At 44.5% G+C, this 72,089-nt stretch overlaps 1 protein-coding gene across 11 annotated transcripts; it reads left to right on the top strand.

Moving 5' to 3' along the window:
- The first annotated feature begins 22,772 nt into the window (after positions 1-22,772).
- Positions 22,773-42,268, top strand: UPP1 (uridine phosphorylase 1). 11 transcript variants are annotated; one of them, XM_055293186.2, is made up of 10 exons: positions 22,773-23,025; positions 23,451-23,597; positions 24,371-24,554; positions 29,243-29,307; positions 34,137-34,254; positions 36,247-36,405; positions 37,717-37,831; positions 40,734-40,943; positions 41,219-41,365; positions 42,067-42,268. In XM_055293186.2, exons 4-10 carry the CDS (start codon positions 29,264-29,266, stop codon positions 42,204-42,206), a joined length of 933 nt encoding a protein of 310 aa, XP_055149161.1. In that variant the 5' UTR covers positions 22,773-23,025; positions 23,451-23,597; positions 24,371-24,554; positions 29,243-29,263; the 3' UTR covers positions 42,207-42,268. The 11 variants fall into 11 exon arrangements, with proteins under 11 accessions (XP_055149161.1, XP_063465649.1, XP_055149160.1 ...); XM_063609579.1 differs by having other exon boundaries at positions 23,391-23,597; positions 24,433-24,554; XM_055293185.2 differs by having other exon boundaries at positions 22,773-23,068.
- The last annotated feature ends 29,821 nt before the right edge of the window (positions 42,269-72,089 follow it).

Here is a 72,089-nt window from a genome sequence, read left to right as displayed (position 1 = left end):
AGAACTCATGGACACAGGAAGGGGAACATCACACTCCGGGGACTGTTGTGGGGTGGGGGGAGGGGGGAGGGACAGCATTAGGAGATATACCTAATGCTAAATGACGAGTTAATGGGTGCAGCAAACCAACATGGCACATGGATACATATGTAACAAACCTGCACATTGTGCACATGTACCCTAAAACCTAAAGTATAATAATAAAATAAAATAAAATAATAAAAAAAGAAAAAAAAAGAAAAAATCTTTACATCTCACTACTGATAGAAGATGGCACATTTGAATCGTATAAATCATCCCAGTAGCCAACTCTATTCACAAAATAAAATATATTAGAAGTCTTTATCTATTAAGAGTACAATAAGACAAAGGCAAAAACTGAGAATAAAAATATTTCGGCTGATAAAAATTTTCTCTAAAAAGTTAACAGTGAAACACCTCTATTACAACACTTCTCAAGCAAGCATTTAGAGATTTTAAAAATGTATACACAACAACAACAAACATACACTCTGGCTTGGAAATTTAAAAACTAAGAACAGAAATTAATTCCATCCTGTAAAAAAAAAGAACAAATAAAATGAGAGTTTATTTAATTTCAAGAAGAAAAAGAATCAAAAGAAATATTCTATCAGAAATAAGGACTATAAGATGCCCCAAGGAGAACAGATTCCAATAAAAATGTAATATGGGTCATTGAAGAAAAGAAAGAAAAGAACGAAGAGAGTGAAAATGAGATGAAATGGAAAGGATTAGAGGGAAATTTGTTGAAATGGAAGACAATGAAAGAAGATTAAACATGTATAATTCGATTCTCTGAAGAAGGAAAAAGCTATATACAATGGAACAGAACTAACATTTATAACTGTAACTCAAGAAAATATTTCAGAAATAATACTTGAATCTACATATTGGAAAGATCCACAACGTACCAGGAAAATTTATCTGTAACAATGTCAAGACATATTCTAATAAAATAATAAGATTTTATTGTAAATAAAATATCCTCAGTTCTCTAAAGATCTAATAATTTACAAGGTCATGCAAAATTATCTGGCATAAGATTTCTCAAAAGCAATATGCAAGGCAACACTGAAGTAGCATTTTCAAGAAACTCAATGAAAGAATATATGAACCAAGCCAAACTGTCCCTCAAGTATCAAGGCTATAGAAGAACAGTTTCAAACTTGTAAGAATGAGCCTTTTCTGAAGCACCAGCTAGAGGATGAGACTGACACAAGCTAAAAATGACTGAAGAAAATTCAGCAAAAGGACCACTGATGAGCACTTAATATAGTTAATTATGGACCTAAAACTAAAAGTGGGGAAAACATGAGAGAATAATATATAAATGTTCTATGTTCTGACAAACTAGAAATAACATAACTAAAATTTTAGAAAAGGAAAAGATAAATCTAAAATAAACCCTTTGGTGGATAGATCACACACAGTACTCAAAGAATACCATTAGAAACTGACAAAACAGATAGTAAAAAATTAAATAAGAAAACAGAAATAAGGGCACTAAGAAAGACATAAGTTAAAAAAATAAAAACAAATAAAACATTACAGAGAGAAAGAAAAATAGTAAATATAATACTCATAATAATTACAATAATGTGACTGAATTAAGACTACACCTGTAAGTCATATCAATAAATGTAAACGAGCTTAACTCATCTGTTAAAAGATTTTTATTTTGGTTTACAAAGCAAGACACAAATGTCATATGCTGGAGACATGAGACACATCTGAAACAAAGGATTCAGAAAGGCTAAAAATGAAATGATGAGCAAAGGCATACCAGGAAAACAGAAATAATAGAAAACACAGGTAGCAATATTTATGTCATACAAAGTAAAATTCAAGCAATAAACATTACATGAGACAAATAAAGAACTTTTTAATACTAAAAGCCAAAAGTCACAGGAAAGACAGTACAGTTATGAATATCTAAGTATCGAGTATAACAGAGACCACTTTTATGAGAAAGGAACTACAGGAAATGCAAGGAGTCAACTACTAATAGGATACTTTGACACATCACTCTCAGTGCAATTCAGATCAACCAGAAAAAGATAAGAAAGGTTATAGAAGGCCTAAGCAGTGTAATCAATATGAGAGGTCTTATGGATATATATCAAAAGCTAAGATGCGATAATAGAATGTATACCTTCAAATGCATGCACAGAATATTCACATAAATAGTTGTTATAGTGGGATACAATAATGTAGAAATGTGCAAATACTACTCTGACCGCAGCTCAATAAATCTGGAAATTAATCACAAAATCAATAAACTTAAAAAAATTCCCACCAGGAAAATTTTGAAAACCTGCACAACTTATATTTAATGCCTTTGAAGAAAGAAAGTACTAACCTAAATTACAAAATTTCTAAAAATAAATATAATAAAAATACTCCTAGTAAGGACCTATGAGAACTAGACCTAACACATTTATACAGAGCACTACACCCAACTACAGCAGAATGCAAATTCTTCTCAAGTGTGCATGGAACATTCTTCAGGACAGAGCATACATTAGGCAACAAAATAAGCCTCAATAAATCTGGTAAGATGGACATCATACAAAGTATCCTCTCCAGCCACAATGGACTGAAACCAGAAATTAATAACAGGAAAACTGGAAATTTCAGAAATATGTGGAAATCAAACATCACATATGTAAGTGACCAGTTGGTCAAAGAAGACATCATGGGGAAATTAGAAAATAGTTTGAGATGAATGAAACAAAAGCACAATATATAAAAACTTACGGGGGCCAGGCTCAGTGGCTCATGCCTTAATCCCAGCACTTTGGGAAGCTGAAGTGGGTGGTCACCTGAGATCAGGAGTTCAAGGCGAGCCTGGCCAACATGGTAAAATCCCTACTAAGAATACAAAAATCAGCTGGGCACGGCAGTGCATGCCTGTAATACCAACTACTGGGGAGGCTGAGGCAAGAGAATCGCTTGAACCCAGGAGGCGGAGGTTGCAGTGAGCCGAGATTGCGCCACTGCACTCCAACCTGGGCTACGGAATGAGACTCCGTCTCAAAAAAACAGAAAACAAAAAACGAAAAACAAAAAAAACACTTATGGGATGCAGTGAAAGCAATGGTCAGAAATTACAAATTTATAATTCCTGACCACTGCTTTCACTGCATCCCATAAGTTTTTAAAAGTTTTTATATGTTGTGCTTTTTTAATGTAAACAAATGCATGAAAAAAGAATAAAGATCTCAAATCAGTAACCTACCTTTACATTTTGAGGAACTATAATAAGAACACACTGAATCCAAAGCTAGCAGAAGGAAGGGAATGATAAAGATTAAAGCAGAAGTCAACAAAATAGAGAATAGGAAAAAATACAGACTCAATGAAACCAAAGTTGGTTCTGTGAATAGATTAACAAAGCTGACAAACTGTTAGCTAGAATGATGAAGAAAAAACGAGAGAAAACTCATATTACCAAAAAAAGGAATGAAAGTAAAGACATTGCTACCAACATTAAAGAAATTAAAAAGGATTACAACACTATGAACAACTGTACTCCAATAGAATTAGATAACCAAGATGAATGGACAAATTCTTAGAATACTCATATTACAAAAGGTGGACTCAAGAAGAAATAAGAAAATATGAACAGATATATAAAAATTAAAGATACTGACCCAGTAATCAAAAACCTCCCAATAAAAGTAGTCTTCACTAGTTACCAGTTTTTAGCAACAATCTTTCTCCAGCTCTTCTAAAAATCGAAAAGGAAGGAGTACTTCCTAACTCATGAGGCCAGCATTACTCTGATCCCAAAGTCAGACAAAGGACATTGCAAAAAAGAGAAAATTATTAACCAATATTCCTTATGAATATAGATGCAAAAATCTTTAACAAGATACTGAATCCACTAGCATATTAAAAGAATTATATATCACGACCAAGTGGCACGTATCCTAAGAATGCAAGGCTGGCTAAATTAACCAACCACGTTGAGGGAATGAAAGGAAGAAAAAAAAAAGCCATAATTATCTAAATTCATCCAGAAATGTATGTATAGCATACATCCACAATATATCCAATATCATGGTAAACACTTGACATACCAGGAATTGAAGGGCACTTCCTTAACCTGATAAAGGACATTTATGAAAAACCCACAGCTAATATCAAAATCAATGATGAAAGGCTAAAGGTTTTCCTTCTAAGATCAAGAACCAGATAAAAATACCCACTTTTGGCTGGGTGCTGTGGCTCACACCAGTAATCTTAGTACTTTGGAAGGCCGAGGTGAGTGGGTTGCCTGAGCTCAGGAGTTTGAAACCAGCCTGGGCAACACGGTGAAACCCCATCTCTACTAAAAATATTAAAAAATTAGCCAGGCGTGGCGGCTGGGCGCCTGTAGTCCCAGCTACTTGGGACGCTGAGGCAGGAGAATTGCTTGAACCTGGGAGGTGGAGGTTGTAGTGAGCAGAGATCGTGCCATTGCACTCCAGCCTGGGCGACAGAGTGAGACTCCGTATAAAAAAAAAAAAAAAAAAGGCCGGGCGCGGTGGCTCACGCTTGTAATCCCAGCACTTTGGGAGGCAGAGGCGGGCGGATCACGAGGTCAGGAGATCGAGACCATGGTGAAACCCTGTCTCTACTAAAAAATACAAAAAAAAATTAGCCGGGCGTGGTGGCGGATGCCTGTAGTCCCAGCTACTGGGAGAGGCTGAGGCAGGAGAATGGCGTGAACCCGGGAGGCGGAGCTTGCAGTGAGCCGAGATCGCGCCACTGCACTCCAGCCTGGGCGATAGAGCGAGACTCTGTCTCAAAAAAAAAAAAAAAAAAAAAAAAAAAAAAATCCCTACAGAACAGAGAATATGGAAGAATAGAATGAAAACAGTTAAAACAGAAAATCTACAAGGGAGACTAGGCCTATTAAAAAGTAAAACATACCAAAAAGCCTTCATAATAAAACAGTGCGGTTCTGGCACATGAATGACAAACAGGTCAGTGGAAAAGACAAAATAATACAACTACAGACATAGGTAAATACGTGTATAATAAAGGTGGCATCGCATATTGACCTAGAAAATAAAGTTTTTAATACATGGGACAAGTATACAGCCATTTGGATAGATAAAAAGAGAAAAAGAAAATTAGATCCATACTTCACACCATACACAAGCAATACTCAGCATGGACACTGAGAAGGCACGTCATCAGTTATGTGGTGCCAGGCTGCAGTTGCAAGCTCCTCATCTCTCCAGTCAAGTGGGAAGGACAACAGCATTGCTAGGTCTTCTTCCAGTTCTGAGAAAAGGGAGTCAAAATTCATGAAACATGACACTTGGGTCTCTGCCATCCCAGTCTAAATGCCCTGGTGAGAGTTTAATCTGTACATGATGGCGACTGTGAGTTAAGACACCAGGTGCCATCTGGAGTGTGTGAGCTACCTGCAGCCCTTCAAGGGAAAATAGGATTCAGATCCACTTTTCAGATAAAACAGCGGTTCTCAGAGCATGTTCCCAAGGGTGCTTGGGAATACCCAAGACCTGTTCAGGAGCCTGCTAGGTCAGAACTATTTTCATAATAATTTAAAAACTGTATTTATCTTTTTCTCTTATTTTCTCCCTATATTCAGCAGTGTTTACTGTACTATATGACATATGGTTCTATTTCAGATTAAATGCAGAAGCAGACCTGAGAATTCAACTGTCTCTACTAAGCTGGATAGTGAAGGGATTGGCAAAAATGTAGAATTATGCCACTCCTCACACTTTTTTTTTGTTTTGTAAAGATATAGTTATGTTTCATATACATGTCATGTATACTAATGTAATGGGTTAATTATTGTTACTTTAAAATAAATAAGTAAATAGGCTAAATATATGTTTTAATTTCTAATATAATAAATATCAATAGCTAAATACCTCATACACATTTCTTTGAAGTCTTCAGTGATTTTTAAGAGTGTAAAGGGGTCCTGAGACCAAAATGTTGGCGGTCTGCTGAGTTACAGCAACTCAGAGAGGTTAAGCGTCTTCCCTGCTATCACATAGCATGTGTCAGACAGATATCTGTCCACCTCTGGACCTTTATGTGCTTTCCTTTCTTGTTTTACTGTGTTCCAGCCTTTGTATTACCCCATATGATACATGCAAATTGGATGCCACCTTTTGAAAACACTTACTTAAAGAATTTTATTTTCATTTGGTGCAATATTTGTGCTTTGCCAGTGGAGTATAAAACACTTATTCTTTCCACTCACTCAGACCTGGGGCTGAAGTAGTTTACAGGACAAGGACACCAAGTTCTCCACTTAGGATGTTACCTAGAAAGGCTTTCTGATATCTCAAGGTTGTGCAAGGGAAAGCTAACACCATCATTTCTTTTGAGATAGACCTGCTTTGGGCAGCCATCTGCCACGGGGTGAGGTGATGTGGGACACAGAAGGCAACAAGGGAGAAATAAGCAGAAAAGAATAAATGTCCAAACTGCTTGGCAATGCACAGTGTATATTACATAGCATACAATGCACGGTGTATATTATAATGCACAGTGTATATTACAGTGCACAGTGTATATTACATAGCAATGCACAGTGTATATTACATAGCTGTATATCACACAGTGAATATTACATATTACATTACATATATACAGTATATATTACACAGTGTATATTATTGTATATTACACAGTGTATATTACAATGCACAGTGTATATTGCATATTATACCATGTATATTACATGTGCAAAGGTGTGCAATGTGCAGTAAAGGCACGCACTTTCCCTCACGCCACTGCACTCCAGCCTGGGTTACAGAGCGAAACTCCATCTCAAAAAACAAACGAACAAACAAAACACAAAACACACAAAAAACCAGAAAACTACAACCCAACTATATGCTGTTTATAAGAAACTCACTTCACTTACAACACATGTAAATACAAAACGGTCGTGTACCATGTAATAATGTTTCTGTCAATGACAGAGCTCACATACAACTGTGGTCCTATAAGACTACAATACTGTATTTTTAATTACATTTTCAGTGTTTTTATATGTTTAGGTACACTAATACTTACCATTGTGTTACAATTGACCGTGCTATTCAGCATAGCACTATGCCGTACAGGATCGTAGCCTAGGAACAATAGGATATACCATATAACCCAGCCTAGATATGTTAGGTATACCATCTAGGTTTGTAGAAGTACGCTCTATGCTGTTTTTACAATGAGGAAATTGTCTAATTGTCTAATGGTGCAGTTCTCAGAATGTATCTCCAGTGCTAACTGAGGAATAACTCTACGTCAAAATTTGTGGGATACAGCTAAAGCAATGCTGAGAAGAAAATTTATGCCCACATCAGAATTGAAGACAGGCTTCAAATCAATATTCTACGTTGTCACCTCAAAAAACTATACAAAAGTAGCAAACTAAGCCCAGAAAAAGCAGAAGAAAAGAAACAATAAAGCTCAGGGCAGAAATCAATAAAGTTGAAAATAGAAAAACAATAAAGGAAATCAATGAAACAAAAGTTTGTTCTTGAAAAAAATCAGTAAAATCAACAAACCTCTAGCAAGACTGATAAGAATAAAAAGAAAGAAGATACAAACACCAATATCAATAATGAAATAGGGAATACCACAACAGACATCGCAGCCATTAAAAAGATGGTAGAAAAAAACACTAGGACCAACTTTACCTTCATAAACCTAGTGATTTATAAGAAATAAATGAATTCTTCAAAAATCACAAACTACCAAAACTTAACCAAGATGAAATACACTGCTTGAATTGTTCTATACCTATTCAAAAAATTGAATTCATAATTCCTCACAACTTGGAGGTTTCCCACATGGTTTCAATGGGAAATTCAACCAAATGTTTAAAGAATTAACGCCAATTTTACACAATTTCTTTTAGAAATTAAAAGAGGAGCCGGGCGCAGTGGCTCACGCCTGTAATCCCAGCACTTTGGGAGGCTGAGGCGGGCGGATCACGAGGTCAGGAGTTCGAGACCAGCCTGACCAACATGGTGAAACCCCGTCTTTACTAAAAATACAAAAAATTAGCCGGGCGTGGTGGCACGTGCCTGTAATCCCAGCTACTTGGGAGGCTGAGTCAGGAGAATCGCTTGAACTGAGGAGATGGAGGTTGCAGTGAGCTGAGATCACACCACTGCACTCCAGCCTGGGCGACAGAGCAAGACTCCGTCTCAAAAAAAAAAAAAAAGAAAAAGAAATTAAAGAGGAGAGAACCCTTTTCAACTTATTTCATAAGGCCAGTATCATCTTGATGCCAAAATGAGATGAGCACAGCATAGAAGAGGAAGACTGAAGACCCATATTTCTTAGAAATTTAGATTTTAAAATCTTCAACAAAATATTAGCAAATAGAATTCAAGAATGTGTAAAAATAATTATACCCAATTACCAAGTGAAATGTATTACAGGTATGGAACATGGTTCAACGTTCAAAAATCAGTTAGTTTAGTGTAGTTTGCCATGTAAATACGCTAAAGGAGAAAAATCACATGATTCTTTTTTTTTTTTTTTTTTGAGACGGAGTCTCGCTCTGTCGCCCAGGCTGGAGTGCAGTGGCGCAATCTCGGCTCACTGCAAGCTCCACCTCCCGGGTTCACGCCATTCTCCTGTCTCAGCCTCTCCAAGTAGCTGGGACTACAGGTGCCCGCCACCACGCCCGGCTAATTTTTTTGTATTTTTAGTAGAGACGGGGTTTCACCATGGCCTCGATCTCCTGACCTCGTGATCCGTCCGCCTCGGCCTCCCAAAGTGCTGGGATTACAAGCGTGAGCCACCGCGCCCGGCCCAAAAATCACATGATTCTATAAATTGACACAGAGCATTTGGCAAAATTCAGCATCTATGTATGATAAACGCTCTTAGCAAATTAGGAATCAAGAGAGACTACCTCAATTTGATAAAGAACATCCACAAAAAACCCTACAGTTAACATATTTAATAGTGAAAGATGAAATGCTGCTTTCCTCCAATGACCAGAAACAAAGCAAGGATGTCCACTCTCACCCTTCTTATTCAACATAGTACTGGAAGGCCTAGCCACTGAAGCAAGGGAAAAAAACAAAATAAAAGGCATACAGGTTGGAAAGGAAGAAATAAAACTGTCTCTATTTGTAAACGAGATGACTGTCTATGTAAGAATTCCCAAAGAATCTACAGAAACCCCCTTAGAACTAATAAGTGAGTCCAGTAATGTTGCAGTTTAAAAACCCAGACATCGCCGGGCGCGGTGGCTCACGCTTGTAATCCCAGCACTTTGGGAGGCCGAGGCGGGCGGATCATGAGGTCAGGAGATCGAGACCACGGTGAAACCCTGTCTCTACTAAAAATACAAAAAAAAAAAAAATAAGCCGGGCGTGGTGGCGGGCGCCTGTAGTCCCAGCTACTCGGAGAGGCTGAGGCAGGAGAATGGCGTGAACCCGGGAGGCAGAGCTTGCAGTGAGCCGAGACTGCGCCACTGCACTCCAGCCTGGGCGACAGAGCAAGACTCCGTCTCAAAAAAAAAAAAAATAAAAAAAAAATAAAAATAAAAATAAAAATAAAAACCCAGACATACGAATAAATCACTCTTCTATATATAACAACGAAGATGTAAGAATTGAAAATTTAAAACACAATGCCATTTATGATCACTCCAAAGATAATGGACTGCTTAGGTATACACTTAACAATACATGTACGGGACCTGCCTGTTGAAAATTACAAAATGCTGATGAAAAAGTTTTTAAAAGACTTAACATATATAGAGAGACATACTGTGTGAATTAGAAGGCTCAACATAGTAAACATGGGCCGGGCGCGGTGGCTCACGCTTGTAATCCCAGCACTTTGGGAGGCTGAGGTGGGCGGATCACGAGGTCAGGAGATCGAGACCACGGTGAAACCCTGTCTCTACTAAAAATACAAAAAATTAGCCGGGCGTGGTGGCGGGCGCCTGTAGTCCCAGCTACTTGGATAGGCTGAGGCAGGAGAATGGCGTGAACCCAGGAGGCGGAGCTTGCAGTGAGCCGGGATTGCGCCACTGCACTCCAGCCTGGGCGACAGAGCGAGACTCCGTCTCCAAAAAAAAAAAAAAAAAAAAAAAAAAAACATAGTAAACATGTCATTTCTACTGTTAAAGAAAAATATTATTCATGACACTTATTAAAGATAGTAGAGAGGTTTTATTCAGGACTTTTGCAATAGATATAGGCACCACTGTGATGGATTTTTACAGTAGGAGAGATTGTGAAAGAATATTTGCAAAAATTATGACAGTGAGAGAAACCTAATATGGCTGACAACATCTTGCTTCTAGTCTCACAGGCTGACTGTCTTCACTCATTCCTGCACATAGGCCAAGCTAACCACAAGAGGAATTTAGTTTATAGTTTAAGTTGGAAACAAGGATAACAATAGCACTTCCCTAAAACTAAGCCCCTCCTTGCTCAGGGACTCAAAATTAGTGAAAGGCCATGAGATTAGGATCATGGGAGGGACCTCAACTCTGCTAAAATGTAGGCACAGTTTCTGTAATTCTTTACTTCCCAGGAGTCATGTGCCAGAGGTCACAAGATTGGTGACTTCATCAATTGCTCCTGTAGATAACATCACTATTGTAGAACCTAAGATTGGTCTTTTGAGATGGTTTTCAGATTTTTGCCTTCTGGCAACCAGCTGACTTCATCTGGAGCCATGACTCATGGCTCTACCAGGCATGTAGCCCATATCCAGAGGCTGGCTCAATTTTTCAATCAGCAGCACCAATTCCCTAGCCCCCTGCCCACCGAGTTATCTATAAAAACTCGTCTCTGAGTTTTCAGACTGATTTGAGTGATAACCCCAGTCCTTCCGCTCAGCTGCCTTGCTTTAATTAATCTCTTTCTTTACTGCAATACCGTGGTCTCAGTGAACTGGTTTTGTCTGTGCAATAGCCAGGATGAACCCATCAGGTATTACAGCTGGGTTCAACTCCTAATACAAGGATAAGTGGGAATTTACAGCCAAGGAGCTGTACAGGGTCAGTAGATAGAAAATTACTAAGAGGAAACATCTAGGCTAAGGGGATTCTGGCTAAACTGAATCAACCTACTTGCTGAAGACAAGGCAAGGTGATAAGGTATCTAGGGCAAAGAATTAGAAATTTGATCAGATGTCAAGCATAGGGGACTTTTGCTAAATTAACTCAGCAGGATTATTGCTAAAACTCAACTAAGTGGACATACACTATGGACTAAGGACAGATCAGGTTCTAGTCAGAAAGGGGACTCAGAGGAATCTGACTCAAGCTTGGTCAAAAAAAGAGAGGCTTAGTCACTACCCAAACTGATCTATAGGTTTAATACGATCTCTCTCAGAATCCCAGTATGTTTTGTTTTATTTTATTTTTCCGCAGTCATAGATGCGTGTGTTCTGAAACTTATATGAGCTGGGTGTAGTGGCTCACACCTGTAATCCCAGCACTTCGAGAGGCTGAGATGGGAGGATCACTTAAGCCCAGGAGTTTGAGACCAGTCTGAGAAACACGGTGAAATCCTGTCTGTACAAAAAAATTAAAAAATTAGCTGGGCATGGTGGCACACACCTGTGGTCCCAGCTACATGTGAGGCTGAAGCAGATGGATTACTTAAGCCCAGGAAGTGAAGGCTGCAGTGAGCCATGATCGCACCGCCGTACTCATCTGGGAGACAGAGCAAGACCCTGTCTCAAAAAAAAAAAGTATGCTGGGCGCGGTGGCTCATGCCTGTAATCCCAGCACTTTGGAAGGCAGAGGCGGGCGGATCACGAGGTCAGGAGATCGAGACCATCCTGGCTAACACGATGAAACCCCGTCTCTACTAAAAACACAAAAAATTAGCCGGGCGTAGTGGCGAGCGCCTGTAGTCCCAGCTACTCGGGAGGCTGAGGCAGGAGAATGGCGTGAACCAGGGAGGCGGAGCTTGCAGTGAGCCGAGATCACGCCACTGCACTCCAGCCTGGGCGACAGAGCGAGACTCCGTCTCAAAAAACAGAAAAAAGTAGCTGGACGTGGTGGCTCACGCTTGTAATCCCAGCACTTTGGGAGGCTGAGGCGGGCGGATCACGAAGTCAGGAGATCGAGACCACAGTGAAACCCCGCCTCTACTAAAAATACAAAAAATTAGCCGAGTGTAGTGGTGGGCACCTGTAGTCCCAGTTACTCGGGAGGCTGAGGCAGGAGAATGGCATGAACCCAGGAGGCGGAGCTTGCAGTGAGCCAAGATCATGCCACTGCACTCCAGCCTGGGCGACAGAGTGAGACTCCATCTCAAAAAAAAAAAAAAAAAAAGTATATGGAAAGGGATAGGCCTTGGAATAGCTTAACATCTTAACAAAGAAGAATCTAACAGGAAAATCACTCTACCCTATATTAAAGCCTAGTACAGTGATGAAAAGAGTACAACATCGACAGAAGAGGGACAGACACATACACGACTGGAACAGAATAGAAAACCCAGAAACAGACCCACACAAATAAGCTCAACTAAACTCTGACAAAATGCCAAAGCAATTCAATGGAGAAGGATAGCCTTTTCAATGAATGGTCCTACAGCAACTGGATATCCATAGGCAAAAAAAAAAAATCATCTTCACCCAACCATCACACCTAAAAACAGACCATAAACTTAACTGTAAAGTAGAAAACTATTAAACTTTTAGAAAAAAACATAAAATGAAATTTTCAGGATCTAGGGCTGGGAAGAGAGTCTTGACAACAAAAGCACAATTCACAAAAGGGATGATATATGAATTAAAAATTAAAATCAAATTGAAAATTAAGGCCAGGCACGGTGGCTCATGCCTGTAATTCCAGCACTTTGGGAGGCCAAGGCAGGTGGATCACTTGAGGTCAGGAGTTCAAGACCGGCCTGGCCAACATGGTGAAACCCTGATTCTACTAAAAATAGAAAAATTAGCCAGGCATGGTGGTGGGCACCTGTAATCCTAGTAATCCTACTCTGTAATCCACCTGTAATCCTACTCTGGAGGCTGGGGCAGGAGAATAGCTAGAACCCAGGAGGCGGAGGTTGCAGTGAGCTGAGATCATGCCACTGCACTCCAGCCTGGGCAACACAGCAAGACTCTGTCTCAAAAAAAAAAAATCAAAAATTTTTAAAAATGCTCTATGACAGCTCAAATATAAGAAGAGGATAAAACGACAAACTAAATTAAGGAAAAAATATTTGCAAACATGTACTCAACAAAAGACTGATATCTAGAATATACAAAGAACTCTCAAATCTCAACAAGAATAACAACAACAACAACAGAAAACCCAAACCATTCAATTAGAAAATGGGGAAAAGACATGAACAAATATTTCACCAAAGCAGATATACAGATGTCAATAAGCATCAAAAGATGCTCAACATCGGCTAGGCGCAATGGCTTATGCCTGTAATCCCAGCACTTTGGGAGGCTGAGGCGGGCTGATCACGAGGTCAGGAGATCGAGACCATCCTGGCTAACATGGTGAAACCCTGTCTCTACTAAAAATACAAAAAATTAGCCAGGCATGGTGGTGGGCGCCTGTAGTCCCAGCTACTTGGGAGGCTGAGGCAGGAGAATGGCATGAACCTGGGAGGCAGAGCTTGCAGTGAGCTGAGATCGCGCCACTGCACTCCAGCCTGGATGACAGAGCAAGACTCCGTCTCACAAAAACAAAAACAAACAAACAAACAAAAAAGCTCAACATCATTAGCCACCAGTAAGGGCAAATTAAGACCACAATGAGACATTGAAACATCACTGCACATCTATCAGAATCCCTAAAATTAAAAAAAATGACAACATTAAATACTGGTGAGGATGCAAAGAACCTGGATCTCTCATAAATTGCTTGTGGGAATGTGAGATGGAGCAAGGACACCCCTCTTAGGGACCTGTAGGTCCCCCACCCTTCAAGCATAGCAATAAAGGAAAATCCTGAGTTTCTTCAAGGGAAATTCTAGGCATGTAGCTAGCCCTGAGAAGTATATAAGCAACCTGATAAGCAAGAAGGATATAGTAGCTTAGAACAATAGCCGAGGAAGCTAGAATCCCTGGATGTTTGGTTCCCCTATAGAAGCTAAAGATAATAGCTTCACATATGTCCCTGAGTTGTTTTTCAGGAACCCAGACCCCTACCAAATGGATCTGCCAGCACATAGACCTCAGATAAGGGTTACTGGGGACTGAACTCTTGACTATCATTCTTCATTCTAAATTTCTTCCTGAGGGGTCTGGAGGAAGTCACAGCCATGAACCAGAAGTATCATTCTTTGCTGACCCCAAATTTTAAAATAAAGCTTCTCGGCCGGGCGCGGTGGCTCACGCTTGTAATCCCAGCACTTTGGGAGGCCGAGGCGGGCGGATCACAAGGTCAGGAGATCGAGACCACGGTGAAACCCCGTCTCTACTAAAAATACAAAAAAAAAAATTAGCCGGGCGTGGTGGCGGGCGCCTGTAGTCCCAGCTACTCGGAGAGGCTGAGACAGGAGAATGGCGTGAACCCGGGAGGCGGAGTTTGCAGTGAGCCGAGACTGCGCCACTGCACTCCAGCCTGGGTGACAGAGCGAGACTCCGTCTCCAAAAAAAAAAAAAAAAAAAAAAATAAAGCTTCTCTTCCCTAGCCAGTTGGAAATCAGAATATCTTTGAATTAACCTGTGACCCGAAAGCCCCCATTTCATAGCCCATCCTTTTGGCCAAAACCAATGTGTGACCTCCATGTACTGATTTAAAATTTTGCCTGTAGCGTGTGCTTTCCTGAAATTACCCCTGCCTTAAAAACCCCTTACCTGGCCGGGTGTGGTGGCTTGTAATCCTAGCACTTTGGAAGGCCAAGGCGGGCAGATCACCTGAGGTCAGGAGTTTGAGGCCAGCCTGTCCAACATGGTGACACCCCGTCTCTACTAAAAATACAAAAATTAGCCATGCATGGTGGCGGGCACCTGTAGTCCCAGCTACTTGGGAGGATGGGGCAGGAGAATCGCTTGAACCCGGGAGGCAGAGGCTGCAGTTAGCTGAGATTGCGCCACTGCATTCCAGCCTGGGTGACAAAGCAAGACTGTCTCAAAACAAAACAAAACAAAACAAAACAAAACAAAACAAAACCCTTAGCTGACAGGCATCGGGAGCTCAGGACTTAAGTGTGAGCTGGCTGATGCTCCTTACTTGGTGCCTATAAACCTCAGTGTGGATAACTGGTCTTCCCATGCCAGGTGAGTGGACTCTAGTTCAGTTAGATAACAGATATAAAACATTATAGCCACTCTGAAAAATAGTTGGGCAACTTCTTATAGAACTAAACATGCAATTACCATACCACTCAGCAAGTGCATGCTGGGCATTTATCCAAGAGGGAAGAAAAGTTGTTGCTGAGTTGTATGCTAATTGCATACATGAAATTTCACGCCAGCTTTATTCTTAATAGCCTAACACTGAAAACAGCCTGGATGTCTTTCAACAAGTGAGTTGTTAAACTATGGCACGTCACACCATGGAATATGGCTCAGCAATAAAAAGGAATGAACTACCGATACGCACAACATGGGTGAATGTCTGAGGAGTTATGTGGAGTGAAAAAAGCCAATTCCAAAAGGTTACACACTGTATATTCCCATGTATGTAACATTCATGAAATGGTAAAATTTTAGGAATGGAGGACAGATTATTGGATGCCAGGCTTAGGGTTGGAGTGGGTGAAGGGGAATTGGGGGTGAGATGGGTGAGCTATAAAAGACCAAATGAGGGATCCTGAAACTGCTGAGGATCTTGACTGTGATGGTATCACACTATGACAGAATTTTTTTTTTTTTTCCTTGAGACGGAGTCTCGCTCTGTCATCCAGGCTGGAGTACAGTGGCAGGATCTCGGCTCACTGCAAGCTCTGCCTCCTGGGTTCAGGCCATTCTCCTGCCTCAGCCTTCTGAGTAGCTGGGACTACAGGCACCCGCCACCACATCCGGCTAATTTTTTTTTGGTATTTTTAGTAGAGACGGGGTTTCACCGTGTTAGCCAGGATGGTCTCGATCTCCTGACCTTGTAATCTGCCTGCCTCGGCCTCCCAAAGTGCTGGGATTACAGGCGTGAGCCACCGCGCCTGGCCTCACTGTGACAGAATTGTATAGAACTAAATCCAGCACAAAATGAGTACAAGAAAAACAGGAAATCTGAAGATTGGTGGATTATGTTAATGCCATATCCTGGGTGTGACACCCTCCTGTAGTTTTTCAAGACATTACCTCTGAGGGAAACCAGGTAAGGACTACAAGGGATCCCTCTGTGTTATTCCTTAAAACTTCATAATCAATTAAAATGCAGTTTAAAAAATGCAGGGGTCAATGGGCTAGAATTTCAGGTATAGGGCTCTAGAAGAACTGGGGTTCAGGGAAGGCTATCAGGGAGATGACCTTTATATTGAGACCTAAATGAGGAAGGAAGAGAAGACGCCTGCAGGGTGAGTGAACACTGAGTGGAAAGGCATGGAGCAGCAGCAGGACATGTTCAGAGAGCAGGAAAGGAACCCGTGGGGACAGCTCAAGGCACCTGGATGATCTGACAGCACTTGTCCTCTCACAGACTCCTAGACATTTCCACACCAAATATTTTTTGGCTTCCTAAGTTGGATTCCAGCACTTCCAAAAAACGAACAGTGAACCCCTTAGTAATTTATATCAGCATGCCTTTAAGGGTCATCTCTGCCAGGGGTCCCCAGTCCCTGGGCCGTGGACCAGAACCAGTGCATGGCCTGTTAGGAACTGGGCTGCACACCAGGAGGTGAGCAGGGGGTGAATGAGCAAAATTTCATCTGTATTTATGGCCACTTTTCATTGCTCATGTTATCACCCAAGCTATGCCTTCTGTCAGATCAGGGACAGCATTAGATTCTCATAGGAGCATGAACCCTATTGTGAACTGTGCATGTGAGGGATCTAGGTTGTACACTCCTTATGAAAATCTAATGCCTGATGATCTGTCACTATCTCCCATCACCCCCAGATGGGACTGTCTAGTTGCAGGAAAACAAGCTCAGGGCTCCCATAGATTCTACATGATAATGGATTGCATAATTATTTAATATTTCATTATATATTACAATGTAATAGAAATAAATGCGCAATAAATGAACTGTGCTGGAATCACCCTGAAACCATCACCCCCATACCCCCATGTCTGTAGAAAAAATATCTGCCAAAAAAATTGAGGACTGCTGATCTATGACAACATAGATGTAAGATTTAACCAACCTGAAGTTTTTAAAAAAGCAGCAATATAGAAGGTATCTCAGGGCACTGAGTAGTTCTATATGATGAGTGAGAGTTGGCGGGAAGAATCTCACTTTTTGTATTTTGGCAAGAATTTGCTAATTTGAATACATTTTTCCCTGACCCCAACCATCCTGCAGAACCATATTATTCCCTTGGGTAGACGAGGAGTCTGGCTCAGATGGTTTTTGGTAACTTGCCCAGTCATCAGCTAGGGTGTGGCATGGCCAACGACCCCTGTGTCAAATCTCATGAGGAAAATATCTCCATGGGTCATATGGCATGCTGAGTCCAGTTCAGAAATGAACCCTTATTATTCCTGGGTGGAATTTGTGAAGAATTTCAGTCTGAGATAGTGGTTTAGAGCAAAACTAGTCAGGTAGAAGGCTTCCTGGAAAACTGGAGAGCAAATGGAGCTGTGTGGCAACAAGGCATGAGACAAGGGTGTTTCCTAGATTAGATGGTTCCAGAGGCCCTGCATGAGAAATGCCACATTCTGCCAGCACCACCTCTCCTAAAGGTGAAGACCGAGAGGGCAAGAACCAGTCAGCCATTGGCATCCGTTGGGTAACTGGCTGTGACTCCTAAGTGTTTTGTACGAATATCTCATGGCCTGTATCTTTTCTGTAAACATGGATATGCCTGTGAAGCCTCTGGGCAGCTGGAATCCTGTGGGAATCCTCCACTTCCTTGGAGGCTAGCCATTGACTGTGAGGACTAAGCTCTGATGTTTTTTGTATCTTGCCCAAATTCTTATCTAAGGCATCTGGGGAGTCATGCCCTATAAACGATGAATTATCATGAGATGGGTTTTATTTAACCCTATATATGGTGACTTACTTTCCAACCTGACTCTGGCATAACATTTATGAGACAGGGAAGAAAATAAAAATATTTTATCCCAAAACCCTGCAAAGCTGTCGTTTGTGGGGGAAATTTGCATCTGTAAAAAATCTCTATTAACATAGCTAGAGCTTTTTCTTCCAGGCTCTCCCAATTTTAAAGAGATTAACTGGCCAGGTGTGGTGGTTCACACCTGTAATCCCAGCACTTTGGGAGGCCGAGGCGGGTGGATCACGAGGTCAGGAGATCAAGACCGTCCTGGCTAACATGGTGAAACCCTGTCCCTACTAAAAATACAAACATTAGCTGGGCGTGGTGGCGGGTGCCTGTAGTCCCAGCTACTCGAGAGGCTGAGGCAGGAGAATGGCATGAATGTGGGAGGCGGAGCTTGCAGTGAGCCGAGATTGCACCACTGCACTCCAGCCTGGGTGACAGAGCGAGACTCCATCTCAAAAAAAAAAAAAAAAAAAAAAAAAGATTAACTAAGTGTCTAGCACCTTTTATTAAAGATCTGAATAGGAAACATTTGTCATCTATTATCTCTAAGGGCAGCCACTATAAGATTTCAAAAAACCTTGGTCTCCACAATCTTTTATCTTAACCTGGACATTTCCTTTCTATCAATCCAGGTCTTTAGACAAACTCGACCAATTGTAAACCTGAAAATGTCTAAATTTACCTATAGCCTTGAACCCTGCCCCCTACCCCGCTTTGAGTTGTCCTGCCTTTCTGGACCAAACCAGTGTATTTCTTAAATGTATTTGTTTGATGTCTCATGCATCCCTAAAATGTATAAAACCAAGCTGCACCCTGACTGCCTTGGGCACATGTCCTCAGAACCTCCTGAGGGCTGTGTCATGGTCCATGGTCACTCACATTTGGCTTAGAATAAATCTTTTCAAATATTTTACAGAGTTTGACTGTCTTTGTTGACAACTAGGACCAGCAACCTGGGAAAGTGATGGCTCATCAGACTGGACTCGGCTGCCAGGGGAGTGGGCCTGCCACTGTGAGCCTCTCTGAGCTGGGGGCGGGTCAGGGGACTGAGTAGCTCTATATGATGAGTGACAGTTGGGAAGAATCTCACTTTTTGTATTTTGGTAAGAATTTGAGATCTCAGGGGTCTGAGTCATGCTGTAGTCTCACCACAGGCCTCAGGGGAGTCAGCTTCTGACCTGGGGGCCTGCTCTGGGTTTGTGGTGTCTGAGTCATAGTTCGTGCGACAAAAGTACGTGCTCCGGTGTGGAAAGCAGGCAGAGGATTTTCCACTCCATTCTGTCTCATTGACAATGAAAATGCTAGCTGTGACCCACCACATGGGTTTCATGACCCACAAATGGACCAAGCAACTGTTTAGAAAACACTGTGGCTCAATTTCTGCCCTCTCTGAGGGGTGTTCTAGAAATCTGTATGGCTGCTGGGTTGGAAAGAAAAGAGCAATTGCATGAGGAATTGGGAAGTGAGGACAGAGAAGAAGCCTCAGCTGCTATCTCTAAAATATCATCTGAGAATGAAAACAAACAAACAAACAACAAACACATTTCTTTTCCTGAAGAAGGTGAGCCTTTAAATTATCAGGCCCAGAGAACATTTAGAACGGAACAGCAGTCATGGCTCACTCCCCCTTCAGCTAAACAGTTACCTCTTGAAGCCACTTGCTATGTGGTTCTAGACTAACTGAGGCCAATTAGCCATAAGATGCCATCTACCCTATAGTTCGACACTGTGTAGCCAATCACTAACCAATGTTATTTCTGTAAACCAATGAGGATTCTTGACAACTCTGCAATTGCCCCATCTCCTGAGTTGTTCATTTTTCTTTAAAAACTTGAGCCTTCTTTTTGTTCTTGGAGCACTCCCCAAGGCAACTTGGAAGTGTGTCCTGGGCTACAGTCCTCAACTTAGGCACAAATAAACTCTCTATGTTAATTTTGTCTCATCTTTCTTTTAGGTAGACACATTACCTTTGGGAGAATTTCAAATAGTTTGAAGTTACTTAGATTTGGGAAACCTGAAGGATAGTGGGGTGTCACTATCTGGTGTGGCCTGGCCTTCAGCCTCTCAGCCCCTTCCCTCCCCACCTCTCAGAGCTCAGGGCCAACTGCATCTCTGAAAGAGCCCAAAGACCTTGTTGAGGAGCAGGGGGATCCTGGCTGAGCCTGCAAGCCCTGGGTCTCTTCCAGACTTTCCTGCCTCTAGCAGCTGCTGCTCCAGGTGGCCATTGGTGGGCTGCATTTGCTCTCTGCTTGCAAACATTGATGACACAGGCATTTTGGGTGTGGTTTAGTAGTGGCCCGACACAATTTTGTTTCCAGTTTGTCACACTGACAAGGTTTTAACCTGACAAATGTTAAACACAAATTATAGGAGGCCATTGTTTTGGACTAAGCTCTTGCACTAGGCCCCAAAAGACAAGACTAAAAATAAAAATAAAAATAAAAGTCACCCTTGCTAAAGTTTCAGGTCACCAAACTTAGTGGAAAGGGGTCCTGATCCTGACCCCTAGAGAAAGTTCTTGGATTTCCTATAAGAAAGAATTTGGAGTGAGTCCACAGAGAAAAGTAAAAGGAAGTTTATTGAGAAAGGAAGGGAATAAATGAATGGCTACTCCATAGGCAGGGCATCCCCAAGGGCTGCTGGTGGGTATTTTTTGTGATTATTCTTGAATATGTGCTAAGCAAGGGGTGGATTATTCCTGAGTTTTCCAAGAAAGGGGTGAGTTATTTGGTTATTTCCCCTTCCCTTTCACAAGGGAATCCTGAATCCTAAGGGTTGTAGAGTCAGGAAATATGTCAGAAGGGGTTGACTCAGAGACTCTTCATCTTGAATAGGAGCTGGGTAAAATGAGGCTGAGATCTGCTGGAGTGCATTCCCAGGAGGTTAGGCATCCTTAATCACAGGATGAAATAGAAGGTTGGCAGGCTGGTATCACAAGATACAGGTTACAAAGACTTTGATGATGAAACAGGACGCAGTAAAGAAGCCAGCCAAAACTGGCCAAAACCTGCCAAAAAACCAGCAAGGTGAGGAAAACTACCTCTGGTCATCCTCATTGCTCATTATTCGCTAATTACAATGTATTCTCATGCTAAACGACACTCCTACCAGCACCATGACAATTTATAAATACCATGGCAACATTTAGAAGTTACCCTGTATGTTCTAAAAGGAAGAATTCCTAGAAAACTCATGAATAATCCACCTTTATTTAGTATATGATCAAGAAATAACCATAAAAATAGCCAACCAGCAGCCCTAGGGGCTGCCCTGCCCATGGAATTGCCATTCTTTTATTCCTTTACTTTCTCAATACGCTTGCTTCTTTCACTTTACTCTGTGGACTCACCCTGGCCCCGAATTCTTTCTTGCGCAAGATCCAAGAACATTCTCTTGGGGTCTGGATTGGGACCCTTTTCCGGTAACAAAACTAAAACTAAGTTGTTAATCTACCTTCAGAGAGAGAGAATAGCCAACTTCCTAACGAGGCCAGTTTCGGTCTTCAGTCTGAGGCAGGAAAATAGGGTCTGGAGGCAGGGAACATAAGGCCGATTCACATTTTAGCTATGACAGGAAATAGCCTCTCCGTAGGCCAAGTAAATGACTTTGTAACTTTGCGTCATCCCTTTCATTTACATAGCGTGTGCCCCAAGCAGAGGATATTGAAACTCCCCAAAATTCTGGAATGGGGCCTTTGAGCCCCTACGCTCATGCCCGCTCCCACACTTTGGAGTGTACTTTCATTTCCTTTTTTTTTTTTTTTTTTTTGAGATGGCGTCTCACTGTGTCACCAAGGCTGGAATGCAGTGGCACGATCTCAGCTCACTGCAACCTCTGCTCCCCAGGTTCAAGTGATTCTCCTGCCTCAGCCTCCCAAGTAGCTGGAATTACAGGCACCTGCCACTGTGCCCAGCTAGGATTTTTTTTTTTTTTTTTACTTTTAGTAGAGACGGGGTTTCACCATTTTGGTCAGGCTGGTCTTGAACTCCTGACTTTGTAATCCACCCGCCTCGGCCTCCCAAAGTGCTGGGATTACAGGTGTGAGCCACGGTGCCTGCCGTACTTTCATTTTCAATAAAACTCTTCATTCCTTCCTTGATTTGTTTGTGTGTTTCACTCTTGTCACCCAGTGTGGAGTGCAATGGCGCGATCTCGGCTCACTGCATCTTCCGCTGGGTGCAAGCAATTATCCTGCCTCAGCCTGCCTAGTAGCTGGGATTACAGGCACGCGACACCACGTCCAGCTAATTTTTTGTATTTTTAGTAGAGACGAGATTTCACCATGTTGGGCAGGCTGGTCTCGAACTCCTGACCTCAGGTGATCCATCCACCTCGGCCTTCCAAAGTGCTAGGATTACAGGCGTGAGCCACCACTCCCGGCCCAACCCCATGTTTTCTCAGGAACTGGAGTAGACTTTAGGAAGCAAGTAACAGAAGTGCTGGGCCGCTAGGCCGTCTTCTTTCCCAGGCTCTATGCTCTCACCAGAGTGCGCGTTGGGGAAGCAGGAAGAGGACCAGGAAAGACGCCTGAGACGGAGAGTGGGCACCGGCCGGGGGCAGGCAGGTCTGGCCGCTGGGGGTCAGAGTGCAGCGCCGGTGTGAGGCAGTTCTGCCACTTAGCTGCGAATCTAAATGAATGAGTCACTTCCCCTCCTCGGGCGAGCTCCTGGCTTTGCGTCAGCAAGCGGGAACTCCCAGGATCAGGAAGGTCCCAGAGAAACTCCCCAGGGGGGAAGCCGAGGCCGTCCAGAGATGCAGGGTACACACAGTGACAGTGCCAGCTCCACATTCCCGACCACCGGGCCAGGGCTGGTTCCACGCTGTCATTTCTCTCCGCTGGCCCCAGCCGCGGGGCCCACCTCCAGACAGACAGACCGGGGATCCTGCCTGGCGGCGTGACTTTGGGTTAGTCCTAGAGCCGCTTCTAGTCCGGTTTCCTCCGCCCCAGGTTAGGACCACGTGGGTAAGGAGAGCTCCTCTGTAGTAGGAGCGGTTTAATGAGTAACAGAACTGGCTGCTGGTTCTTAACAATTACCCAACTGCTCCGCAGATGGGAGAAGCAATTGCGGGCGGAGGCTCCCGGGACCTTCGCGGGAGGGGGGAGGGGAGGGAGGGGGAGGGGGGAGGGGGGAGGGGAGGGAGGCGGGGCCAGAGGGGCAGAGGAAGGTGGGGCGGGCGGGGCTTGTCTGCGGGATGGCCCAGGATGCGGTCAGCTGAGTCCGCCGGCCCAGGGCAGGCGGGGCCCGAGCCAAGCGGTAACCCCCGGGCAGGGCGGGGCCGCTCGCAGACTCCATATGAGATTCACCTCGCAAGTGTTTCCCTCATTCGAGTGCTGCGGCGCACAGACCCGCGCCCCGCCGTCCGCGAGCCTCCCGAGAGCCGACCCTTCGTCCGGCCCTGGAGCATTGTGTTTGTCGCCGGTGTCGCAGTGCGAGGATGGCGCCGCGGGTGTAGCGGGTCTCTGCGCAGGCCGAGTGGTGAGTCGCCTGCGGCCCGGCTCCCGCCTTTCTCTCTTTCCAGGAGGCTAGCCCGTCCCCTGCCTTGGCCACGTGCCCATTTACCTGTAGGGGCGGTGACGGAGGCTCTGGTGCACCTTGGCTGTCAGCTGCAGAGAAGTAGCAGAGAGCGGCCCGGCGCGGCTGCGCGGGGAGGCGGGCGCGCGGCCGGGAGGTTCTGGGGCGGGTGCGTGCAGAGCGAGGTGGGCGTGGGGGGAAGTGCGCGGGCGGGATGTGCTTCCTCGGGTCCACCCCGTGCCTGCCTCTCCCACGTCCCGGCGACGGAGCGCGCGGGGTTCCGGGCGGGGAGCCCACCGGGCCGAGGCGCAGCGAGGGTGGAGGCAGAGCCGGCAGGTTCAGGTCCCGCAGGGCGCAGGCGGGCGCTTCTCGCAGCCCAAACCCGCGCGGGGAGTGCTGGAACCCCTGGAACTATGCTGGGAGCCCCAGAAAAGAGGAAGGAGTTGGTGACTTCAGTGACGAAGTGATGTTTTGTCCCCACCGCCTTTTAAAGGGAGAAGGGGGTAAAATTTCATTTGGAGGATGATCGTTACGCGAGCTTTCAGAGTTCAGATGGAGTCAAGTGGCCATCGAGTCAACATTTAACAAAATGTTACCGCATAAAATATTGGCATCGAGTTATCTGGCAGCTCCGCAGAGAAACTTCATAGGCATATGCGTTATATGACATAATTTGCATGGGGAAGGGGGTCCTTTTACGATTCTTTTATATGGCCACCTGTTCTTGGACCTGGCAGGACCCAGAGAAGCGAGGAACTCCGCAGTTTGTCGACACTTCTCGTCTCCTGTCCCAATTCAGGGCTTGGTGAGGTGACTCGCGGTCGCTGGTTACTCGCCGGCAGCCTTCCTGCCCCTGCCTGGAACGCCTGGAGCGCCTCCCACTGCAGACGTCTGTCGGCCTCCAGCCGCTCTCCTCTGACGGTCAGTTTCAAAGAAACACAGTCTGGGATCCGGAGTAGAAAGAGGCCGTTTCCCGTGAATGCCATAGAGGCAGTTTCCAGGCGCCTGGGTGACCTGTCTCTGCACTTCCCTCTCTCTGATTCTCCATCCCTGTTTCCTTTCCCCACTGTCCCCTGCCTGGCCTTTCCTTGGCTCATTTTCTACCTTCCTGGGGTCTTCTGGTTAAAAAGACGATTGGTTCCATTCATTGGCTGCAACCGTGGGTCTTTAAAAAATTTTATGACTTCCTTGAATAGAAAGAATGTCTTACTCTGGATTTCTACAAGCGCTGCTGAGCCATTCCCAGGGCAGGCCTTTGTCTCTCCCGCCTTTCAGTTTGTTTGCCCATCTGCATTTTGGCCCAAGCTTTCCCCACTTCTCAGCTGCTCTTACATTATTTCTTTTTTCAGAGGCCACCCTGACCTTCTAGTCCTCTGCATTAAACCTCATCACCGCAGACCGTTTTAATTAAGCACAGGTTTATCGAGCACAGATTATATTCGTGGTTCCAATACTTTCAGCACTGGTGGGCATTCATGTTTCATTTAAGAAGGATAAATTAGTGTTTCTTTACATGGGCTTTTTGTCAAAGTGGAATTTTGTTGACTTTACTGATCTTAAAATTAATGCAAACTTATTGTAAAAACAAAGAAACCCAAAAACCAAAAATCAAATATATAACAGAAAATGAAACTTCTAAGTTTTCCTCTTCCCTAAACACCATTCTTCTTCCTTCTCCTCTCTCTCTCACACACATTTGCTTTTGAAATGTGTTCATTCACAAAAGTATTTTAAATGTTTACAAACTAAGCTATTTATGCAAGTAACTTAACCAATCTGATTTGAGTTTAACGGGTTAAAACTAAAAAAAAATTAAAAACATCTTCAGTTTTTTTTTTTTTTTTTTTTTTTTAAGTAAGATGGATCTGGCTGGTAATAGGTAGGGAGCCCCAGGTGATCACCGAAAAGGCTCTTCTTGGGGAGTCAAATCCTAAGCCAGGTTTAGGATTTCCCTGGGAGGTAGAATTTGCAGCCCAGGTGAAACCAGCAAAACTCTCCTGTTATGTGGGGAGGGGAGCGAAGAGCATGGCTTTCTAGAGAGGTGAAAGAAGACTTGTTGAGAAACGGAATTTCATTTCCTTACAGAAGTTGGAGAACATTGTGGTACAAATGTTAGGAGAAAGGTTTTCTAAAATCAGCGCAGTCTGACATCTTCTTCAACACCAGGGTCTTTTCCACTGGAGCATTGCAGACATCTGCAACTTACTCTGCCCACGTGGGTGTGGTTAAATAGAGCCTCCTTGGGTGCAGGGCTGAAAAGTGGAGAGAAGTTAGTTCTTGGGACACTCACACCCAGGAGGGGGGATCCTACAGGTACTAAGATTGCACCGGGAAAGAGAGAGTGAGGCTGGTCCCGGAGCCCACTAGGAAGGAGCCAGCGGAAGGCAATGACTGGACAAGGGAACTGATTTCTCTGCTGATGTGGCCTTGGTTTCTCTGGTTCAGAGTAAAGAAAAGCAACCAAACCTAGAGAGAAACATCCTTATTCTGCAAGGCCAGACCGGAAGTTCTGTCTTTGGCTTGGTTTCCTTTTCTACAAACGGGGTTGTATTCTCTCTGGAGAGCTTTCCGGGGGCTACTCAGCAGTCTCTGATTCAGTGGGATGTTCTCAGCTGCTGGCCCAAGGGAGCTCACCTCTTAGCTCTTCCCTGCCCAGTTCACTGGGGAGCTGCTCCTTCCCATTAGCTCCCTACCCCTAAAGACAAAAATAGCAGCCTGGAGGGGGCAGAGTTTTAGGGGAGGTTGTAAGAGGGCACATTCTTCAGAGGAGCCGCTCTTACGGGGGAATGTTCCTGCCCGACAGAAACTGGCCCCGGGGATCAGGACTCTGCCTGACCCTAAACCCTACTTCTTCCCTCAGTCGATAGGTCTGCTTAATGGATCCTGAAGAAGGCCTGAAATCATGACCAGACGCCAATGCCCCAGGATCCTCCTGTAGTGCCTTTTGATGAGAAACACTGCCCTGGCTTCTCGCTCCTCCTTCCACAGGTGTAGGGAGAGGTAGCTCTGCCTATTCATGAAGCTTCATCCCTACACTGTCCTTCATTTGGCCACTGGTGAACTGGGGGCCAAGGTGTGATACCTCTTTTAAAACTCATTCCCTTCACACTGGTGTTGTGACTCATGCCTGTAATTCCAGCTACTCGGGGGCTGAGGTGGAAGGATCACTTGAGCCCAGTAATTTGAGGTGGCAGTGAGCTGTGATCGCACCACTCCACTCCAGTCTGGGTAACAGAGTGAGACCCTGTTTCTTTCTTTCTTTTTTTTTTTAGAGACAGAGTCTTGCTCTTTCACCCAGGCTGGAGTGCAGTGGCATGATCTCGACTCACTGCAACCTTCATCTCCTGGGTTCCAGTGATTCTCCTGCCTCAGCCTCCCGAGTAGCTGGGATTCCAGGCATGCGCCACCACACCCAGCTACTTTTTTGCATTTTTAGTAGAGATGGAGTTTCACCATGTTGGCCAGGCTGGTCTTGAACTGCTGACCTCAAGTGATCTGGCCTCCTCGGCCTCCCAGAGTGCTGAGATTAGGGGCGTGGGCCACTGTGCATGGCCCCCTGTTTCTAAAAAATGAAAAATAAAGTGTTGAATTAAAAACAAAAAAAAATCGGCTGGGCACGGTGGCTCACGCTTGTAATCCCAGCATTTTGGGAGGCCGAGGCGGGCGGATCACGAGGTCAGGAGATTGAGACCACAGTGAAACCCCGTCTCTACTAAAAATACAAAAAAATTAGCTGGGCGTGGTGGCGGGCGCCTGTAGTCCCAGCTACTCGGAGAGGCTGAGGCAGGAGAATGGCGTGAACCCGGGAGGCGGAGCTTGCAGTGAGCCGAGATCGGGCCACTGCACTCCAGCCTGGGTGACAGAGCAAGACTCCGTCTCAAAAAAAAAAAAATCAACAACACCACAGCTTATTCCCCTTCTTAGCTCTCCTTAGCTGGACTGCAGTAGGCTGGGATTTCCAAAGAAGTGTTGTGTAAATGCTAAGGGAGAATGAAAGCCTGGTGGAGAGATTTAAGGCAGCAATTGGAGGGAACATTTTTCTCCACACCCAACAACTGTAGTTTTCCCTGGCATTCAAAATTTGCTGGAAATGATCACTATATTATGGTAATAATAAATCCCATTCTCCAGAAAGGGACCTTTTGGGTTTTAGCTTGGTGAGAAGAGACGGCTGAGTTACGAAGGTGAGAACCGTGTCATGGAAACAACTGGCTTGACCTCAGGAAAGCAGCTCCACTTCACAGACTCCTACTGATGTCTTTATGAGCCTTGGATCATCCTGTAGACCCAGGGCTTCACTCTCCTCCTCTCAGCACGAATCCTGCCCACTCTGCAAGGCTTTCCAGGGAGTTGGGGGCCTGGCCATTACAGGGCATTCGGGGATTTGTTGCTTTATTCACTGAGTTCAAAACGTGAGTCTCACCCTCCTTCAAAGAGCTCTTGCAAAACCCTGCCCTTCTCCACACAGAGAAGTGGTCTTGGGGATTTCTGACTACTGAGCCCTAGTAGAATAACTGCAGGTATGCCACGTTTTCCTTCATGGGGCTTTGCAGTGGAGGCGGGGCTGTGGGCTGACTCAGGTCAGCCTCAGTCCCTCTCCCTCCTATGGTGGTCCCCTGTCCCCACTGCTCCCCCTGGAGCTGATACCTTTTCCCCACCTTTGACCCAATTCTTCCTGGGGAGAAGAGCATCTGAGATTCTAGAAGAGTGAGGCAGAGGCCGGGTGCGGTGGCTCACACCCATAATCCCAGCACTTTGGGAGGCCGAGGCGGGTGGATCACCTGAGGTCAGCAGTTCGACAGCCTGGCCAACATGGTGAAACCCCGTCTCTACTAAAAATACAAAAATTAGCTGAATGTGGTGGCGCGTGTCTGTAGTCTCAGCTACTCGGGAGGCTGAGGCAGAAGAATTGCTTGCACCTGGGAGGTGGAGGTTGCAATGAGCCACGATGGCACCACTGCACTCCAGCCTGGGTGACAGAGTGAGACTCCGTCTCTATTAAGAAAAGGGAGGCAGAGAGATGTGGTGTGTTGGGTCAGTGAGTCTTGACTTGCTGGGCTGGGAAATTGGGAATAAGGGACAGGGTTTTGTTTTTGTTTTGTTTTATTTTGTTTTGTTTTTTGAGATGGAGTCTCATCTGCAACCTCTGCCTCCCAGGTTCAAGTGATTGTCCTCCCTCAGCCTCCTGAGAGTAGCTGGGATTACAGGTACCTGCCGCCACACCTGGAATTTTTGTATTTTTAGTAGAGATGGTGTTTCACTGTATTGGACAGGCTGGTCTTGAATTCATGATCTCTACTCGCCTTGGCCTCCCAAAGTGCTGGGTTTACAGGCATAAAGGGGACAGGTTCTCTGGAGGTGTGAGGTGCCTGTCCACTTAGGCTTTTGGCACATTTTCAGCACCTCCTCTCTGAAACTACCAATGCTATAAACACACATACACACTCTCCTCTCTCTCTGTTTCTATTTCTCACGCAATTTACACACTTACATCAGGTGTGTAAGGAATTCCACTTCATTTCACTGACTTTCTACATATTAGTGGGACTCTGCACGACCTTGGTTTCTACTGAGTGGATTCACTCCATTCTGTGATTTTTTTTCCTTAGGGTCCTGCCTCAGTTGACGGAATGGCAGCCACAGGAGCCAATGCAGAGAACCCTGAAAATCACAAGTAAGGCTCCATTTCATTCCAGGTTGGGTTGGGTGGGGTTGGATTGTTTATAGAGCATATGTTGTGCCACACATTTTTCTAAGGACTTGACATATATTAACACATTTGATGCTTGTGAAAGAGACTGAGGCCTAGAGGGATTAATGACTCAGGAGGTTTGTAAATTAAATGGTTAAAGACCTCTGGGGTTGGGCGCTGGGGCCTCAGCTCTTGATTCTTAGGACATGTTGTTTCAGAAAACCAGACAAGTCCCTGCTCAAATCTCTGTCTAGTGGGTTTTTCCTCTATGTGCCACTTTTCTTAAACAAAATCCCCTGCTTATCACTCAGCTCTGCCTTGGTTCTGAATCTTAAATGCCTTCTTATTTCTTTGCAGCTTGTCATACTTCTGGTATGCTTGGCATGACACCACTTGTGTTTAGGCATTGCTAGAAAAGCAAGAATTTCTTGTCTTCATTCTGATTCCTATGTGAACTTTAGTCCGCTGATTATTCTTGTTTTCTCACCCCCCCAGTTGTCTCCCACCTCTGCTGGGGTTACCTGGGCAGGCCTTCTGTCCTGCCGCCATGGCCTCTCCCCATTCTTGGTGGCCTCTGACCTTGGCACCACCCAGGGTTGTGACCTCTGGCCCCCCTTGCTCTGGACTCCTGGTCCTTTGTTCCTCTGTAACTTCCCTGAAACCTCTCTGAAGTCTCGCATGTGACAGCTGCATACCCAGGTCATAATTCCGTATGGACAATGCTCCTCTCCTCCTCCATTCCCCAGAAGTCCTGGTGTCCATTTTGGAGTTTCTGGTGCCTGTGGACATTCCCTGCAGTGATTTTTTTATTTTTATTTTTTTTTGAGATGGAGTTTTGCTCTTGTCGCCCAGGCTGGAGTGCAGTGAGTGGCGCAATCTCGGCTTACTGCAACCTCTGCTTCCCAGTTTCAAGCAATTCTGGTGCCTTGGCCTCCTAGGTAGCTGGGATTACAGGTGCAAGCCAGCACACTTGGCTAATTTTGTATTTTTAGTAGAGATGGGGTTTCACCATGTTGGCCAAGCTGATCTCGAACTCCTGACCTCAAGTGATCCACCCACCTCAGTCTCCCAAAGTGCTGGGATTACAGGCGTGAGCCACTGTGGCCCGCCTCAGTGATTATTTTTTAATTGAACTAATAGTATTCCTGGTATTTTCAGTCATTGACAGCCAAAAATACCTTGTACCCAGTTTCTGGAGCTCCCCTCCTTCCTCCTCCTGCCATGGCTTGAGGTTGAGGCCCAGTAGGAGGCTGGTGGGGGTGGAGGGGAGTGGTGGACATGAAGGCTGGAGAAAACAGGGCCGGCATACCAAGTGCCAAGCAACTCAGTGAGGGCTTCCTCCCCTTCCCTCTCTTCAGTAATTATTTTACCCTCCCTTGTTTTATCATCAGCTATTTGCTAATCATGTTCCACTTGCTGAAAGGCAGTCAGGTGTAGAGCTCAGGAGTACAGCCTCTTAGGAAGGATGTGACCTTGGGCTTTGAATGGGGTTACTGATGGTACTTAGTTTATATTGAGAGTATTAAATGAATTGATATGTGCTAGCTATTAATAATTTCATTTCTACCCCAAGTCGAAAGACTTCCATGAGTGGAACTGGATCTTACTCATCTTTATGTTCAGTACACCCAGCACAGGATGCTTGGCTGGTGCGAGATTCAGTCAGCATTTTCTGGAGCCCTCCCACTTGCCCTTCCCCAGTACCTCAGGCCCCCGTGTCTCACCGATCTCATTCTCTTCTTGTCTCCACATGTGCCAGTCCTAAGCTATTTGGGCAAGTTTATATAAAGGTTGATACTGCTTTCTCTTCCCTGCTGATAAACTCCTGGAATCAGAAGCCAGTTTTCATTTCTTTCTTTTTTTTCCATTTTTTCTTTTATTGAGACAAGGTTTCGCCCTGTTACCCAGGCTGGAGTGCCGAGGTGTGATCTCAGCTCACTGCAACCTCCACCTCCTGGGCTCAAGTGATCCTCTCACCTCAGCCTCCTGAGTAGCTGGGACTACAGGCATGCACCACCACACCTGGCTAATTTTTGTATTTTTCATAGAGACAGGGTTTCACTATGTTGTCCAAGCTGATCTCAAACTCCTGGGCTCAAGTGATCTGCCCGCCTCAGCCTCCCAAATTGCTGGGATTACAGGCATGAGCCACCGCGCCCAGTTTTCATTTCTTTCATTTCATATATTTCTTTTACATAGTAGATGCTAAATGAATATTTGCTAGATGAATAAAGTGATAGAATAAAGCAGAATAAAGTGACTTGAAATTATGTGTAGACTAGAGAAATGTATTTTTCCAAGTAGTATGTCTCTGATTTGTTATTTCAAAAAATAAATTGGGGCATCTACTGGTTCATTATGGTACATGTTAAATTTACTTTTTAAATTTTACTTTATTTTTTATTTTTAGACAGTCTTACTCTGTTATCTAGGCTGGAGGGCAGTGGTGTGATCAGGGATCACTGCAGCCTCAACCTCCTGGGCTCAGGTGATCCTCCCACATCAGCCTCCCAGAGAGGTGGGACTACAGGTGCATGCCACCATGCCTGGCTAATTTTTGCATTATCTGTAGGGTCAGGGTTTCACCATGTTGCCCTGGCTGGTCTCGAACTCCTGGGCTCAAGTGATCCACCCGCGTTGACTTCCTAAAGTACTGGGATTACAGGAGTGAGCCACTGCACCCGGCCAAATTTTCATGTTTTAAAATCATTGCCTGTCTTCACGGTTACACCCTATTTCCTTCTTCTTCATTTCTCAGAATCAAGGAGAAAAGACAAGTATTTTATTTTGCAATATGTGACAAAGTTGTCTTAATCACATCCTGTTTTGTTATTTTGCAGCATGACTCTTAGCCCTTCTATGTTGTACTCTGTGTATTTCTAACATCCTGAAGGAGGAGAATGGAAATGTTACTTACATGAAAAATAGTTGTCACTAAAGGATCCTAAAATACTGTGGGGTGTGCAGATTGTCAGAATTTCAGATTGGCCTAGAGATCAAAAAGGCTTTCTGAGAAAAATTCAAGGATGGTCCTTACCACACGTGATTCTGGATTTGGTCCCTTGAAAAATGGCCTTGCCCCACATCCCAGAGTAGAATGAACCCTGATTCTGGAGACCCCCCATAGCTTGTCAGGAAGAGGTGGGCTTAGGGGCAGGTGGGTGTGGCTCTGTGCTTCAGGCAGGCTGCTGTGCCTTCCTGAGCAGGGTTTTCAGCAGATTCACTAGTGTAGTCAGCACAGTCCCTGCCTGCCCATACAGGAGACAGTCACCTAGCCCCCTGTCCCCTTATACAAAGATCTCCCTGTCTCTGTGTATAACCCTTTGTACTTATGTTTTCTATATCAGCCTTTCTGAAATGTTCAGGTGTGAGCTCACCTGGGCCCCACTCTAGGGGAATTGACGGGAAGGAACATTTGACAGGCATGAAAGGAGGAAGCAGTCAGGTATAGGCCATCAGTGTGTTTGGAGCCTGGGTGTCTGCTGTTGATGAGTGCCAGATAGAAATAGGGATTTGATAAAATGATAGATAAAATAAATAAAACAGGATGGGACCATCTCAACCTTGTTTTTCTTGTCTGTGGTGTGTTACGTGGGATTCAGAGATACATAAGATGTGGTCATGGCCTTCAGAAATTTTTGTTGCTGGAGGTAAAGTTATTACATTAATTATGTATAACAGTGTTAAAATATAGATAAGGTGTAACAAGCATCGTGTGGGAAGAGAATGGACAATGTCTGTGAAAGGGGTGCATCCCTTATTTAACAGTTATTTCCAAATCTGTGGCAGCTGAGACCCTGCCTCTCTTTGTATCTGTTTCTTTTCTCGTGAGTTAGATTGAGGAGGAGACATGACCAGGGGGTTCAGGGCAGAAAGTCAGACTCAGAAGGAAGAAAAAGAAGTCCCCAGTTGCCCTGACATCAGCATCCATGTCTGCCTCTGTTTCCTGTAGGACTCAGAAGGCATACGTTGTTGAAGGAGCTATGTTTGAGGCTGGCTCTAAGGGACTTTGACAGGCTTGAGGGACTCATCTAGACCTGGGGCATTTGTTTTGTAAGGAAGCTTTTATTGGAACACAGCCACACTCACTCATTTGTGTGCTATCTGTAGTTGCTTTCACATGCCTATGGTGGACTTGAGAAGTAGCGGAAATCATGCAGCCTGCAAAACCACATGTATTTATTATCTGGCCTTTTATGAAGAAAAGTTTGCTGATGCTTGCTCTAGACCAGCATGCGCTACATGTACATTTTCTAGCAGATAAACAGATGTCTCATCTTGTCACTCCTATTGGATATTGTGCTGGAGAAGTGGTAGCTAGTGTAACAAAAACAAAAACAAATTGAAGGTATGCAGATTGGAAAGGTTATCTCTGGGAGGTAGGATGAGAGGTTGTCTTTCCTTCTATTTCTGTTCATATTTCCTATGGTAAACATAGTAGTTTTAAAATAAATTCAAGTTTGTACATTGAATGAACTTGATTAGAGGAGCAACTGGCTAAACTCCCTACTCCTTGTATGGGTAGATCGAACATTTCCATCTGTGTACTTTTGTGTGCTCTTCTGATTTCATCCCTATTGCCCTACAAACAGAACCATGGGAGCAACAGGGGTTAAGACGGAGGAGAAGGGGGAAGAACAGAGGGGAGGCAAGTGGGGACCTTGACAATGTTGGGGTTGTCTTATCTCCGGGATCTGGCCCTGTCTTTCTCCCACCATGAGCCTCGTGTCTGACATGGGGCACATCTGTGATAATGTTGGCTGTTGGGCACTGATGTTCTGTAAGCCTTCCACTTTCTTGTTTTTTAACAGTGATTGCCCCGTCAGACTTTTAAATCCAAACATAGCAAAAATGAAAGAAGATGTTCTCTACCATTTCAATCTCACCACTAGCAAACACAATTTCCCAGCCTTGTTTGGAGATGTGAAGGTAAGAGGCCAGGTGTTGACACCTTGGAATTTATCTTAAGATCAGCCTCCCCCTATATTATACAGGTAGACCAACCCGCAAATGCTTGAGAGGCCACAGCTGACAGGTTTATGAAGACATAATGTTTACCAAATTTTTGCAAATTTTTAACTTTCAAGTATGTGAACTAGCAAGTAAAACTATCCTAAGTAGTGCCAAATTGTTCCCTAATTCATCTTTTGCAAATGTAGTGCAGTCATGCATTGCTTAACGCTGGAAATACGGTCTGAGAAATGCCATAGAGCATAACCACACAAACCTAGGTGGTAGAGCCTGCTACTTGCCTGGGCCACGTGCCTGTAGGCTACAAACCTCTAGCATGTGAATGTCCTGAATACTGTAGGCAGTTGTAACACAGTGGTAAGCATTTGTGTATCTATACATATCTAAACGTAGAAAAGCTACAGTAAAATCATGATATTATATAATTTTCTGGGACCACTATTGTGTATATGTGATTCCTTGCTTACCAGAACAGTGTTACATGGGGCATGGCTATATATTTGAAACTATATATAAAATAAACTTCCTAATGCTTCATTGAGAGAAGAGAAGGATGTAAAAATTTCCTCGGGAAACAAAGGATAGTAAATAAAGGTCATTGTATCTTGTTTGTAATGTAAGATACATATTGATATTCTGTTTAGTTAATTGCCTTTAATGTCTTATTTTGCTTCTTGCAGCTTCCAGTTAATTTTTTCTACAAAGTCTTAAGTCCCTTAGTTCTCATTTATCTTAACATAGGACTTTGAAATGTCTAATGGGTAAAGATGAACTGACATAGAATTAAAAATCGAAATATACTAGGATGCTAGAATCCAGTGCTGCTACATGGGATCATAATTAAACAATAGTGTTATGTCTTATCAATCATCTTGTTCTTTGATAGTGTTGGTTTCAAATTGTGGACAACTTTCCATGTGCTTTTAATTCATTAAAATGTCATTCATCCTATTAAATTAATCCATAGTGATTTTATTCCAGGCTATGGAATTTTTTTTTATGTTTAGAGAATAATTAATAATTCTTTTCTTTTATCTTCAAACTCTTTAATTTTTTGAGCTGGAGTCTCACTGCCCAGGCTGGAGTACAGTGGTGTGATCTCAGCTCACTGCAACCTCCCCCTCCCGGGTTCAAGTGATTCTCCTGCCTCAGCCTCCTGAGTAGTTGGGATTGTAGGCACCTGCCACCATGCCCAGCTAATTTTTGTATTTTTTAGTAGAGATGGGGTTTTACCATGTTGGGCAGGCTGGTCTGGAACTCCTGACCTCAGGTGATCTGCCTGCCCACTCCCAAAGTGCTGGGATTACAGGTGTGAGCCGCTGTGCCCAGCCATCTTCAAACTCTTTAAAAACTTACTCACTTAAAAAAAATTTTTTTTTCAAAACCAACATTTTCTTACATGATGTTCTGCAAATTAAAGTTTTTACTTCTCTGAGAGAGACCCACCCAGAATAGCTAACACTTCCTGAGCCGCCTCTAGGCTTCGGCTGGCTCTTCTCAAGCATTGGCTATTTGGCACTCAAGTAACCAGGCGAGAGAGCGATCAGTAGCCCATTTTGTGGGGCCCTGGTAACACAGAGGGACAGTGAGGAGTTGCTCCCTCTGTTTCAAACCTAGGCTGTCTCCACAAGCCACCTTCTACATGACGGAGGGAGGCCGAGGATGCACAGGACTTGGAATTACCTCCTCAGAGAGAGCAAGGGTCTGGATTCCTGCATTTGTGGAGCTGACTGCCTTTTGATGCTTGGCCGCCCACCCTGAGCACTCACCAGGGGGCCTTGTTAAAGCAGATTACTGGGCCCCTTAGATTCAGCAGGTCCTGGTGAGGCCAGTGAACTTATATTTTTAGCAAGTTCATTGGTAATACTGATGTTGCTGGTCTAGGGGCCCCACTTGAGGACCTCTGCTATAGATAGTGCACTAACAGGGGTCTCTCTCCTCTGGCTGCAGTTTGTGTGTGTTGGTGGAAGCCCCTCCCGGATGAAAGCCTTCATCAGGTGCGTTGGTGCAGAGCTGGGCCTTGACCGCCCAGGTAGAGACTATCCCAACATCTGTGCGGGAACTGACCGCTATGCCATGTATAAAGTAGGACCGGTGCTGTCTGTCAGTGTGAGTACCTGCCTTCCCTTGTGCTCAGTCTCTAGGCTCTGCAACCCCCTGTGCCCCACCCCTCTGCACACACAGACAGCTGGTCCCCTAACACCTGTTTACTGTAAATGGCTGGGAGCAGGGTGAGCCCACAGTAGCTGGGATTCAGATTATTGAACCCAGGCTATCGTCCTGGAGGCTCAGTCTCCAGGGGCGACTAAGTCCACAAATGCATATACACAGCTGTCTGTCTACACAGTGTGAGGGTGGCAGGTGCAGGGAGTTAGGGTGCTTGGGGTGTAGAGGAGGGACAGTAGGGGGTGCCCTGCCTGGAGCAGGATGGAAGGAGAGCCTCAAAGTACCAGACCTCTAATCCCCTCTGCCACCTCACAGTGAGTTACTTCGAAACACATTTTGATTTAGCAATGAGCATGATGAACACAGAAATCTCCAGATTCTACCATAGAAGTCTTTTCATTTTTCAGTTTTGATTTTGTCAGGAGCAATATAAATGAACAGCTGCAGTGTAAGGAAAGGGAACCCCTTTTGTTGAGATGTGCACCGCTACCTCTCCAGTCAGCTGAGGACTCTAGCTATGTCAACCAACTAGAACACATCGGGGAGCCAAGACATTATTCAGTTTCTGATAATTTGTGCAAGGCTTTCCTGTGTGTAAGGCTCCGTGACCGATTCTAGCAGGGATGCCTCCACTGTATGGCTCTGCCACAGGAACAGCCCCTGGAAAGTGCTGAGTCCATCTGGGGAGAGGCATCACAGAAGATGTGACACTAGTGGGGGTGCTCTGAAGAGGAGAGCAGGAGAAGGAGGTATGCAGAGACCCCAAAGAGAGGAAAAGGCACAGGCAGACAGGATCAGCAAGGCATCCTGTGTCCAGTGGGCTGAGGAACCAGCTGATTACTTAGTTTGGCTGAAGCAGAGGGTGTAGGGAGAAAAGAGAAAGGAGATAAAACTTTAACCTGTGGTAGGGTGTGGGAGAATAGGGTGGGTATCTGCAGGGCTTCAAATGCTAGAAGGAGCTGTTTGTTACCTGGCAATAGCAGACTGCTGCTTCCCTGCTGAGCCCCCTGGGTCCGCAGCTGTTACCTATTTGACAAATTGTGTTGATCAAATGGGGTTTTGTCTTTGACAGCTTTGCATACACTTTAAAGTTTCCCAAAGTGTTACTAGTTCTTAAATTTATATTTAAAAAGTTTATCTTTCATCACTATGTCAATGGGCATGGTAGATTGAATTACATCACATGAAACATCAACCAGAACATTGACAAAGTCACAACCTTGGCTTAACACGGGTGTTTCTCCCTGGTTCCAGCATGGTATGGGCATTCCTTCTATCTCAATCATGTTGCATGAGCTCATAAAGCTGCTGTACTATGCCCGGTGCTCCAACGTCACTATCATCCGCATTGGCACTTCTGGTGGGATAGGTAAGGTCTGCAGAGGGGCCTCTTGCCCTGTGAATGGATGAGGGACTGGGGCATGCCGAGGCAGCTTCTACATGGTGTGGGATTAGAGACAAAGAGTTCCTTTCTTGGCTTTGTTCAAGGGAAGCTTGTTAACAGGAGGTGTGAAAAGAAGCTTGTTTTGTTGTTTTTGTCCAACCTGTTCTCCCAACCCGCACCCCAGAGCTAGGCAGCAGAAGGGCACCACACCATGCATATGGGGGAAACTCATCCTTTTGGGGTTACACAATTTGTGCCTTCTTGTCTGCTTGATTCTCTCTTATTCTTTTTAATCCCGCTTCTTCTCCATTCTCTCCTTTCCTTTGCTTACTTTTCCTCCTCCCTAATCCTACAGGGATTTGAGGCACCTTATGAGAAAAGCCACGGGAAAATCAAAGGGGGGGGAAGAGAGAGGCACGGTATGAAACTCAGATAAGTGTCCTTAAATTAGCTTAAAATGTCAGAGCTCAGGGAAGAAGCCTGCATGTGCCCTAGAGAAAGTTGAGCTTTGACGCTGCTGGCCAGGCCTGTGTGCACTTGTTCCAGCCTGTCTAGGGCCTGGACTATCTACGATTTATAGCAATTCTAGAATTTAAGTGTCCTGACCTTGAAAGGGGACTTGCTTTAGACCCAAATCTTTTGAATATGTTATCTTGTCTCTTTTCTTTGTGTTATATAGAGAGATTGATGCATAAAATCTGTGTTTGTATGACTGTAATTCCAAGTTTAGTGAAATTGTCCCTAGGACAACACACCAACGGCCATGAGCTGTCTCGGTCCTGCAGACTTAGTCTGCAGTGCTGCCCACCTGACACAGCTGTGCATAGCATGCTGGCCTCTGCCAGGAACTCTAGTGAATGGTTCTTGAGTTCTTGCTCTGTAGTGATTTTTAAAACAATGATCAGATAATTCTGGAGGGAGTAGTATAGATTTTGAATTTTCCTCAATTGCTCTATAAAAATGGAAAGAGCAACTAGGGAGCAAAACCAAAAACCCCTGGACACAGTTGATAATAAAAGATGATGCGCTATCCTCACAAACCCCAAAGTATGAATGGGTGGAGACAAAAAACCTCAGGATCTGGTTGTGTTGGCAGCTGCTCAGGGGGAAGCTCAAGGCGATGGACAGACCTGAGAACAAGAGTCCCAGGCACTCCTAGGAAGGTGCAGGGGGACATGGTGAAGATGGCAGCTGACACTGGAGGGGGCCTGTGTGTCCCAATGTGAGTGATGCTGGAATTCCAAGGGGCTTGAACACTCCAGGCCCTGTGGGTTCACCAAGGCATCAGCCAAGCTCTCCTCTAGCTCCAGCCCCAGTGCTGGGAGAAGCTGCTGCAAGGAGACTCTGAATTGCCCAGAACAGCCACAGGAGTAGCAATGGAAAGAGGAGTTCAGATACATGTGGGGAGTGAAGCAAAGGTCTTTGCAATCGGCCATGTTTTTTAACATTTCATGAAAACAACTGACTTGGGAGCTCCGGAAAAGATCTGACTTGTTCCCTCCCACATGTTTAGGAAAACCAATTTTGCATTAAAATAAGTATCGGAAATGGATCTTAGTTATCTTAGTCCCTGCAGGTTGATAGACAAGACGCCATTGACTGGGTGGCTTATAAACAATAGGAATTTATCTCATAGTCTGGAGGGTGTGAAGTCCAAGGTCAAGGAGTCAGCAAACTTGGTGTCTGGTGAGGGCTAACTTTTGGATTCATAAAGCTCTGTTTTCTCCGTGTCCTCACATGGCAGAAGGGGCAGGCAGCTCTCCGGGGTCCCTTTTATAAGGGCACTAATCCCACTCATGCAGGCTCCACCCTCATGACCTAATCACCTCCCAAAGGCCCTGCTGCCTAAAACCATCACTTTTGGGGTTAGGATTTCAGCCTATGAATTTTGAGGGGGAAACCAGCATTCAGTCCAGGTCCATAACAATGGTCAAATCCCATCTAAAATTATTATAACACAAAGAATAAGGAGCAGAGTAATGTCCCTACAAACAGGAAACTACTCCAGGAAGGCACGCCCAGAACACAGAAACTGAACCCTAGTAATGCATCAATCTGAGAGGAAGGCCAGGTAGGTCAGGGGTTGGTCATAGCTCACCTGGGTTTAGGGTGTGGGACTTCATTATACTGTTCTAGTCTGCCTTTTGCTGGTTTACTTTTGAAGTATTTGCCTGAAGTCTTAAATATTAACAAGGTATGAAACAGGGATCAATGAAACACATCATGGTATATGGTTCAGTGACAGATGACAGTGGGAAATCGCAGTGAATGGAAGCAAGAAATATGGGACAAAGTACTTGAAGGTTCCTGGTCATTTTTATTTTATTCTTTTTTTTTTTTTTTTTTGAAATGGAGTTTGCTCTTTTTGCCCATGCTGGAGTGCAGTGGTGTGATCTTGGTTCACTGCAACCTCCACCTCCTGGGTTCAAGTGATTCTTTCGCCTTAGCCTCCCAAGTAGCTGGGATTACAGACACCCGGCACAATGCCTGGCTTATTTTTGTATTTTTAGTAGAGATGGGGTCTCACCTTGTTGGCCAGGCAGGTCTTGAACTCCTGACCTCAGGTGATCTGCTCGTCTTGGCCTCCCAAAGTGCTTGGGATTACAGGCATGGGCCACTGCACCCAGCCTTCTATTTTGTTCTTTGCCTTTCTCTTCCATAGTGTCCATAATAATCATGCATTAATTACTTTCATAGCTTAAAAAAAAGTTGAATGGGAAAATGGGTCACTGTGTATTTGAGAACAGTACTGGATGCTTCGTGTTTAGATGTGTGGGTGGATCTGCTTCTTTCTTCCATATGCTCTGCTGTGTGCTCCCTGGCTGCCCCGCTCTTAATTTATTCTGTTTTACACCCTGCATATCTTGATGTCTGCTTTTTTTCTCAGGTCTGGAGCCCGGCACTGTGGTCATAACAGAGCAGGCAGTGGATACCTGCTTCAAGGCAGAGTTTGAGCAGATTGTCCTGGGGAAGCGGGTCATCCGGAAAACGGACCTTAACAAGAAGCTGGTGCAGGAGCTGTTGCTGTGTTCTGCAGAGCTGAGCGAGTTCACCACAGTGGTGGGGAACACCATGTGCACCTTGGACTTCTATGAAGGTGAGGTAGCGGATACCAGGAGGCATCTTTCAGCCAGGGAACCCTGGTCCATCCCCTGAGCCTGCCTTCTCGCTGTGGGCTGGCGTTTCCACGTGCCAGGCTGCTGTCTCAGTTGCACTTCTCCCAGAGTGGTTATAATGACCCGTTTGAGTGGACCTAGGCAGGACCTGGATGGGTCTTGCTTGTCCCTGTGTCCTTCTGGGCATCAGTGGCGCTGATGTGTCGTAGGAGCTTCTCACATGCATGTGGTTCTCATGTCTCCATGTGTGCCTCAGGGCAAGGTCGTCTGGATGGGGCTCTCTGCTCCTACACGGAGAAGGACAAGCAGGCGTATCTGGAGGCAGCCTACGCAGCCGGCGTCCGCAACATCGAGATGGAGTCCTCGGTGTTTGCCGCCATGTGCAGCGCCTGCGGCCTCCAAGGTAGGCGGCACTTGATGGGCCTCGGCGTCCCCTCCTCCCTTCACTTCTGCTCTCCTGGGGCCCCTCCTCCTGGGGCACCCCGGTACCCATTTCTGGCTTCTGCCTCTCCCGCCCCAAGTCACTTTCTGACATATGTCTTGTCCCCACAACTCTGTGTTCAATGTCCTTTGATTGTCACATGACAAAATGCAGGATTCTCAGTGACCTTGTGAAGGAAAAATGACAAAAAAGGTTTTGCTGCCCCATGAGGCTGCCACCAGGTCTATAAAAAAACTCGGCTTTCAAAGCGCTTTGGCTTTCTGAATTGTGGTTCATCTACCCTCAAGGTACTAGCTACCCTTGAAGGCCAACTCACAGCTCTGCAGAATTCCCTCATTACCTCGGCCAAAATGTGCCTTTCAAGGTGGTGCTTGCAGCCCTGAGCTGGTCCTGGAATGGTGAATTCCTTTTGGAAGCAAAGGCACGAGAATAAGGGAGGGACAGGGCAGGGTGGTGTCAGAGAGGGAGGAGCCTTCTGAGCCCCTGGACCAGCACCTTTCCCTCCCGCACTCCATCCTCTGGCTCTGCCTGACTGCATGGGCAGCCTGATTTCCTGAGGAGGCAGAGAGGCTGCTCCTCAGAGCTCGTGGGTTCTTCATTCCGTCCCTGTGAAATGTTAGACCCCCGGCACCTTGCTTTCATGTGGTCTTTGTCCTTTGCAGCGGCTGTGGTGTGTGTCACCCTCCTGAACCGCCTGGAAGGGGACCAGATCAGCAGCCCTCGCAATGTGCTCAGCGAGTACCAGCAGAGGCCGCAGCGGCTGGTGAGCTACTTCATCAAGAAGAAACTGAGCAAGGCCTGAGCACAGCCCTGCACCTCCGCAGACCTGCTGTGATGACTTGCCATTAAAAGCATTGTCCAAAATCCCCTGTTGTGTGGACTTTGAGCACACTTTACACAAGAATCTAGAAAATCAGATTGCGATTAAGAGACAGAGAATCTTGGATTAACCGCATGGGAGATGTTCTTCCTTTTGAAGGTTTCACTGGAGCATTTTCAGTGATGTTAGCCTGATTTGGGGTTTCTTCAAGAACATTCTACCAAATTTTTGTACTATTTCTAGGGACATTTTTCAGACTTTAAAATTCTAATGGTAGTCAGATTTCACTAAACAAGAAATCTGACAATAGTGCCAGGAAACTAATTTCCTGATACATTAAAAAAATTCCATGCACCACTTGCAATGAGAGATGACTGAAAACCAATGAAGCAGACAGCAGGGGTGTTTGAGAAATAATGCCTCCCTAAACAGGCATATACACAGTTTCCAAATTATAGTCACACACATTCCCAAAACCATCCACACCAGCTTAATCACACCACAGTAATCCTCCCACCCATTGTCCACACTGCTAGTATCTTGATCCAAGTACCTAGGGATGGGAAACAGGACACCTGGGCTCAAGACAGCTTGTCCTGTTGTTTCTGTCCATGGCTTGTCAGCCTCGCATTCATTCCTGGCCTCACACTGACATTCCCAGACTCCTTGTCTCTTAGCTTCCTTCTGGGTTGCACCTTATAGTGGAGGGGAGAATCCAGGGTGGCCCCTCTGTCTGTCTCAGGTGAGTCTGGCAGCAGCTACTTCTTGGGCAGGTGTAGGTCCCCAGCTCAGGGGCAGTTGGGTCTTGGGTCTTCGCTGGCTTGTGGGTTGTCCAGGCTCCTGGCTGACTTCTCAACTCTCCCCACATTAGTGTGGCCACTTTCTGGTATTATTGTTTCCTGTCCTTGAGATGGGCTTATTTTCTGGTGGGCTCTGAGGGACACTCCCACGCTCGGGGGCTCTGCTTAGCAGTTTGCTGTGTGACTTGGAGTGGTGCAGGGAGGTGTGTGGGGACCTTGGTGTGGGTGCATGTGTGTGGTATGTGCACTCTTTAATGTGCCTTCCCTGTGATTCTGAGATTCAACCCAAATTGAGGGCCATTCAGCATCTACTGAGCCCACATGCCCTTCTAAGTGCTAAGAGCAAGAGAGACCCTTGTCCCATTCAAAAACTTCCCTTCCATCTTCTCAAGCTCTAGGGTCTGTAATACAGATTTGCTTAGGGTGGAGAGGGAATCTCCTTTCATTTCTCCCTCAGCACTTCTTGGTCCCTTTGTTGAAGCTGTCCAGGAGAAATTGGAACCCTCAAGGAGACTTCAGGGTCCTGGGATGTGGCTGTGCAGTCATCTGTGCACCCAGGGCAGTATGCTAAAGGCTCTGCTCCTGGCTTCTCACTCCAGGACGAGCTGCAGGGGGCTGGACTTGCTACTGTTGTGTGCTCATCTATCTCCAAATTACCAAGTGCCCCCAGACTTCAACTGGATGTCACCATGCACCTGTGGGTACAGGACCCAGTGTGGGGTAGCCTTTCTATTCTCTGACCAGCCAGATGATGTTTATCACCAGGCTCTGGGGCAGGCTGAGGATGCAGGTGTGGACCATTGCCCCAGGTAGTAGGGGACTTGCAGGTTAATTTCTTTCACACCCCAACCCACGCAAGTGTGGCCAGGTGGGCCTGCCACTTCCTAGGAGGACATCTTTGGTAAAGCAGAGAAAAAAAAACACACAGAAATAGAATTTAAGGCTAAAGAGGAGGCTGCTATTAGTAAGAGAAGGGCTAGTTTCTTTTTGAGGTGTTTTGTCTCTGCACTGCCTGGAAGTCTGTCTCGCTGGGGGAGCTGTCACAGAGCCTGTGGCCTGAGCAGCCTCCTCCAGGACAAGGCAGAAGGTAAAATGACTCCTGAACATGAGATTCTTTCTACAGGTGTCAATGGCCAAGCTGCAGCTGTTGGCACTGCACTGCCCTCTGCTGGCTATGTGAGGTAGGGCACAGCCACCGTGTTGATCTGATGGGGTGGATCTCTGTTGATCTAATGGGGCGACATCCCTGACCTTACAGGTGAAACCTACAGCCCCTGACACGCAGGAAGTGCCGGTTGAACAACGCGTCTTTTTCTGATTGAGTAAACATAATAACTATGCTTACATGACAACTGAAGTTGTTGGATTAGTTTATGTCAGCCTAAAAGGAAGAAGCTGAGGCAAAATTGGTAAAAGTAGAGAATTAACTGGGTCCAAGCTTGAAGACTGCAACCCAAGAACAGATTCAAGTTCCCCTGAATGAACACTGATTAGCAGCACTTACAAGTGGATTTTTAAAGGTAAAAGGGACAGGGAATGGGCTGATACACAGCTGTCTGCCAGGAATTCTCATTGGTTTACAGAAATGATATTGATCAATGGCTACACATTGTTAAGCCATAGGGTGTGGGTTATAGTGTTCAGTGTGGCATTATTAAGTTAATTTATAGCTACTTGTGGCAATAGCAAGCAGTTCCAAGAGATGAATACATAGTTAAAAAGGAGGAGTGATTGATGTCTTTTTCTTGAGACAAGGTCTTGCTCTGTCACCCAGGCTGGAGTGCAGTGGTGCAATCATAGCTCACTGCAGCCTCGACCTCCTGGGCTCAAGCAATCCTCCCACCTCATCCTTCTGAGTGGCTGGGAATACAGGTGCACACCACCATGCCTGGCTAATTTTTGTATTTTTTTGCAGAGATGGGGTCTTGTGTGTTGCCCGGGCTGGTCTTGACCTCCTAGGTTCAAGCGCCCCTCCCACCTAGGCTTCCCAAAGCACTGTGATGAGAGACGTGAGCCACTGTGTTTGGCTTATTGTCTCATTTTAATGTCTCTCTGGGTGTAATAATTTGAAAGGTCTCAAATTCCTCGGATGAAAGTTATTTTCTTTCCTCATTCGGCTACCAAGATGTCTCTGGAGCCGACGTTATAAATGTCCTCACATGCATGTTACTTGAATTCCTAGGGAGACGACCAGAAACTTGGTCCCCTTCCTCACCCCACACTGGCCACTCTTTGACTTTCAGGCCCTTGTGCCACGCTGGTATCATTGGCTTGGTCCTCTTGTGGGCGCTTCCCACAACCTGGGCACTGGCCCCTTCCTCAACCCCTCCTCCATTCCCAGCGCTGGTGATAAAGACTCCTCTGAGCAGGAATATAATGACGCCAACACGGTTCACTTTCGGTGCTTTCAGCAAGGCAGAGAGAATTAGGAATGTAATTGGGATTGTTCTGATGGAACTAATTACCCTGGATTTCAAAAATTGCTGCCAGCGAGTTCACTGCATGTTTTCCTCTAGTGCAGTCCTTAAGTGATATGCTCAGAATGCCTCCCACTAATGTGAAAAGAAAATGTTAATAATTATCCAGCCCTTTGTAAATTGGAAAATCAGCACGTCACTAGTGAGTTAGTCAAGGGTTTACCTCGGGAAGCCTGCCACACTCTCGCATAAAAGGTCGGGCTTTGGTGTCAATTGCGGAGGTGGCCACGCTCCTCCTGCTGCCTCCTCGCGGTCCAGTCTCAACACAGCTGTGACAATGCCACCCTGACCAGAAACAATGAGATGACGGTTTGTCTTTATAAATGACAATAGGGACAGTGGAATATGTTAGAGCATGAACTGTGCGTCTCCTATACCTTTATCCTTAAGCCTAGCACTAAGCCACGTTTTAAAGCCAGGTGTCCATCATATATTGTATTATGCGGTAATTCCACTCCTGCTCCTGGGCTTGCGTGGAGAGAACTCACGTGGCCCAGGAAACGTGGACAGGAATGTTCATAATTGCAAAGGCCTCGGTAACAAGAGCCAGAAGTCTCCAAATATCCATATGCCAGAGAACAGATGTATAGAGTTTGGTGTGCTCAGATGATGAAAAACAGTGAAAATAAATGCAGACAGCTTCACCATCAGTACAGAACCATCTCAGGTAACATTCTAAGTGAAAAAAGCAAATTGTAGAATAGTACCTACAACATGATTCCATTTATATAAAGTTTGAAAATGGACAAAACTAAACAATATCTTGTTTAGGATTACGTGCATTGCATGGTAAGACTGGGGAGAAAACTCTACCAGGGATTGAGAAACCCCAATTGAGATCAGAGTTGCCTCTGTTGGGAGGCAGGGTGCGTTTGGGAGGAAGGGGGACCCCCAAGGACATCAAGGATGTTCTGTTTCCTAGGTTAGGAATGACTTTCACATCGGGGCTTCCGGGTTCCATTGCAGCTTACTCACATTTCAGTACTCCTTGGTATGTATGTAATAGTAGACTATCATCTAATTAATCACCACCCAGGTGTTAGGCTCAACTTATAAAATAAGGAAGCAGTGCTAGTATAAGAAAATAGTACTGCTTTGCTGGTGCTTAGTAGTTTTTCAGTTACCACGTACATGAAGGAGAGTGATTTCTGACCAATTTTCATGGAGTAGGGTCAGCTCTGCAGATGTGAGCTTTTAATAATAGCTAATATGTATTGAGCCATCGTTGTCGGGCCCCTTGTGTGGAACTTCCATCAGCGATCCTGCCTGGCCGTCTCCCCATCTGTGTTATCCCCAAATGCCAGATGAGGACACAGCCTGGGCTCAGGTCTATGTGAGGGTTGGGACTGTGTGGCCACAGTGTGTTATTTACATATGTGCACACATACACATCTGTGCATTTCCATGCACATTCATGCACACACTGTCATACATGCACAGCCATGCAGAAGTTTACATACTAGGAAAAGAGAGCACTCAGTTGTCTGGACTTCACAAGGAGAGGAGAACGCAGGTGTGAATGTCAGTCCTGGGCATCCCGGCGTAGTCTGTGCTGTGGTGGGGTGAGGTGGGGTGGGGGCTGGTAAGAGTTCTCCTTTAGGGTCTCCTTCAGTGAATGTTTTTGTAGGAAGAAAATTTTAAAAAGGGTAAAATCATGACTGCCATACAGAAATGAAGTGAACATGTGTGTTATGGAAATAAACCCATCCCGTCAGTGGTAGGCCTTTCCATGTCCAGGCTAGGAGAGAGAAAGCCCCAGTTATCAGAGGCTAGTGTGCTGAGACTCCACACGTGTGGGAGGGGACTATGTAGACAGACTCTTACTCACATTACACAGTGAAGTGGAAGAAAAATGAGAGCTTCCCCCAGATCTCCTTGAAGGGTGACTGGATGACCTTGTGACAGTCCCTGCGTGCCTCCCGAGGGCGCCTGAGTTATTTGGGTGCGTGTGTTCCCTGTTCTAGGGGGGCAGAAGGCCCTAGACCTTGCATTATAAAATCAAAATCTCTCACCCAGCTGATTCTGGAGGCACTCTAAGGAGAGAGGAGGGAAGCAACTACCTCCCGCAAGAAAGGTTCATCATTTTATCCTTATACAAGGAAAAGACTTTTCTTTCTTTCTTTTTTTTGAGACAGTCTTAGCTCAGTGCAAATGCTGCCTCCCAGGTTCAAGCTATTCTCCTGCCTCAACCTCCTGAGAGCTGGGACTACAGTCATGTACCACCACGCCAGGCTAATTTTTGTAATTTTAGTAGAGACGAGGTTTGGCCACGTGGGCCAGGCTGGTCTGGAATTCCTGACCTCAAGTGATCCACCAGCATGATCTGCCCGCCTCGGCCTCCCAAAGCTCTGGGATTATAGGCGTGAGCTGCTGAATTGCACTCACCATGAGGAAAACTGGCAGGTCTGTGGCCAGTTCTCACAGACAGTCCCAGTGGCAGGAGTCCACACAGAATGAGGAGCATGAAATGCAGATGGAAGCAGAGCCAGCCTTTCCGCAGGGCCCACAGGGGCAGTCAAGCCTCTCCAGGCAGGACAGAAGATACTCTGCTGAGGACACAAACCATTTATCCATGCTGGCAGTTCTGTACGATTCCCACGGTTGCAAATAGCTCCTGTGGAAGGGTCGCCAGAAGCCCCGCAGAGGCACCTTGCAGAGTCTGGACAAGGCAGGGTTCCCTGCAGGGCCCCACGGCTTCCCTCCAGCGTCCTGGGGCCAGAGGCAGAAGGACACAGTGGTGGACTGCCTTCCTGGCAGGTTCCCATGCCTGCCTGGTCAGTTTCCTCCCTTCACTCAACAGCAGTTTCCTTTCCTACGAAATTCTATGTACCGCACAGGGCTCTTATGAAGATGGGATGAGGTCACAGGCAGAGGGACGCAGGTGCGAGGGGCTCATGAACAGATTTAAACTCTTCCCCAGAGAGCTGAGCTCGGTGCCATTTGCTCTGGGGCCTCTTTCTGGCTCACATTTTCCTCTTATGGCAGCAGTTCCCTGAGGCCAGTCCAGTCTCACCTCAACCTCAAGCATCCCTCCTTGTGCCTGGCCAGTTGTCACCTGTTGTCTGAGGGCTGCACCCCTGCGTCCCTGCCCTCCTTCTTACTGGGGACACAGCGGGTCCCCTCTTTCTAGTCCCACGTGAGAATCACTCCTTGGGGCTAGCTCTGGGCTTTGGTTCATGTGCCCCACGCCCTGTCCATGCCAGGCTGGCCTCTGGAAGGCGAGGTTCTCACTGGGGACAGGATACAGGGTAGTGTGGCCCAGGAAGGACACCTAGTCGGGGGGCTGAGGAGAGGGAGGTGGAGGTTGGGAGAGAGGCAGGACAGGCAGGGTGGAAACTGTGTTGGTCCATTTGCACTGCTATACAGAAATACATGAGACTGGGTCACTTATAAAGGAAAGAGGCTTAATTGGCTCATGGTTCTGCAGATGGTGCAGGAAGCATGGCCCTGGCATCTGCTTCTGGTGAGGCTTACAATTATGCGGAAGGGAAGGGGAGCAGGGGTGTCACATGGGGAGAGAAGGAGCAAGAGAGACGGGGGCAAGTCCCAGATTCTTTTAAACCACCAGATCTCATGTGAACTCACTCATCACCAAGGGGAGGGCACCAAGCCATTCATGAGGGATTCACTCAGCTCCTCCCACCAGGCCCACCTTTAACACTGGGAATCACATTCAACATGAGATTTGGAGGGGACGATCATCCAAACTATAACAGGAACAGTACTTGGGGATGGTCCGCGTGTGTGTTTTTTTTGTGTATGTGTGTTTGTGTGTGTGTGTGTGTGTGTGTCTGCGTGTTTGTGCGTGTGTCTGTGTGTGTGACCAAGGTGTGGGCAGAACTCAGGCTGGAGTGCAGTGGCGCAATCTCGGCTCACTGCAAGCTCCGCCTCCCGGGTTCACGCCATTCTCCTGCCTCAGCCTCTCCGAGTAGCTGGGACTACAGGCTCCCGCCACCACGCCCGGCTAATTTTTTTTTTGTATTTTTAGTAGAGACAGGGTTTCACTGTGGTCTCGATCTCCTGACCTCGTGATCCGCCCGCCTCGGCCTCCCAAAGTGCTGGGATTACAAGTGTGAGCCACTGCTCCTGGCCAGAACTGGTTCCTTTTGAGGCCTCTCTCCTGAGCTTGCAAATGGCCACCTTCCTGCTATGTTCTCTACTGTCTTCCCTCTGTAAGTGTCTGTGTCCTAATCTCCTTTCTTATAAGGACAGCAGGCATATTGGATCAGGCCCACTACAATGACTCTGTTTATTCATTCATTCATTCATTTATTTTAAAAATAGAGATGGAGTCTCAGTATGTTGCCCAGGCTGGTCTTGAACTCCTGGCCTCAAGTGATCCACCTGCCCCAGCCTCTCAAAGTGGTGGAATTACAGGCATGAGCCACGAAGCCCAGCCCCAATGATTCCATTTAAATGTAATCACTTCTTTAAATACTCCGTGTAGACCACAGTTGGATTCTGAGGTCCTAGGTGTTAGGACTTCAATACATAACTTTTGGGGAAACACGATTCAGCTTATAACCAGAAGGAGCTGGCACGAGGGCCTTGTGAAAACAGAGGCACATAAATATTAATAGTGTTGATCCATTGTCTTGGATGTAATACAGATACATCCAGCCCTGGTCCCAAAACAAATGACCTTCAGTCAGAGGTAATTTTTTAAGTGTGCATTTCCATAGGAGCAACTAATGTGTAAGAGCAGGTTGCTCAAAATTAATCTGGTTTTAAAAAATTCTACCCACTTTGCTTCTCAACTAGAACATCGTGATCCTTCCATATCACCTTTCCACCAACTGTGTTGCTGCCACTTACCAGGCCACCTGTGTGGGCTGGTCACCAGTGGACACATGGCCGAGATTGCCTGTGTGGACTGGTCACCGGTGGATGCAGGGCTGTGATTCCCCGTGTGTGGGCTGATCACTGTTGGACACGGTGCTGTGATTCTCCCAGTGTGGACTGGTCACCAGTGGATGTGGGACTGCGATTCTCCCTGTGTGGACTAGTCAATGATAGATGTGGGCCTGTGATTCCCCCTGTGTGGGCTGGTCACTGGTGGACACGGGGCTGTGATTCTCCGTGTGGACTGGTCACCAGTGGATGTAGGGCTGTGATTCCCCCTGTGTGGGCTGGTCACTGGTGGACACAGGGCTGCGATTCCCCGTGTGTGGGCTGATCACTGTTGGATGCGGTGCTGTGATTCTCCCTGTGTGGACTGGTCACTGGTGGACGTGGGACTGCAATTCCCCCTGAGTGGGCTGGTCACTGGTGGACACGGAGCTGTGATTCTCCCTGTGTGAGCTGGTCACTGGTGGATGTGGGGCTGTGATTCCCCATGTGTGGGCTGGTCACCAGTGGACAAGGGGCTGTGATTTCCCCTGTGTGGGCTGGTCACTGGTGGACATGGGGCTGTGATTCTCCCTGTGTAGGCTGGTCAGTGGTGGATGTGGGGTTGTGATTCCCGCTGCGTGAGCTTGTCACTGGTGGATGTGGGGCTGCGATTCCAGTGCTAGGTAAGCAGATGCTTAGAGAGCTTCAGACCCTGGCACGGGTGATGAAGAATGACAATATGGCAGAAGACGAGAGAGGGTTCTTTTGGGAGTGGCTACTTTAGAATGATTGTTGGGGGTTATGATACCCACTTGGTTGTAGGGGGAACAGGAACAGGAAGTCTGTGGCTGCAGCAGAGGAACTTGCCAGATACACGCCAGAGGAATGAACGTGGCATGTGAGAAGGTTCCAGTGAAGGGGACTAGTGGTGTGGCATACCAGGTGGCTCTGAGCTGCTGAGAGCAGATTATACAGATTCCTGTAGATCACATGTGTCCCTGTAGACCACACAGGTTCCTATAGACAGAACAGGTCCCTGTAGACCACACAGGTCCCCATAAACCATACAGGTCCCTTTAGACAGGATAGGTCACTCTAGAGCACACAAGTCTCTGTAGACCACATTTGCTTTTCTTTTTTTAAGTTCACTGAAAAATGCATGCTACAAATATAACCAAATTTTATAGCAGGAGGAAATAAGTGAAACCAAGTGAAACCAATTGTAATAAAATTGAGAAAATATAGGCAGCCAAAATAATGGAAAATAGCATTTTTCATGGTGCTGTCACATTTTTCATTGCAAATCTAAGAACTAAATCAATGTCCAAGCAATCACTTTTATGAGATTTCCATCAAGTTATATTTATTCATCTTATTCTTCAAATCAAAACTGTAATAAAAGCAAAACTTGCTAATATTTTTATGTGTATTAAAGCAAATTTGACAACAATGTTTCGTATTCTGTAACTTGGCTTTGGTCGTTATTTTGAAAATGACTTTCCATGTTTTTCTTACAGGGCCCAAAAGCCATCCTGGCCCAGTGGTATGGATGTCTCCATGTTTTCTGTCATTTAGGATATAGGTCTTTGTTCAAGTTTGAAAGAAAAGAATCAGGAAAGATCGCCTGCCTTCTTAGATGTTCATCAGTTAACATGTTGGAGGTGACAAGCAGGCCACCAAAGAAATGCCAACATCTTTCCCTTCCTTCCTCCCTCCCTCCCTCCCTCCCTTCCTTCCTTCCTTCTTTCTTTTTTTTTCTTTCATTTTTTGAGACAGAGTCTCACTCGGTTGCCCAGGCTGGAGTGCAGTGGCGTGATCTCGGCTCACTGCAACCTATCCCTCCTGGGTTCAAGCAATTCTCCTGTCTCAGCCTCCCGAGTAGCTAGGATTACAGGCACACACCACCACCCCCAGCTAATTTTTGTATTTTTAGTAGAGACGAGGTGTCACCATGTTGGCCAGGCTGGTCTTGAACTCCTGACCTCAGGTGATCCATCCACCTCGGCCTCTCAAAGTGCTGAGATTACAGGCGTGAGCCACCACACCCGGCCTGTTCTTTATTTTTAAGAGGCATTAGAGCTGATGTTGTCACTGCCCTTGAGGTTCACCTCTTCCCATCAGTGTGTTTAAAATCATCCTGCGATGGAGGACGGCACACAGAAAGCTCTGATAAATGGGACAGTTTCTTTTAATAGCTCTCTCGATGATTGATTCTATTTTAAGTAGACTGTGGAAGATAAATACTGACTGGAGAGAAATTCCTTAACATATCTGCCACCTCCCCAACAAAAAAGAAAGGAATTGTTTCTCTGCTTTAAACCAGACCACATTTTCTTTATCCAATCCGCTGTTGAGGGGCACCTTGGTTGATTCCATGTCTTTGCTATTGTGAATAGTGTTGTGATGAACATACGAGTGCAAGTGTCTTTTTGGCAGAACAATTTATTTTCCTTTGGGTGTATATCCAGTAATGGGATTGTTATAGGTTGAATGGTAGTAGGACATAGGAATCTTTTGATTTCTATCTCTTTGGAAATCTGTTTCCTGATATAAAGAAGCAAATTGAGGATAACGTAATTGGATACAGGTCAGCCCTTTGATATCACTTGGGCTGCAATCCAATTCTTTGAGGAATTACAAACAACTGTCCTTGTCTTATAAACTGAGCCTTTACAAAACAAAAATGTGACTCTGGAAGCAATTCAACACTCATCCATCCTACTTCCCAGCCCTCAAACCTCCTGTATTCACCTGGAGATGCATCAGGTACTGTACAGTCAGGACACTGGAAATGTAGGCATCCTGCATTTAAGAAAAGAGGAAGAAGTTTAAATAGTTATAACCTAAAATTCTGATAGTAGCAAATGTGCTCCAGAACTCTTTCTTTGTTTTTGCCTTTTCTTTTTGTTTTTTTTCCCATACATTATTGGGGTACAGGTGATGTTTGGTTACATAAGTTCTTTAGTGGTGATTTGTGAGATTATGGTGCAGCCATCAGCCAAGCAGTATACATTGTACCCTATGTGTAGTCTTTCATCTCTTGCTTCCCTCCAATCCTTTCCCCCAAGTCCCCAAAGTCTGCTGTATCATTCTTATGCCTTTGTGTCCTCATAGCTTAGCTCCCACATATCAGTGAGAACATACGGTGTTGGTTTTCCATTCCTGCAGAACTCTTTCTTTTTTTTTTTTTTTTTTTTTTTGAGTCGGAGTCTTGCTCTGTCACCCAGGCTGGAGTGCAGTGGCGCAGTCTCGGCTCACTGCAAACTCCGCCTCCCGGGTTCACGCCATTCTCCTGCCTCAGCCTCTCGGAGTAGCTGGGACTACAGGCGCCCGCCACCACGCCCGGCTAATTTTTTGTATTTTTAGTAGAGACGGGGTTTCACTGTGGTCTCGATCTCCTGACCTCGTGATCCACCCACCTCGGCCTCCCAAAGTGCTGGGATTACAAGCGTGAGCCACCGCGCCCGGCCTCAGAACTCTTTCTTGAAGAAAACTTCCATCTTTTCTCTGTGCCACTGAGGTGTAAATCTTCTACTCTGTCTTCTCTTGGACCCAAAAGCCATCTCTTTGAAACTTCCGGGGAGTTACAAACTTCTAGGAAAATTACATTCTACTCCCAAACCCAACGGAAAAAAAAGTGGGGTTAGGGGAGGCTATTAAGAAAAAAACTGGCAAATAAAAATTCCTGAAGGTTTCTTCCACAAATATTGGTAAGAAACTTTAGCCATCTGAGCAGATTTGTCTCATCTTCCAGAAGCAACTTAAATTCAGCTATTTTTAAAATATAAACTAGCGAGTTTTGTGTTATTGTATTGTAAAATTTTAAAACAAAAGCTACAAAATCTCTATTTGCATCTGTCTGTTTATATATGTGTATTTGCATGTATGTTATGTAGTATGATATTTTTCTACCTTTGGATGATATGAAATTAATATATAAAATCCCTTAAAGGCATTCTATTTAATTAGCTTGAATAAAATAAGTGCTTACATAAATTTAGTATTCTTTTTTTTTTTGAGACAGAGTCTCGCTCTGTAGCCCAGGCTGGAGTGCAGTGGCATGATCTCAGGTCACGGCAACCTCTGCCTCCTGGTCCCGGTTCAAGCAATTCTCCTGCCTCAGCCCCCTGAATAGCTGGGATTACAGGCACGTGCCACCTTGCCCAGCTAATTTTTGTATTTTTAGTAGAGACAGGGTTTCACCATGTTGGCCAGGCTGTTCTTGAACTCTTGACCTCATTATGCGCCCGCCTCGGCCTCCCAAAGTGCTCACAGGCTTGAGCCACTGTGCTCGGCCAATCAAGTATTCTTAAGACTTTCAGAGGTGTAGAAACGAGTCGAAATGTTTCTTTTTTTAAGTTCACATAATCTGTGATAATCTTTGGTAAAGAAAGTTTTAAGATTGCTGACAAAATAAAAAAACGGTTTCCAGAGCTGTTAGCATTAAACATAATAAAGACATACACTTTTTTCTACCTAGTTTACTAGTCAAACAAACTTATGTTATCTCTATTAGATGTTTAAGATTACAAAGCTATAAATCCAACCTAAGAACAACATTAAGAACAAATTGCTTGATGCATGTTAAGTGTGGCAGTGAGGAAAACAAATAGAGAAGAACCATATATTTGCTGTTGTAATTTCCTTGCTTCTGTGATTTTTTTTACTACTTGCCTGATATGTCAACAATAAAAAAGTTAAATAATTTAGAATGATGGCTGCTTTTGTTTAATGTCTCATGAAATTTTCATGAGCAGTACTGGTGGGAATAGGCCCCCAAAATCTGGCCATATCTCTAGTGCTATTGAGCCATGTATCTTTGGTGTGATTCTTTCATTCCCAACTTAAACCTGACCAAAAGAGGAGGTAAGCCAGCTAAAACAGTCCAAAATTTGTATTATACTATCCCCAAATTCAGTTGCTTTATCTCTCAGTTGGGTCAGTGCCAGCATTAAAGCTAACAAATTGCTCTCTTTTACTGAAATGCTCTTCCCATGTGCTTTGCTTTGTATAGTATTATTAACAGGCCAGTGATGCACGTCATCCTTCGTCATGCTAGTATGAAGCAGTGATCACTGTTCTTGAGAAACATGGATATATTTCTGACATTCTATCTAATCTTGTCTTTGGAAAGGAGATATCCACCATGGTAGGCAGAACCACTGGAGAGGGGCATGAGGCCACATACTCAACAAGTGTTTTTCTGTAATCTGCTAGCATAGTCCTGAGCCCACTGCAAGAAGAGGTTTGCTATGGGCAATAACTGTTGATAGTGGCAAGAAAGCCCAAGAACTAGGGACATAAAAACAAAAAAAAGAAATTTAGTGGGAACTTGCAAAGAAAGATATTCTCCATCTACTAACAATTATTAATGTTAAGCATTTATATAGATACAGGACTAGTCCAGTGTCTTAGGAAAGCTGTCTATCTCAGATGTTGTCTTTTTCTCATTCTTGTTGGTTCTGGAGAATTTTTTTAGATCACCAGTTTGAGACAAAGTTCAAATTGGTGAAGTGGCTTTCTTTTCTTCTTCTTCTTTTTTTTTTTTTGAGATGGAATTTCGCTCTTGTTGCCCAGGCTGGGGTGCAATTGCACGATCTTGCCTCACTGCAACCTCTACCTCCCGGATTCAAGCAATTCTCCTGCCTCGGCCTCCCGAATAGCTGGGATTACAGGCATGTGCTACCACACCCAGCTAATTTTTTTTGTATTTTTTAGCAGAGACGGGGTTTCTCCATGATAGTCAGGCTGGTCTCGAATTCCTGATCTCAGGTGATCCACCCACCTCAGCCTCCCAAAGTGCTGGGATTACAGGCGTGAGCCACCATGCCAGGTCAAAGTGGCTTTCTTTAAATGGGTGACATGAGTCAATTCCTTTTAGCTTAGTGGCATGAGGATTGGTTGGGAGCACCTGATAATTCCCTTTCATCTTGGCTGGAGGAAGTATTTTAAAAGATCTTATTTCCAATAGACAAAATCTCCTGGTTGAAGTCCATGGTCCTAGAATTTTTCATCCTACAGGAGGTCACTGTGGAAAGAGTCTTTTACTAGATTATAGTTTCTAGTTGGCTGCCTTATAAAGCTGTTGCAATTATACAACATATTCTCTTTTAATATCATAGATTCACACTTTTCTGGAAATAATTTCATAGGTCTGCCTGTTATAATTTCAAATGGAGATAGTTGGTGTTTACCAAAAGGGGTTGATTTTAGGCAAAGTAAAACCAATGGAAAAGGTTTCAGACAAGGAATTCTACAAAGCTCAGTAAATTTTTGCCAATTGAGTTTTGATTATTCTCTTTGTGTTGAAGGTTAAACTCTGACCTTTTTTCTTCTGTTTCCAAATTCCTACCTAAGAGGTTTGGGGAGTCATGCACTACACACCATAAAGTCTCCTCAGAAGGGCTTATTTAACATAGCCTGCTTTCCATCCTGACTCTGGCATAACGTTACATGACAGATAAGGAAAGAAATCAAAATATTTTAACTCCAAATGTATTTCCTTGTCATATTTTGAAATTATCCTGCAAAGTCATCTGTTGAAAAACCTACGTTCTGTAGAGAATCCCCTTTTCCTTTCCAGGCATTTTTCCTGATCCAGGAGAGAATCAGCTAAGAGTCTGGCACCCTTTTAAGTCTGATAAGAATAATTTACAATCGCCGGGCGCGGTGGCTCAAGCCTGTAATCCCAGCACTTTGGGAGGCCGAGGCGGGCGGATCACGAGGTCAGGAGATCGAGACCATCCTGGCTAACACGGTGAAACCCCGTCTCTACTAAAAATACAAAAAATTAGCCGGGCGTGTTGGCGGGCGCCTGTAGTCCCAGCTACTCGGGAGGCTGAGGCAGGAGAATGGCGTGAACCCCGGGAGGCGGAGCTTGCAGTGAGCCGAGATCGCGCCACTGCACTCCAGCCTGGGGGACAGAGAAAGACTCCGTCTCAAAAAAAAAAAAAAAAAAAAAAAAAAAAAAAAAAAAAAAGAATAATTTACAATCTATTCTCTTCGAAGCTCACTACCTGGAGGATTCATTTGCATAATAAGAACCTTGGTCGGCTGGCCACAGTGGCTCACGCTTGTAATCCCAACACTTTGGGAGGCTGAGGTGGGTGGATCACCTGATGTCAGGAGTTGAAGACCAGCCTGACCAATATGGTGAAACCCTGTCTCTATTAAAAATACAAAAATTAGCTGGGCATGGTGGTACACGCCTGTGATCCCGGCTACTCGGGAGGCTGAGACAGGAGAATTGCTTGAACCTGGGAGGCTGAGGTTGCAGTGAGCTGAGATTGCACCACTGCACTCCAGCATGGGTGACAGAGCAAGACTCCGTGTGAAAAAAAAAAAGGAACCTTGGTCTCCACAACCCCTTATCTTAACCCAGATATTTCCTTTCCATTGATCCCAGGTTTTTCAATAAACTCTTTTAACCAATTGCTAATCAGAAAATATTTAAATCTACCAGTAACATGGAAGCCCCCCACACCCACCTTGAGTAGTCCGCCTTTTTGGACCAAAGCAATATACATCCTAAATGTATTTGATTGAAGTCTCATGTCTCCCAAAAATGTATAAAAACTAAGCTGCACCCCAACTGTTAATGGTGGAGAGTCTCCAGGTACTTGGCATCTTGAACAAAGAACTGGACAAAATGCACAAACAAAACAAGAAAGGAATGAAGAGTTTTATTGAAAATGAAAGTACACTCCACAGCGTGGGAGCGGGCCTGAGCATAGGGGCTCAAAGGCCCTGTTACAGAATTTTGGGGAGTTTCAATATCCTCTACTTAGAGTACACCCTATGTAAATGAAGAGGATGAAGTAAAGTTACAAAGTCATTTACTTGGCCTACACCCCATGTAGAGGCTATTTCCTGTCATAGCTGAAGTTGAATCAGCCTTATGTTTGCTGCCTCCAGACCCTATTTTCCTGCCTCATCTCCCCCCTGAGAGATGTGATGAACCCAAAGCCCAAGGTCCTGAAGTTTTGTTGTAGTGTGGATGGCAAGGAAAGTCTTTCTCCAATGTTCCTCAAAGATCCAAACCATAAAAAGCCTTTTTACCTGATGAAAATACACTGCAGCATAATAATCAACTGTTACAACATCAGCTCCCTTGCATGGGAAAGCTTTACAACCAGAAAACATGCATTGAAAATAACAATTGAATGAAATCCCTTTACAATATTTAAATGGCCCACCAGGTATTTTCTTTTTCTTTTTCTTTTCTTTCTTTCTTTCTTTCTTTCTTTCTTTCTTTCTTTCTTTCTTTCTTTCTTCTTTCTTCTTTCTTTCTTTCTTTCTTTCTTTCTTTCTTTCTTTCTTTCTTTTTCTTTCTTTCTTCTTTCTTTCTTTCTTTCTTTCTTCCTTCCTTTCTTTCTTTCTTTCTTTCTCTTTCTTTCTTTCTTTCTTTCTTTCTTTCTTTCTTTCTTTCTTTCTTCTCTTTCTTCTTTCTTTCTTCTCTCCTTTCTTTCTTTCTTTCTCTCTCTCTTCTTTCTTTCTCTCTTTCTTTCTTTCTTTCTTTCTTTCTTTCTTTCTTTCTTTCTTTCTTCTTTCTTTCTTCTGTCTTTCTTTCTTCTTTCTTTCTTTCTTTCTTTCTTTCTTTCTTTCTTTCTTTCTTTCTTTCCTTCTCTTTTTGAGACAGAGTCTTGCTCTGTTGCCCAGGCTGGAGTGCACTGGCACCATCTTGGCTCACTGCAAACTGCACCTCTGGGTTCAACTGATTCTCCTGCCTCAGCCTCCCAAGTAGCAGGGATTACAGGCATCTGCCACCACACCCAGCTAATTTTTGTATTTTTAGTAGAGAGGGAGATTTCACCATGTTGGCCAGGCTGGTCTTGAACTGCTGACCTCAAGTGATCTGCCCGCCTTGGCCTCCCAAAGAGCTGGAATCACAGGCATGAGCCACAATGCCTGACCAAATGTACATGAAGTTTTAATTGTTTTCTCAGGAATAAGGGGTCAAGCATTGATTATAAACTATTTTAAACAATTTCAGTGTCAGCTGGCTTAACATGAAAATCTCACAAAGTATTTTCTTGGTATTTAATTAATTTTTGGGTTGTAGCTTTATACAAGGAAATTTGGTTATTTCTGTGGTTTACAATAACTTAACCTAATAACCAGAATTATAATTGATAGCATAAACTATTTTAGAAATCCCATACAATTTTGGAACATATGTTAGATTATTCACAAAAATATAACCTAAAGAAGATTGAACACCATTTTGGCAATCCCATGTACCTAAACATGTCAAATAATCCTTGTTATCTCTTCTCTGTATGTTTTCAGGGCCCTCTGATCCATCCAGAAAGCCAGGCATTGGGAAAGACAATTTTGAAACTGAAGTTTTATTTTGGAATTCCATATTACCATAAATTATTTATTTTGACAAAATGATGACTCAGAAATTATAAAGAAGCAAAAACCTTTTATAGCCTTTTACGAAAAGAACACATTCTACTGTTTTTACATGCCTTGTATGTGAAATTGTTTGTAGTAGTCTTAAATGCATGTTACAATGGTGACTCTTAGCAATTTTAACTTTAGTGTAAAACCTAGTAAGTTATGTTCTGATAAGGTTTGACTATTTCCAGCATAGCTAGGGCATGGCCAACCCCACATGTTCCTAGGCCTTACTTAGCTGGGAAGCAGACGAGTTAAACAATTTTCAAAAGCCAAAAAAGCAGCCTATGACCTTAAAGCATATAGCAAACCTAATATTTCAACATAATTTAGACCATATGTTTACATTTTGAAGACAATTGTATTTTACTAATCGTCTTTAAAACCATCTTTTTTTTTTTTTGAGAAAGAGTCTCGCTTTGTAGCCCAGGCTGGAGTGTAGTGGTGTGATCTTGATTCACTGCAAGCTCTGCCTTCAGGGTTCACGCCATCCTCCTGCCTCAGCCTCCTGAGTAGCTGGGACTATAGGTGCCCGCCACCCTGCCTGGCTAATTTTTTGTATTTTTAGAGACAGGGTTTCACCATGTTAGCCAGGATGGTCTTGATCTCCTGACCTTGTGATCCACCTGCCTCAGCCTCCCAAAGTGCTGGGATTACAGGCATGAGCCACCACACCCGGCCCTAAAACCATCTTTATTTCCCAAAGATTGCTAAAGTCATGTGAGCTAAAAGGCACATTTTCTACATTTCTGACAAAACATTTGATTTAAGCTCTTATTATTATTAAGCCAATTAATTTAAAAGTTTACAGAGGGGATAAACAGTGACTTTTTCTTTATATTTAATCAGTTTACACAGACAGAAAGAGGCCAGAAACTGACTGGTAAGAAATTCTTACCCTTTTGCTGGCATGCCAGGTTTCTGGGTTCTCTCTCCCTGAGCGGCCCTGGCAGCCCTGCTTGACTGTATGCAAACAAACACATTGCCATGAATTAAGAATATTCGCAAATAGTTTACAAATGTTGGAGAAATTAGGCAGAGGGAGAAATATGACTCAAATTCTATTTATGAAAGTATACTCAGCCCATTTAAAGTATCAAGAAGCCTAAAATCCAAAAAGTTATTTTATAGCTGGTGTGCTCCATCAATTCCTGCAGCTTGACAAAAGTAGCTTATGAATTCCAGGTAAATGAAATGAATGATGACTTGCTGGAAATGCCAAGGAAACAAAATAACTCTTCATAGAACCAAATAAAAGCCTTCTTCTAGAAACTAAAAAGCATCAGGGTTATATATATATGGATACACAAGCAAAACCAGATGAGAATAAACTGCAAATGAATGAAAACTAGAAGCAAAAACAAATAAACAGAAAACAAATCCTAAATTTTCCTACTTAATTTACCCTGCAGGCTACAGTGTTACCTAGGGCCCCCCAAAGCCCACATAATGAATATTTTATTCCTGATACACAATTCAATACCCTTAAGTTCACCAGTATCATTGTACTTCTGTGCAATCAAGAAGACAGATCACTTGAGGTCAGGAGTTTGAGACCAGCTTGGCCAACATTGTGAAACCCCGTCTCTACTAAAAATACAAAAATTAGCTGGGTGTGGTGGTGTGTGCCTGTAGTCTCAGCTACTTGGGAGGCTGAGGCAGGAGAATCGCTTGAACCTGGGAGGTGGAGGTTGCAGTGAGCCAAGATCGAGCCACTGTACTCCAGCCTGGGCAACAGAACAAGACTCCGTCTCAAAAAAAAAAAAAAAGAAAACGAAAAAGAAAGAAATCCTCTTTAGGCACATGACCAGTAAGTACTCTAACACTATCCACACAAAACAGTAAACATAGTGTGAAACAATGCAAGCATGTATGTGAAATTTGGCTTTACACTAAATCCAGCTTCATGTTTAACTATATTAAAAAAAGAGGCCGGGCGCGGTGGCTCACGCTTGTAATCCCAGCACTTTGGGAGGCCGAGGCGGGCGGATCACGAGGTCAGGAGATCGAGACCAAGGTGAAACCCCGTCTCTACTAAAAAAAATACAAAAAATTAGCCGGGCGTGATGGCGGGCGCCTGTAGTCCCAGCTACTCGGAGAGGCTGAGGCAGGAGAATGGCGTGAACCGGGGAGGCGGAGCTTGCAGTGAGCCGAGATTGCGCCACTGCACTCCAGCCTGGGCGACAGAGCAAGACTCCGTCTCAAAAAAAAAAAAAAAAAAAAAAAAAAAATAAATAAATAAATAAATAAAAGGAATTGCCAAACTGCCGATGCATTGTACAATACTTTTTATTTTATTTTAATCAATATTAAGAGAATAATTATGAAAATGCTAATTAGCCAAATGTTTCCAATTCTTTATCAGGTTTTAAAGAATATTTTATTATTTAAACTTTTTCCACATCTTTCTCCCCTGCTTAAAAATTCCTTACTACATTGTTTCATAAATAACCTTTTCGAATCTGTAATTTGAGCTAACTTTTAGATAACTTCTGAATAGGCAAAATTATTTTTTTTTCCACTAATAACCCTTTCTGGCACATTTTGTGTGTAGAATTACGTGTTAACTAGAATCGTATCCCTAGTAACCTAAAACTTTAGCAAAATTCTAAAAAGCAAGAAATCCTGAACTATTAGATATGGGCATTTATAAATAAGAGCAATTCCACAATTTTAGAAACATATTTCCCTATATTACAACCCTTTCTTAATTGGAAATAACCCAGATATTAAATGAGTGTTAAAAATAACTTTAAGATTTTAATTTACACAAAAAGTTTACCTAAAACATTTATCCCATTCACTGTACTTAATTTTTTTTTTACTTTTAACAAGGGAGATATGAGATATCAATCAACATATGTAAAATGAACATTGGTTCCGTCTGGAAAGGCAGGACAACTAGAAGCTGGGAGTGGGGCTAGGGCTTCCAGGTTACAGGTAGGTGTGAGAGGAATGGTTGCATTCTTTTGAGTTTCTGATGAGCCTTTCCAAAGGAAGGAACCAGATATGCATTTATTTCAGTGAGACTTTGAATAGCTTGCTCCAAGCAGCTACCAACTTGAATTAACACAGACATTTAAAAATATCTAGCAAAGACAAACATAAAACTCAGACAAAATGTATATTGACAATTCTGAAGGCATTTCTATTTTTATCCCACCAATAATTTTAAAGCTAGCTTGTTTAGTAAAGGTATACTTTAAGTCACATAAACTTGAAAATTGCTTAGACTTATTTACTTAATTTATGAGTGCTCTTTTACTTATAAGCCAATTTAATAGACACAACATATGTACAACAATCAGTGTACATACAAATAAACACATCTAGACATGTATACACATACATAAATGAAGATCCAATAGCTTGGAACCTTAGCCATGAGATAGCAATACAAGCTTGCCGGTTTTACTTTGCCCCAGTAGATAATCCAATGAAAGCTGTGAACCAAAATTTCAGATAAAGCAGTCTCCATGGCAGTTTGATTTTTTTTTTTTTTTTTTTTTTTTTTTTTTTTTTTTTTTTTTTTTTGAGACTGCATCTTACTCTGTCACCCAGGCTGGAGTGCAGTGGCATGATCTCGGCTCACTGCAACCTCCGCCTCCCAGGTTCAAGCCTTTCTCATGCCTCAGCCTCCCGAGTAGCTAGTACTACAGGTGCCCATCACTATGCCTGGCTAGTTTTTTGTATTTTTAGTAGAGACGAGGTTTCGTCATATGTTGGCCAGGCGATCTGACCTCAGGTGATCCACCCACATTGGCCTCCTAAAGTGCTGGGATCACAGGCGTGAGCAGTGATCTCAGTGGCCTGGCAGTTTGATTTTTAAAGGCGAAACCTGCCCAGGCTCCAAAGAGCACTGGGGCCAAAGCATACCAAAGGAGGGCGTCACACGTGAGCCAGGCCCCCTGCTTAGAACCCCAGGACAAAAGTCTGGATACATGCAATGCTATTCCACTTTCCATTCAGCAGTAAACTCCAGATTCCAAACAATGTTGGAGCCAAACAGTATTGCAACTGTGAGAGAAAATTCTAAGGAGGGTTAATACTAGACCTCAGAACCTCTGATGAGATCAGCCCCTTTGGGCAGGCTGAGGTCTACTGGACCCCTGGGAGCGTCTTCCTGTGGGGTCCAATCTTAGAGTGCCAGACATCTCTGGCCTTAGGTGGTTGCCACATGCAGGTTTTTCCCTCCAGAGCCTACTATGAGCTTTATAAGAACAGACATGAACTGTAATGTGAAGAACTGGATGCTGGGTGGGCCTTTCTGTTCCTCAGCCAGTTGAGTATGGTAAGGGAAAAATTTAGCATGGGAAAAGAAGGTTTACATCCCCTGAAACATGTGCGACTTTGCTCCAAGCTGTGCCTCATGTAGGGATCAGGGACCATGCATGGAAAATATTTTTAAAAAGTCCTTCCCTCTTTGCGGCAGGGCAATTGTAAATGGCCGCTGAAAGACTGAAAAAGAAGGAAAGGAAAAAAAAAAAGAAAGAAAAAGACCCAGGTTCCTTAAGCCAACCAGGAGGTGACAGTCAGGCTTCTCCACATGGATACCTCTTAGTTTCACTGGCCACGGCCAGAAACCTGCAGTTGCTTCCACGTTTAGGCGCTGCCCACCAAGGGTCCCAAGTTGGAAAGGAAAAGAGAGAGAGGGAGAGACAGAGCCCTTGTATGGAGCAGAAAGGAAAGGGAGAAAAATGAATCCCAAACTTTGGGCTTACATCTTCCTCCTGGCTGGCTCAGCAAAATATGCTAATGGTGGAAGGTGTCCAGGCTCTTGATGTCCTCAACAAAGAATTGGACAAAATGCACAAACAAAGCAAGGAAGGAATGAAGGGTTTTACTGAAAATGAAAGTACACTCCACAGTGTGGGAGTGGGGCTGAGCACAGAGGTTCAGAATTTTTGGGAGTTTCAATATTCTCTACTTGGGGTATGCATAGAGGTTCAGAATTTTTGGGAGTTTCAATATTCTCTACTTGGGGTATGCCCTAGGTAAATGAAGAGGATGAAGTAAGGTTACAAAGTCATTTACTTGGCCTGTGCCCTATGGAGAGGATTGTGGGGGATTGGTCATGGTGGGAAAAACGATAGGGAAAGGGCGCAAACCTGAAAGGTCGGAGGTTCTGCAGAGCCCCAGGGAGAATAGCTGAAGGCAGCTGTTCTATAACCCTGATGCAGGGGGCAAGGAGTAGGTACAAGGGAGTGTAGGCGAATTTATCATAAACAGGCATCTTTACTTATGTTGACCAGGAACTGACCTTTGATCATCTGCATGCCTGACATTCTCTGAAAGGGGAACAATAAATGTTAACTACCTACAGGTTGCGTTTGCTCCAGGCTTTTGGCATTAGGCCTGCACTGAATAAAAGCGAGCAGCTCCAGCTTCTCTGGGCTGCTCTCTGGCCTCTAGAGCCAGGCAGTCACCTAGCTGCTCTTACACTGCATACCTGTGTGTGAGCACTCATTTCATCTGTCAGCCAAGGTCTGCGGGACAGACCTGGCAGGAGGTGCCCCGTGTGAGGAACACTGCAACGGATCACGACGGAACCCTCAAAAATGAAAGTGAAGTGACTGTGCAGTAAATAATTGGTGCCTGCTCGGGATTTCCAAGTTTGAAGGGATTTTCAGGCTAGGATTTCATCATGGGAGAGCAGTTATCAGCTTAACAGCAACAGTATACAAAAGTGTTGAAACCGCTGATTAAAGCTAGCGAAACCTTGCTCTCAGAGTCCCAATTAAGGGACCTAATGCAAACTGTTGTTTTCCATAATCCATGGTTCTCAGAAGGCACACTAGACTTAAAGCTCTGGGAGCAAGTGGGAAAAAGTCTTAAACGACATTATGTACAAGGACAAGGACAATGAGTCCCAGTAACATCTTTAATGTTATGGGCCTTAGTGAGGGCTGCTTTGGCCCTGCTTTACACAGAAGAGCATAAAAAGGGAGGGCTGGAAGAGCCATCATCTACCTTACCGCCTCCTTCTCCCTCAGCCCTGCTGTTACCAGGTAAAGGTGCCACAGAGGAGACAGATTTTCCCTGAGCCCCCTCCCTCAGTTAATTGGAAAAAAGACAAGGGATACACTACAGTTATGGGACCCTGTCTTAGACAAGTGGCATTAGAAAGGGAGCTCTTGGCCTGCCTGGTGATGCAAGATCAACAAGGCAATGGGGTACATGAACCCATTACTTTCAACACTTATAAAGAAATAAGAAAAAGCATTAGAGAAAATGGAGCCACTAGCCCATTTACAAGGGGATTAATTGAGGCCATAGCAGACAACTACCATATGACCCCTTTCTGATAATAGCCACCATTGTAATTTCTCCCCTACCCCTGACATGGCTCCAATTTTGGACATGACAAGATCCAGTTTGGGTAGAAAAGTGGCTTTAAAAGGGAGACAAGTTAACAATGATCCCATGAATTAGTTGAGGGACGATTAACAGCTGGCCATATAGAACCATCAAACAGCCCTTGGAATTCGTCCATTTGTGTCATTCCCAAAAAGTCTGGTAAATGGAGACTTTTGTATGACTTACATGCTATCAATGATAATTTGCAACCTATGGGGCCCCTTCAACAGGGGGTCCCTTCCCCTGCAGTGATTCTTTGAGATTGGCCTATAGTCATTATTGACTTAAAAGACGGCTTTTATACTATTCCCCTTGCAGAACAGGACAGAGAAAAATTTGCATTTACAATACCAGCTATCAATAATGAAAGGCCAGCTCACTGATTTATTGAAAAGTACTTCCTCAAGGAATGTTGAACAGTCCTACCATGTGTCAGTATCATGTGAATCAGACTTTGCTCCCCAGTAGAAAAGAACTTCCTAATTTCAAGATCATCCATTATATGGATGACATTTTACTGGCAGCCCTAATGGAGCCAATACTTTTGAGTTTATATGCCTCTGTCAAAAGGAATACACAGTTAAGAGCTTTAATCATAGCACCTGAAAAGGTACAGATGCCCTCCCCTTGGAAATAACTTGGATATATACTAACTTCCTGGTCAGTAAGACCTCAAAAGATTAAATTGAATACTAACAACTTACATACCTTAAATGGCTATCAAAAATTACCAGGTGATATTAACTGGCTTCATCCCAACTTGGGCATAACTACCGACACATTACAGAACCTGTTTTCTGTCTTAAAGGGCAATGCAGCCCTGGACTCCCCCAGGTATTTAACCCCTGCTTCAAAAAGAGAAATTGAGGAAATAGAGCCAGCTATTTCTCAGAGGCAACTAGATTGCATAGACCCACAATATTCAGTCCAATTATTTGTATTTCCTACTAAACAATAGGATTAATAGCAGACCTTCAAATAGCACTCTCTGATTATACAGGCCATATAGAACATCCCTTTCTTGCTGATAAACTATTCCAATTCTTATCTCATACTCCTGTAGTTATGCCTACAAAGGTAGTTCACTCCCCCATTCCAAACACTTTAACGCTTTTCACTGATGGGTCTGGTAAAAATGGAAAAGCAGCTATCTGGTGGGAACCGCATAACTCCCTTACTTGATCTGGATTTACTAGTACTCAGAGAGCTGAGGTTGGAGCCCTAATATTGCCTCTGGAAACTTATTCCACTCAGCCTATCAATATTGTTAGTGACTCTGCTTACTCTGTTTATTTATTCTAAAACCTTGAGGCCGGGCGCGGTGGCTCACGCTTGTAATCCCAGCACTTTGGGAGGCCGAGGCGGGCAGATCACGAGGTCAGGAGATCGAGACCACGGTGAAACCCTGTCTCTACTAAAAAAAATACAAAAAATTAGCCGGGCATGGTGGCGGGCGCCTGTAGTCCCAGCTACTCGGAGAGGCTGAGGCAGGAGAATGGCGTGAACCCGGGAGGCGGAGCTTGCAATGAGCCGAGATTGCGCCACTGCACTCCAGCCTGGGCGATACAGTGAGACTCCGTCTCAAAAAACAAAAAAACAAACAAAAAAAAACAAACCTTGAAACAGCCCTCATTAAGTCCACTCTTGAGCCCACCCTGTGCACCCTTTTTCTTTGACTTCAGCAATCGCTGGGTCAATGAACACATTCTGTTTTTGTCACATACATTCGGACCCACAGCTTGCCGCCCGGTCCACTAGTTCATGGCAATGATCAAGCAGACCTGCAGGTTATGACATCACTGCTTGGCCAAGCCACCCAATCACATCAATTTTTCCACCAAAATTGGAGAAATTTTTCTAAACAATTTCAGTTAACCCAAAGACTAGCTAAACAAATTATCCTGCAATGCCCAGATTGCCAGCTCACAGGCAAGTCCCCTCCCTCAACAGGTATCAACCCTAGGGGACTAGAACCCAATCAGTCGTGGCAAAGAGATGTTATGCATGTCCCTATATTTGGAAAACTAAGATATGTACATGTATCCATTGATACCAATTCCCACCTAATTGCTCTTCCTGGAGAGTCTGGCCAATATGTCATTAAACATCTTCTTCTCTTTTGTGTTTATGGGGTCGCCCACAGAGATTAAAACTGATAACAGTCCAGCTTACACCAGCTCACAATTTCAACAATTTTGTCACACATGGAATGTCCAACATTCCATAGGTATCCCATATAATCCCCAAGGACAGGCCATAGTAGAACCTGCCAACTCTACCCTTAAAAATATGCTCAGAAAACAACAAAGGGGGAATATGAGTAAGGACCCTGCAACACTATTGGCACAAGACTTATTTACCCTTAATTTCTTAAATTTAGAGGATAAGTTTCAATCAGCTATAGAAAAGCACTTTACAAAAATCACTCAAGATATAAAACCTTCATTTTATGGAAAGATGTAAATAGTAATGTATAGTGTGGTCCAAATGATTTGCTAACGTGGGGAAGAGGATAAGCTTGTGTTCAGACCCCCTCAGGTCCTCTTTGGATTCCAGTATGATGCATGAAACCTTACCATGGTGTGGCTAGAACCCAACCTGGTACCAGAAATGAAGGAAATGACCCTGCAGGACCCACAGCCCTGGATGATGCAGCTTCCTCGGATGACACAGGCCCTGGACATTTTGCTGAAGAAGATAACTCAGGAAGCTGAGCAAATCCTGCTCCAGACACAGATACCATTCACTCCAGATAATTTGTTCCTTGCTATGCTTTCTGTTGTACAATGCATCTCTCATAGGGTATTAATCTTTTTTAGTCTCTTACTTTGCCTGCTACCTCTACCTGCTACACTCTATTGGGCCCATCTTCTAGATCTGCCTTTTTTCCGCCCTGTTACTTGGGCAGACACTCCCTTCCCAGCCTCTAACAACGTGAATGATTGGCTGGGAGGGACTGACATACCCCCACTGGGGTCCCTCAGTAATGGCACACATTGGACTGAGGTGCCAAGTAACACTACATGTCACTCCTTGATTGGAAAAGAATAATACTAATTATACTCATGTTTGTCTTATGTTATTTACTGGTTCTAGGATGCAAAGCCGGAACACGAGCTGTAACTGCTGCACCAGTCAAACCTGTCACTGTGCACATCAACAAAACCTGATGCAAACAAAACGAAACGAAACAAAACAAACAAAACAAAACAAACCAGAAAAGGGGGAGATGTGGGGGACCAGTCAGAGTGGTGGGAAAAACTATAGGGAAAGCACACAAGCCTTCTGAAAGGTCAGAGGTTCTGCAGAGCCCCATGGGGAGAATAGTTGAAGGCAGCTGTTCTATAACCCTGATGCAGAGGGCAAAGAGTAGGTACAAGGGAGTGTAGGGGAATTTATCTTAAACAGCCTTGTTTACTTATGTTGACCAGGAACTGAGCTTTGATTATCTGCACACGTGACATTCCCTGAAAGGGGAACAATAAATGTTAATTACCCACAGGTTGCATTTGCTCCAGGCTTTTGGCATTATACCTGCACTGAATAAACGCAAGCAGCTCCAGCTTCTCAGGGCTGCTCTCTGGCCACTAGAGCCTGGCAGTCACCCAGCTGCTCTTACACTGCATACCTGTGTTTGAGTGCTCATTTCATCCAGGGTCTGCGGGACAGATCTGGCAGAGCATATTTCCTGTCATAGCTGAAGTGTGAATTGGCCTTATGTTCTCTTCTAGACCCTATTTTCCTGCCTCACAACCACCCTGGGCACATGTTCTCAGGATCTCCTGAGGGCTGTGTCACAGGCCATGGTCATTCATATTTAGCTCATAAGGAGCTGGACAACTCGAATCAAGTAGTGGGGTCTGGGCAGCTTCCAGGCTATAGGTAAATTTAAACTTTTTTTTTTTTTTTTTTTTTTTTGAGACAGAGTCTTGCTCTGTTGCTGGGCTGAAGTGCAGTGGCGCTATCTTGGCTCACTGCAACCTCCAACTCCTGAGTTCAAACGATTCTCCTGCCTCAGCCTCCCAAGTAGCTAGGACTACAGTGGTGTGCCACCACACCCAGCTAATTTTTGTATTTTTAGTAGACATGGGGTTTCACCATGTTGGCCAGGATGGTCTTGATCTCTTGACCTCTTGATCCACCTGCCTCGGCTTCCCAAAATGCTGGGATTACAGGTGTGAGCCACCACACCTGTCCATAAACTCTGCTTTTTTTTTTTTATCTTGCCCAAATTCCTATCTAAGTGGTCTGGGGAGTCATGCCCTACAAACCATAAATTCTCATCAGATTGGTTTTATTTAACCCTATGTATTGTGACATACTTTCCAACCTACTCTGGTGTAACATTATGAGACAAGGAACAAAACCAAAATATTTTACCCCAAAAACATGTTTCTTTGTCACATTTTGAAATGGCCCTGCAAGCTGTCATTTGTGGGGAAAATTTGCATCTGGAAAGAATATCTATTAAGATAACTAGACCTATTCCTTCCAGGCCCTTCCAATTCTGAATAGGTTAACTAAGAGTCTCACACCTTTTAAAAGGTCTTAATAGGAAGCATTTGTCATCTATTGTTTCTAATGGCAGCTGCTATGAGGCTTCAAAAGAATCTTGGTCTCCACAATCTTTTATCTTAACCCGAACATTTCCTTTCTATTGATCCCAGGTCTTTAGACAAACTCAACCAATTGTCAATCAGAAAATGTTTAAATTTACCTATAGCCTGGAAGCTGCCCAGACCCCACCACCTGATTCGAGTTGTCCAGCCTTTCTAGAACAAACCAATAGGCCAATGTATTTCTTAAATGTATTTGACTGAAGTCTCATGTCTCCCTAAAATGTATAAAATCAAGCTGCACTCCTCCAACTACCTTGGGCACATGTTCTCAGGACCTCCTGAGAACTGTGTCATGAGAGCTGTGTCATGGGCCACGGTCACTCATATTTGGCTCAGAATAAATCTCTTTGAAGATTTTACAGTTTGACTCTTTTCGTCAACACTCAGAATAAATCTCTTCAAATATTTTACAGAGTTTGACTCTTTTTGTCGTCAGTGTGTTCCACGAATCCAGATGACTGGGGGTGACTGGCACAAGGAAGATGTTGTAGAATGGGCCATATATCACATGCTGACTGGATTATTTGTCCAATAAAGTGAGTGTCCCATACACTCATAAAATGAGTTCATTTGAGAGGAACTCCCAAAGTTGAAATTATTTTTTTCTAAGGGAGTTTTACTTACGGCCAAAGGTGATGGTGGTAGGTGAATAAACTCTAGTTGCCATACCTCCAAGCAGCCTTTAAGGAAAACAACCTTGATAACTGTGTAAAGGTTTCCACGGATTATGTTTTGGGCAGGGATTTTTACTCACACAATGGGTGGGTTCAATTGCTTGATGAGTGACAGTTCACTTGAAGTGGCATTGATGTCTGGGGTAAATACCAGAGGTTCGTTGTCTCACACCAGGGAAATCAAGGACGTGAACATACAAGAAGTGAGCTTAAGAGTGGAGGTTTAATAGACAAAAGAAAAAGAAAAGAGAATTGCTCTCTTTCTCGCAGAGAGACGGGCTCCTGAGTGGGTTTTCTGGACCGCTGCATAGTGCATGGGGTCTTACAGACTAGCTTGAGTAGGCAGTGTCTGATTAACATGGGGCCAAAAGATTGGTTGGACCAGGTGTGCCATTTACATAGCATGCGAAGAAGCTGGCCACCCCACCCTAATCTTTTATTATGCAGATGGTTCTCTACCTGGCCAGCGCCATGTTGTTTGCTCCTTACTGCACACATGGTTGGCAAAGAAAAGAGAAGATGTTGGGGAAACCAGCCCCACACCACCCGGCGGGTACGCTGAGTCCAGCGGAGGCAAAGGAGTTAGAAAGAGACAGAATAAGAGTTTAAAAGGTGGGTCCAGGAGACCTGAGCGTCAGAGGATTGCTCACGGCCCAGAGCTCTCGGGCTCTGCCTAATTTATTGGTTTACAAGCTCTTTGTTCTTA

This window comes from Symphalangus syndactylus, chromosome 9 (assembly GCF_028878055.3).
Source record: "Symphalangus syndactylus isolate Jambi chromosome 9, NHGRI_mSymSyn1-v2.1_pri, whole genome shotgun sequence".
In the NCBI taxonomy this organism is placed as follows: Eukaryota; Metazoa; Chordata; class Mammalia; order Primates; family Hylobatidae; genus Symphalangus; species Symphalangus syndactylus.
Note: the sequence above shows the minus strand (reverse complement) of the source record. Positions and strands in the feature narration are given on the sequence as shown.

Coding starts and splice junctions, on each gene's coding strand:
- UPP1 (XM_063609576.1), top strand. CDS start 23,848: ATGTGCTTCCTCGGGTCCACCCCGTGCCTGCCTCTCCCACGTCCCGGC. Junction 36,406..37,716: donor GACCGGTGCTGTCTGTCAGT/GTGAGTACCTGC, acceptor CCCTGGTTCCAG/CATGGTATGGGCATTCCTTC. Junction 41,366..42,066: donor CAGCGCCTGCGGCCTCCAAG/GTAGGCGGCACT, acceptor TGTCCTTTGCAG/CGGCTGTGGTGTGTGTCACC.